This window comes from Adiantum capillus-veneris, chromosome 18 (genome assembly GCF_014529385.1).
Source record: "Adiantum capillus-veneris isolate H3 chromosome 18, ASM1452938v2, whole genome shotgun sequence".
Classification (NCBI taxonomy): Eukaryota; Viridiplantae; Streptophyta; class Polypodiopsida; order Polypodiales; family Pteridaceae; genus Adiantum; species Adiantum capillus-veneris.
In genome coordinates, this window is record NC_140948.1 from 56,843,177 (window position 1) to 56,915,265 (window position 72,089).

At 43.6% G+C, this 72,089-nt stretch overlaps 1 protein-coding gene across 2 annotated transcripts; it reads left to right on the forward strand.

Moving 5' to 3' along the window:
• Positions 1-14,291: 14,291 nt before the first annotated feature.
• LOC147435709 (uncharacterized) lies at positions 14,292-56,775 on the forward strand. Of its 2 annotated transcripts, none has more exons than XM_086488020.1 (4): positions 14,292-14,443; positions 14,695-15,032; positions 55,917-56,034; positions 56,134-56,775. In XM_086488020.1, the coding sequence occupies exons 1-4, from the start codon at positions 14,320-14,322 to the stop codon at positions 56,658-56,660; spliced, it is 1,107 nt and encodes a 368-aa protein (XP_086344146.1). In that variant the 5' UTR covers positions 14,292-14,319; the 3' UTR covers positions 56,661-56,775. The 2 variants fall into 2 exon arrangements, with proteins under 2 accessions (XP_086344146.1, XP_086344147.1); XM_086488021.1 differs by having other exon boundaries at positions 56,118-56,300.
• The last annotated feature ends 15,314 nt before the right edge of the window (positions 56,776-72,089 follow it).

A 72,089-nucleotide genomic window follows, 5' to 3' on the forward strand; every position in this document is an offset into this window, starting at 1 on the left:
ACGAGAAGGAGAGAAGTGAGCGCTGTTAGCTCACGCTGTGTATTTCTTATCCAAAACTTATAAAAACTTACAAAAATTGGCTTTTATACCTTAGCCAAGGTAATTGGGTGGTCAAAACTAATAATTTGGAGTTCTACCAAAGCTCTGAAATGACTGGCTGATACAATCTAGAAGCTTGTAGCCCCGGCTCATTAATTACAAAGTTTATCCAAAAAATAAGAGTTGCAATATTCCCGATTTATCAAAATAATAATTTTTTACAAAGAGAACTCCGAAAAATGGTGTCCGTGTTAGCTTGCTGCTAACAGTGGGCTTACATGATGCAACATGTACTTGTGTCAAAGGAAGTTTGGAACATTGTGCAGGGCATTGATGTACACCCTGAAACTGTGGATACATGCAATGTTGAGGATGCTCCAGGTTTTGCTACCAAAGTTGTTGTTCTCAGAGCTGTTTTGCCTACGACTGAGCAGGCTCGTTGGGATGTAAGAGATGCGCATGCTCATACATTGATTGCATTGTCTGTGAAACGCACTATCACTCCTCTCATCCGTTCAACAAAACCTACAAAACAGGCTTGGGATATTCTAGCAGGTCTTTATGCAAGCTGCAATGAGACTAAAATTGCTTTGATATGTAAAGAGCTGGAATCAAAGATTATGCATGAGGAAGATGAAATGGACACTTTCCTTGTTGGTGTCAAGGATGCTAATGAGAAACTAATTTCTGCAGGAGAAGTCAGTTCTGACAATTCACTTGTGCAAACTGTTCTTGATGCTTTCCCTGATTCTTGCCAGACTTTTGCTAGTACTTGGAGACTTATGACCCAAGGAAATCCTAAAGTTGTCAAGTTTGATGCCTTATGCACATTGTTGTTTGCAAGAGTCACTTTCCAGAAAAAACAGGACTAGGCAACATGAAGTTGAATAGGATTTTATTGCAGCTCAAAGAAAAGGTGGGAACAGCAATGTAGCCACTTCTTATGGTTCTACTACGAGTGGCAAAACTTATGTTCCTAATGCTTCTGCTGGCAGCACTTCGTCTGTCAATTCTGGTGATAAGGACAAAAAGAAGATGCGTTTCCATTATTGTAAAGCTAATGATCACTTGATCAAGCAGTGTCCGAAATTGAAGGCAAAAGAGGCTAAGAAGAAAGAGGTTGGCAAGGTCCAATACAAGTGTAGCGATTGTAGAGTCTTCTGTCAAAGGAGATTGTGATGCTGATGTTGATGCAGAATGGGAATTTAGTACAGAGTGCACTTATGATCCTATTGTCCATGATACATGTATGTCAGTTTTGCTGCAGATTCACATGAGTGGTATTTTGACAGTGGTGCTACAAAGCACATTACCTCACATCGTGATTTGTTTACCTCTATTGAGTCTGTCCCTCGAGGGGATACGGTGACTTGTGCCAACGATTGTGCTTACTACTGTAAATGGCAGTTCTTTCACACTTGTTGATGCATTGTATGTACGTGTGGGATAAAAAAGAACCTTTTGTCTGTATCTACACTTCCTAGAGTTGGTCTCGTAGTCAAATTTGTGGATGACAAATGTATAGTTCATGATCTCAGTTTTGGTGATAAAGTTGTTGCATCTGCCCTTTTGTGTTGTGGGCTGTATAAGCTCACTTTGTATGACAAGTGTGGACAAAATTTTGCAAATGAAATTCTAGATTCAAAGGTTGTTTCAGATGCAAAATTGTGGCATGCACGTTTGGACATTTGAAGTTTGCCAGTTTGCTACGTTGGCAGAAATCTAATATGGTTGCTTCTTTGCTGCCTCTTGAAGCACATGCCAAACATGTTTGTGAAGGTTGTATTTTGGGTAAAATGCAGCGTGCTAAGTGTCCAAAGGATGGGTCAGTTCGTGCTACATGCAGATTGCAACTTGTGCATAGTGATGTTTGTGGGCCTATGCAAACTCCGTCCTTGGGAAATTACTTGTACTTTGTGACATTCATTGATGACTACTCTAGGCATGCATGGGTATATCCGTCGAAAGCTAAGTCCGAAGTGTTTATGTGCTTCAAGAAATTTCTTGCTATGGTTGAAAATGTCTCAAAATGTATTATGGGCACCCTCAGTTCCGATCGAGGGGGGAGTATATGTCTCATGAATTTGATGCATTTCTGGCTAGTCATGGGATAAAATACCAATGTACAGTGCCGTATACGCCTCAGAAAATTGGTATTGTTGAGAGAAAAAACAAGTCTCTTATGGAAATGGCACGATGTATGGTCAAGAGTCAAGCTTTACCACATTTGTTTTGGCTCGAGGCTGTCATGTGTGCCACTTATGTACTCAACAGGTGTCCTACAGAAGCGTTGCTGTCTATGACTCCATATGAAGCATGGCATGATAGAAAGCCATCTATTGAGCACATGCGTGTTTTTGGCTATATGGCTTATGGTTTAGTGCCACAAGCTCAACGCAAAAAAATTGGATGATAAGGTTGTCAAATGTATTTTTGTTGGCAATTGTGTTGAAAGCAAAGATTACAGGTTGTACCATCCGCAAACAAAGCATATTTTGGTCTCACATGATGTTGTGTTTGTGGAAGATTTTGTTCAGCCTTTGCTATCATGTACTAGAGATAGTAATGTAAGCTCACATGACATTTATGACAGTTTATTGCCTCATTTCAGTGGTGGAATTTTGAATGTAAACTCAAATGAGGTAAATGTATAGACTATGGGGGTTTTTGAAAATGTTACAGATTAGCCTTACTGATGCAGATGTACATGATGTACTTGATGAGGAAATGGCTGAAAATGAGCAGGCTAGAGGTATGCCAAAATGGCTGGTGGACACTTTGCCTGATAGTAAATTGGATGCACCTTTGTCTAGTCCTACTCGTTCAGGTTCTCGCCATGCCTCTTATGCATTAGATGGTTATGCTTTGGCTGTGTCTAGCTTATGTGATGTAGAGGAGCCTCTATCTTTTGATGAAGCACAAAATTCAAAAAATTGGATGGCTGCCATGCAATCAGAATATGATGCACTTATAGAAAATGACACATAGACTTTATGTGATTTGCCTCCTGGCAAAAAAGGCCATTGGTACAAAGTCGGTTTACAAGTTGAAATGCAAGCCGGATGGTGAGGTTGATCGCCATAAGGCTCGACTTGTTGCAAAAGGCTATGCGAAGTAGAAAGGCATAGATTATGAAGAAACTTTTGCTCCCACTTGTTGTATGAGTACTATTCGTTTTCTATGTGCATTGGCAGCTCATTTTGGTTGGGATGTACATCAATCCGATATTGTTATTGCTTTCTTGAATGGTGACATTTTTGAGGACGTCTATGTAATGCAGCCTCACGATTTTGTCAAGAAAGGACAGGAGGACAAAGTGTGTAGATGTAAGAAGGATTTGTATGGGTTGAAGCAATCTCCTCGTGCTTGGTATGAGAAAGCTGACACTCATTTGGTCAAAACGAGACTTTCATAACAGTCCAACAGAAAGCACATTGAATGTCAAGCGTGAGGGCGATGTACTTCTCATTGTTGTTCTTTATGTGGATGATTTGCTGATCACTGGTCCCAATGAGGCACATATTGCTGAATTTAAGGCTAATTTGAATGCTATTTTCAAGATGAAAGATTTGGGGCTATTGCATCATTACTTGGGCATACAATTTAGGCAGTGTGATGGTGGCATTTCCTTAAGTCAAAAAAGTTACATAGAGACATTGCTATGTAAGTTTGGACTTGAGGATTGCAAACATATTGCCACTCCCACGGAAACAGATTTGAAGTTGTGTTTACATGATGCTGGTGATCCTGCTGATGTCACTCTTTACCAAACTCCCGTTGGCTGCCTCATTTATGTATGCAACACGAGGCCGGATATTCAGTTTGCAGTCTCATAGGTAAGCAGATTTATGCATAGCCCAGGGTCTAAGCACTGGCATGCAGTCAAGAGGATTTTTCGCTACTTGAGTGGCACTTTGCATCTTGAATTATTTTATCCCAAGGGGGGATCGTTTTCGCCAGATTTACATGCTTTTTTGGACTCAGATTGGGTTGGTTGTTATGACACGTGAGTGTCCACAAGTGGTTTTTGTTTCATGCTTGGCAGTTCATGTATTTCATGGTTGAGCAAGAAGCAACCTACTGTGGCCGCTTCAAGTTGTGAGGCTGAGTACATGGCAATCTTCACAGCTACAATTTAGTGTGTATGGCTCAGACGCCTTATGGTTGATTTGGGTGTTGAACAAGACATTACCAACATCATCGACACTGACAGTCAAAGTGCATTGGCAGTTGCGAGGAAACCAATTTTTCATGCTTGCACAAAGCACATTGAGGTGAATTACCACTATGTCAAGGAGAGGCTCTCAATAAGAGAGATCAGCTTGGCTTATGTGACAACACAGGACAACCTTGCAGATCTTTTCACAAAGGCATTGTCTCGTGAGAAGTTAGAAGCTTTCCACAAAGCTTTGGCTTGCTCCCTTTTGTGGCCTGATTCTGTCCTCAGGGCATGGCACTTCCTTTTACTCTTCGTGCAAGCCCTCGTTCACCACATCACTCCCAAGGGGGATTTGTTACCATATACATGTGTAGTGATGTGTGTGAACACACTAGGACCGTTGGGGCATTTTTTCCCTCTTTAGGAGTTTTTTCCCCCTACAACCATCACTCTATGGCTATCTATCTTTCCATTGCATACTAAGTAATACACTCTCTGTTGTGTGCCTTGAGCTTCCTTTGTCTTCTCCAAGCTGTATGCATTTCCCTGCAATCCTAATTCCAACAATTTGTCCATTGCCTTTTCCTTGCCCTTAGCCTTCAACATCGTCTCTACTATTCCCACTTTTTGGCCTCATTAGTTTTCTTGCTCTCTTTATCTGGAATTTCTTCAATTACCTGACTGGTAATGGATCTAGTGGATTTTGGTCAGATGTTTCTGGTTTTGAACCCCCTTGGCACTAGGCAGCAGAGTGGCCATACTTTCCGTAACCATAGCAGTTTATGTTTTGTTTTTCATAATTTCGCCGTCCTCTACCCCTACTAGTGCCTCCTTGATATCTCCCTGCGCCAACTCCAATACTTGTCCTAGCCTCATTATTCTTGGACCCACTAGTCCATCTGCCTTGGGTGCTTCCGTATTGGTCAGCGCAATCATCAATAATTCCTTACCCTTCTTAAAATGGTGAATTCTTATCCCACATGATTTGAGTCAGCAAGCTGAGTAATGGTAGTACCATTTCCGGGCTGCCTCCTTTAAAGTCTGTGGAAAATATTCCCTCCATTCATCTTCATCAATATCTTTCAACTTTGCATATTGTTCCAAGACTCGGATGTGTACATCAGGATCATCGCGTTTTCCACCTTTGAATACCGAGAAGGAAATTTTCATATTTCTGGAATGTTCAATAATATGGCTGGCTCTTGTTTTATGTACTAATTTCTTGTCTCTGGGTTTCTTCTTATTGTAATGGTTAGTGTCGGCATTACAACCATCTGATCCATTTTCTGTCATTGTGTCCTCTTTCTTGGTTGAACTATGTGATGATCTATGGCTTCTTTTCCACTCTCACTTTCCTCAGTATGTCTATGGCTCCTCTGAGATCCATGGGAACGGTTCCTTCTTTCAGCTCGCTCAGCATGTTTGCGTTGGGAATGAGTAGAATGCTGAGAATCCCTTGATTCTTTAGTTGTCTCATTTCTAGGTTGTTGGTCCATTTCAGAGACTCTCTCTGATTCCTTTGGAATTGGGCTGACACGAATAGGTTCCTTCATGAATCTAGTGGCTGGCCTTCAACCTCTTCTTGGCGGCATGTCTTATATGTATTCTCTCTAACACCACTGGGAGATAGTTCGCCTGTATAGAGCAATTTAGGTCAAGCCATCGTGATCGCAAAAATGGAATGAGTTGATGTGTTCAGAAAACTATTCCAGAGTGGTGGTTAGAGTTAGTTGATATCAGATTTAAGAGTTCAGACCAAGCTTTAGAGTACTAAAAGACAGATCTGGAACTAGATGTTACCATATACATGTGGTAGTGATGTGTGTGAACACACTAGGACCGTCGAGGCATTTTTTCCCTCTTTAGGAGATTTTTTCCCCCGAGCATTGTATATATGCCCATCACTCTAGGGCTATCTATCTTTCCATTGCACACTAAGTTATACACTCTCTATTGTGTGCCTTGAGCTTCCTTCATCTTCTCCAAGCAGTGTGTGTCTCTCTGCAACCCTAATTCCAACAATTGGTATCAGAGCAGGTCAAGTCCTCCCGGGCTTAGTCGCCAGATGCTCCAGCACACGCCTTCTCACTTTCTCCGATTTCAGTGAGCTTTAACAAGCGTTTGCAGGTTGACAAATATTTTGGGAATACTCGTAGAGCTTGGTCTACTCAGAATTTTGATTTGGGTTCATTTCAGCCTCCGTTTCCACTACAGGCAGTACTGCACAGGCTATTTCGTCATTTTGTGCAGAGTTTCTGTCATCAGTGCCATTTTCTCATAACAGGTGCCTTATAGTCTTCTACGGTTTGTGCTATATAGCACAGGTTGTTCCCGCTCCATTTCTCCTATTTTCGGGCAGTTTTCACATCAGGTGCAGCATTTACCATGGCTGACAACAATAACACAGATGTGTTCAAGATGTTTGCTGCTGAGGACAGGTTGGATGGGGACAATTACCCTATGTGGGTTTATATGATGCAACATGTTCTTGTGTCAAAGGGTGTCTGGAACATTGTGCAGGGCATTGATGTACGTCCTGGTTCTGAGGATGTAGGCGATGTTGAGGATGTTGCAGGTCTTGCTGCAAGGATTGCAGCTGTTAGAGTTGTTTTTCCTACAACAGAACAAGCTCGTTGGGATATTAAGGATGCGAGGCTCATGCATTGATTGCGTTGTCTACGAAGTGCACCATTGTTCCTCACATCCGTTCAGCAAAATCTGCAAAACAGGCTTGGGATATTTTGGCTGGTCTTTATGCAAGCCGCAATGAGGCTAAAATTGCTTTGCTGCGTAAAGAGCTGGAGTCGAAGATTATGCATGAGGAAGATGATATGGACACTTTCCTTGCTAGTATCAAGGATATCAATGAGCAACTTATTTCTGCGGGTGAAGTTATTTCAGACAATTCCCTTGTGCATACTGTTCTTGATGCCTTACCAGATTCCTACCAGACTTTTTCTAGTACTTGGAGACTGATGACCCAAGGAAATCCTGAAGTTGTCAAGTTTGATGCATTATGCACATTGCTGTTGCAAGAGTCACTTTCTAGAAAAAATAGGACTAAGTAGCGTGCAGTTGAACAGGCTTTTATTGCTTCTCAAAGAAAGGGTGGTAACAGTAATGCAGCCACTTCTTATGGTTCTGTTGTGAGTGGCAAAAATTATGTTCCTAATGCTTCTGATGGTAGCACTTCGTCTGGCAATTCTGGTGATAAGGGCAAAAAGAAGATGCGTTGCCATTATTATAAAGCTAATGATCACTTGATCAAGTCGTGTCCTAAGTTGAAGGCCAAAGAGGCTAAGAAGAAAGAGGGTGGTTCCACTGCAAATGCTGGTTCCACTACAAATGCAGCCATTGTTGAGTCTTCTGTGAAAGGAGATTGTGATGCTGATGTTGATGCAGAATGGGCTTTTAGCGCAGAGTGCACTTACAATCCTGCTGTCCATGATGCATGCTTGTCAGTTGCTGTAGATTTACATTTGTGGTATTTCGACAGTGGTGCTACAAAGCACATTACCTCACATCGTGAATTGTTTACCTCTCTCGAGTCTGTCCCTCATGGGAATTCAGTCACTTGTGCCAACAACGCCTCTTATCCAGTTCAGGGAGTTGGAAAGATTGTGCTCACTATTGCTAATGGCAGTTCCTTCACACTTGTTGATGCACTTTATGTACCTGGGATCAAGAAGAATCTCTTGTCTGTATCCGCACTTGCAAGACTTGGACTTGTAGTCAAATTTGTGGATGACAGATGTACAGTTCATGATCTCAGTTTTGGTGATGAAATTGTTGCATCTGGGCTTTTGTGCCGTGGGCTGTATAAGCTCACTTTGTATGACAAGTGTGGACAAAATTTTGCAAATGCTGTTGCAGATTCAAGGGCTATTTCAGATGAAAAACTTTGGCATGCACGTTTTGGTCATCTGAATTTTGCCAGTTTGCTGCGTTTGCAAAAATCTAATATGGTTTGCTGCGTTTTCAAGAGGTTGCTTCTTTGCCACTTCTTGAAGCACCTGTCAAACATGTTTGTGAAGGCTGTATTCTAGGTAAAATGCAGCGTTCTAAGTTTCCAAAGGATGGTTCAGTTAGGGCCACATGCAGGTTGCAGCTTGTGCATAGTGATGTTTGTGGGCACATGCAAACTCCATCCTTGGGCAATTACATGTACTTCGTGACTTTCCTTGATGATTACTCCAGGCATGCATGGGTATTTCTGCTTAAAGCGAAGTCCGAAGTTTTTATGTGCTTCAAACAATTTCTGGCTATGGCTGAAAATGTCTCGAAATGTACTATGGGCACCCTCCGTTCCGATCGAGGGGGGGAGTATATGTCTCATGAATTTAATGCATTTTTGGCTAGTCATGGGATAAAACACCAATATACAGTGCCTTATACACCTCAGCAAAATGGTGTTGCTGAGAGGAAAAACAAGTCACTGACGGACATGGCACGATGTATGGTCAAAAGTCAAGCTTTTCCGCATTCTTTTTGGCTTGAGGCCATCATGTGTGCCACTTATGTACTTAACAGGTGTCCTACGAAAGCTTTGCATTCTATTACTCCATATGAAGCATGGCATGATAGAAAGCCTTCTATTGAGCACATGCGTGTTTTTGGCTGTTTGGCACCGCAGAAAATTGGATGATAAGGCTGTCAAATGTATTTTTGTCGGTTATAGTGCTGAAAGCAAAGGTTACAGGTTGTATCATCCGCAAACAAAACGTATTCTGGTTTCTCGGGATGTAGTGTATGTGGAAGATTCTGTTCAGCCCTTGCTGTCATGTACTAGAGACAGTAATGTAAGCTCACAGGACATTTATGACACTTTGTTGCCTCTTTTCAGTGGTGGAAATACGAATGTAAGTTCCAATGAGGCAAATGTATAGCCTATGGGGGTTTCTGAAAATGTTCTAGATCAGCCTATAACTGATGCACATGTACATGATGTACTTGATGAGGAAAGGGCTGAAAATGAGCAGGCTAGAGGTATGCCAAAATGGCTGGTGCACACTTTGTGTGACATTAAATCGGATGCACTTTTGTCTAGTCGTACTCGTTCAGGCTCTTGCCATGCATCTTATGCATCAGATTGTTATGCTTTGGCTGTGTCTAGCTTACATGATGTGGAGGAGCCTCTGTCTTTTGATGAAGCACAAAATTCAAAAAATTGGATGGCTGCCATGCAATCAGAATATGATGCACTTATAGAAAATGACACATGGAGTTTATGTGATTTGCCTTTTGGCAAAAAGGCCATTGGTACGAAATGGGTTTACAAGTTGAAACGCAAGCTGGATGGTGAGATCGATCGCCATAAGGCTCGACTTGTTGCAAAAGGTTATGCACAGCAAAAAGGCATAGATTATGAAGAAACTTTTGCTCCCACTTGTCGTATGACTACTGTGCGTTTTCTATGTGCATTGGCAGCTCATTTTGGTTGGGATGTACATCAATCAGACATGTTACTGCTTTATTGAATGGTGATATATTTGAGGAAGTTTATGTAACGCAGCCATCGCGGTTTTGTCATAAAAGGACAAGAGGACAAAGTGTGCAAATGTAACAAGGCTTTGTATGGGTTGAAGCAATCTCCTTGTGCTTGGTATGAGAAAGCTGACACTCATTTGGTCAAACAAGGCTTTCGTAACAGTCCAACAGAAAGCACATTGTATGTTAAGCGTGAGGGTGATGTACTTCTCATTGTGGTTCTTTATGTCAATGATTTGCTGATCACTGGAACAAATGAGAGACATATTATTGAATTGAAGGCTGATTTGAATGCTACTTTCAAGATGAAAGATTTGAGGCTGTTGCATCATTACTTGGGTATACAATTTAAGCAGTGGGATGGTGGTATTGCCTTGTGTCAGAAAAGTTACATAGAGACATTGCTATGTAAGTTTGGACTTGAGGATTGCAAACCTATTGCCACTCCCATGGAAACAGGTTTGAAGTTGAGTCTACATGATGCTGGCGATCCTGCTGATGTCACTCTTTACCAAACTGTTGTTGGCAGTCTCATTTATGTATGCAACACGAGGCTAGATATTCAGTTTGCAGTCTCACAGGTCAACAAATTTATGCATAGCCCAGGGTCTAAGCATTTGCAGGCTGTCAAGAGGATTTTCCGCGACCTTAGTGACACTTTACATCGTGGCTTGTTTTATCCCAAGGGGGGATCATTGCCGCCAGACTTACATGCTTTTTCGGACTCAGATTGGGCTGGTTGTTTTGATACGCGAGTGTCCACCAGTGGTTTTTGTTTCATGCTTGGCAGTTCATGTATATCATGGTTGAGCAAGAAGCAACCTACTGTAGCCACTTCGAGTTGTGAGGCTGAGTACAGGGAAGTCTTCATAGCTACGGTTGAGTGTGTATGGCTCAGACGCCTTATGGCTAATTTGGGTGTTGGACAGGACACTGCCAACACTATCTACACTGACAGTCAGAGCGCATTGGCAGTTGCGAGGAAACCAGTTTTTCATGCTCGCACAAAGCACATTGAGGTGCATTACCATTATGTCAGGGAGAGGCTCTCAGCAGGAGAGATCAGCTTGGCTTATGTGCCAACACAGGACAACCTTGCAGATCTTTTCACAAAGGCATTGTCTCGTGAGAAGCTTGAAGCTTTCCGCAAAGCTTTGGGCTTACTCCCCTTTGTGGAGTGATTATGTCCTTAGAGCATGGAACTTCCCTTTACTCATGTGCCAGCTCTCGTTCACTGCATCACTCCAGGGGGGATTTGTTACCATATACATGTGGTGATGATGTGTGTGAACACACTAGAACCGCCGGGGCATTTTTTCCCTCTTTAGGAGGTTTTTTCCCCCGAGCATTGTATATACGCCCATCACTCTAGGGCTATCTATCTTTCCATTGCACACTAAGTTATACACTCTCTATTGTGTGCCTTGAGCTTCCTTCGTCTTCTCCAAGCTGTGTGTGTCTCTCTGCAACCCTAATTCCAACACTAGAAATGAAATGACACTGGAAACAAGAAGTGGAACTGGACTTGCATGACTCAAAATCCAAATGGAGTACAGTTGGAACCAAACACTGAAAGAGCCTCATCTCAATGAGATTACAAGGTACATCAACCAATGGCTCAAGATACAATTACAAGGCTTGGGGTTAGATCTAGATTACATAGTATTGTGTTACAGGAGGCCTAGAGATCTAGAGGATCTTGTCCGAGAGAAAGCTATCAGAGAGAGATTTGAAAATGGAATAGTGGGTCCTATTTATAATCCCAACTGGCGTTTGATTGATTTTGTACTGTTAGTTACTGTGGTAACTCTTTGGTTACTGCTTCTGGAAGCTTCTAGTGCAGTCGCCCGCGAGCCGTTTGCTAAGCGTTGTTCCCACCTTCTACAATATCCTACCAAACAACAGCATGTCAAGGAAGCTTTGAAATGTTTTCAAAGCAAAAAGAGCCTCTCTCGAGATGCAATCACCTATTATGTACCTTGAGGCATGTAATTATGCAAGACATTGCCATGGGCTATATTATTCACGATAAGGTTGCTAGTCAAGGGCTATTGGAGAAACATGAGGTGCTCTTGAAAAGTGTGGATCAACTTCCTACTTGGAATGTGATCTCCTTGAGTGTGTTGATTGCAAGATATGTCCACCATGGGCGTGCCAAGGAAGCTCTAAACTATTTTCACGAGATGCAAAGTGAAAAGGGCCCCTCTTCAGATGCAATCACCTGTGTATGCACCTTGAAGGCCTATAGCATTGTGCAAGATGCTACCATGGGGGATAGTATTCATGATGAGATTGCTAGTGAAACACAACAATAAGGGCTGACTGCGAGGAATGAGGGCTATGTTGAGTGGCAATTCTAGAAAGTAGTGGGCACATGTTTGAGGGCCAGCATTGGGGCTGTAGAATAGGGGCTTAGATGAAGCAAGGGGCAACAGGGATCACAAGGGCTGGATGGGTCACTAGAGTGCACAAAGGTATACCAGCTAGCACATGCCTAATGAAAGGAAGGGCTGCTGGATGAGCTCCTTGCCCAAGATGTCTCTTGGGGCGAGTTGATTGTAGGATATGCCCAAAATGGATGTGGTAAGTAAGCTCTGGACTATTTTTACCAAATGCCAAGCAAAAACGGCCCCGCTTCAAATGGAATCACCTATGCATGGAACTTGTAGGCCTGAGGAATTTTGTATGTGTTTTCACCAGATGCAAAGTGAAAAGGCCCTTTCTCCAAGTGCGATCACCTAAGTAGAACAAGGCATTATTTTGGGTAAGAGTATTCACAATGAGGTTGCTAAACAATGGCTATTGGAGAATATATGTTGTGCTTAGAGGTGCTTTGGTCGATATGTATACCAAATGTGGCATCCCCACGAATTTTTTTGATTCAGCTTCTGCCTGGAATGTGGTCTTTTGGAATGCATTGATTGCAACATATGCCCAACATGGCCGTTACAAGGAAGGTCTGGATTGTTTTCACAAGACGCAAAACAAAAAGGGTATGAACCTTGAATGCCTATGGCATTGTGAAAGACATTGTCATGGTCGATAGTATTCATGATAAGGTTGCTAGTCAAGGGCTTGTGGAGGAACATGTTGTGCTTGGAGATGCTTTAATCAATATATATGCTAAATGTGGTGCCCTCACAAAAGCTCAAAAAGTTCTACATGAGCTCCTGCCTAGGATGTTGCCTCTTGGAGTGTGTTGATTGCAGGATATGCCCGACATGGTTGTGGTAAGGAAGCTTTCAACCGTTTTCACTAGATGCAAAGCAAAAAGGGTCCCGCTATAAATGGAATCACCTATGCATGCACCTTGTAGGCATATGGCATTTTGTATCTATTTTTATCATATGAGAATCGAGAAGGGTGTCTTTGTAGATACAATCACCTATGTAGTTCAAGACATCACCTTGGGAATGTTTATTCATGATGAGGTCGCTATTCTAGGGCTCTTTGTGAAACAAGTTGTGCTCAGAGGTGCTTTGGTTGATATGTATACTGAATCTAGCACCCAAACAAAAGCTCAAAATGTTTTGGATCAACTTCCTACATTGAAAGTGGTCTCTTGGAGCACCTCCTTTGCTCATGAATAAGAAAACCATGGCGCACATCAATTAGAGTAGTAGGAGGTAAAGCATCACATGTGCTTCCTTAGGGGTCCTTGGAGAAAGATGTTGTGCTTTGATCGATATGTATGCCAGATGTGGTGCCCCCAAGAGTGCGAGTTTGTGTATACGTGTGTGTGAGCCTATGTGATCTCAAAAGCAATGAGTTTACATCATTTTCATTGAAAAGATTATAGATGAAGGTGACAATGGTTGAAGAATTTTTGTGATGCTCAACATAGGGACACATGGACAATACACCACAGCATGGCAACTTGGAATGATACATGTTTTCATAAAACATCAGTAATGAGTTACTCCTTGTACAATTGAAGTATTTTTACAATAAGAAAGTCCCTCCAACACTGGAGGAGAAGCATAAGTCCTCCTTCAACATTGGAAGGGATAAAACTAACGGGGGAAGGGCACATTCCCTATGGTATTATTATAAGTGTGGAAAATGATGCAAACTCCACACTATAGGTATGGTTTTTTTTTTTTTTGGAAGAGAAGCATAAGTCCTCCTTCAACATTGGAGGGGATAAAAATAGCGGGGGCAGGGCACATTCCCTATGGTATTATTATAAGTGTGGAGAATGATGCAAACTCCACACTATATGTGTGGTTTTTTCTTTTTTTAATGGGCACAAGCATCACAACGCACAAAATGCATCTCTTTTCATCTTTAAATATTATAATGTGCAAATTTTTGCCTCCATACATCTTTTAATGCAATATCTCATTTGCGATGTGAGATCATAACGACAGCTTCAAAGATAGATGTTATGGAGCCATCATCACAAGCTATGTCATGAGGTAAAATCCACACCACTATCACTTTTATATTTCTTACCATCTATGCGCAGTGAAGCAGTCAAGGCAAACTAGTTGAAATTTGAAGGGTATTTTGTTTGGAAATTTCCACAAATTAGAGGGGTATTTTGAAAACTTCCCTTTTCTTAAAAATTCTTCCTACATAGGCCCGCTAGCTAGTCTAAAAACGCACTCAAGTGAACAACACGGTCTTCCGACATGGCAAATGAACGTCCCGAAGTAGAGGCTCTTGTTTTACAGGCTTACAGGCGCTCTCGGTTTACCTTCGATCTGGCCATTTCAGCTTTCTTGCAAGCTCTCCATAGCCACAGACGCCCCTCTGGTATGTTGCGTTGCGCTGCGTGTGTGTACGTGTAGAGAGAGAGAGAGAGAGAGAGAGAGAGAGAGAGAGAGAGAGGGGTATAATTTGTTTCTGTCCTTTGTGGTCCTTGATGGTTTGTTATACATTGATAGATGATGCAAATACTATTATTTTACGTTCGTTAGCTCGATGTTGCTCTATTGGGCTCGGTGCTTGCTGTATTTTTGAACCTGGCTGATTCTAGTAGCCTGTCTTTTTCCATTTTGTTGCAGTCTGTACCCCTTTTCCAACTTCTTTATTTGCCACGGAACAAGCTGAGAAGGATTTTGGTGCAGCTGAAGATGCAATAAGGGAGTTTTCCAACCTCTATGTCGATTCCAGCATGATAGGATCAGAATATGCACTTGAAGCAGCTAAATGTGAAAACCCTCTTTCAAATCTTTCCTTCAAGTCTTTGAAGTTGGTGCAGTGGTTGCTAAGGCTTCGGTATGAGGTGCATATGGTTGGAGACCCAGCTCTTGAACTACCCAAGAAGGTTGCTGAGAAGCTTTTTGGATCTCCCAAAAGTGCACTTGCACTTTCTGGAGTTCTACCAGACTATATTTTGAAGGTTTTTTCTGGCTCAGAGCTTGGTGTTTTGTTTTTCAAATTCAAGAGCTTGTTTTGATTTCTTAATGAGGTGTGGTTAACCCTATATCGCTCCACCATTGCGGCCATACATAAGGGTTGCTTACAACACACACTTACACACCCACTCCTCTTCTTGGTTGCATGAGTAGTAAACTGGAGGCACATATCCACTAGGTGTGTATATGACATTTGAGTGCCACATTTGAGATGCTTCCCTTTCATGTTTTACGTTCGTGACTTTGTATTCTGTTCGTTTGTGCATTTGTGCTCTTTGTTGTGGATTGGTGTAGACAGTGGGAACAATCCCCAGTCGGGAAGTCAGACTAGCAGTAGGACTGGTAAATACCGGGCGAGTTAGTACGGTAAGTGCACAATGGACAGTCAATCAGAGGCCGAGTCCGGCATCTATAAATAGTAGTGTAACAGGGAACATGCGGAACGTAGCCCAAACGTTTCGGAACGGCGTTCCGAAACGTTTGCTGTTCCCGAAACAGAGTCGGGAATGGAACGCCGTTCCGGAATGGGGTGTAACTGAAACGGTGTTCCAAAACGGGGGGAACGTGAGGCAAAATGGCGGAGCATGCAAAAGTAGGCATTTGGGGGCAAAAAAGTAGGGCATTTGGGGGCAGATTTGGGGGACATATTTGGGGCATTTTGAGGGCAGGTTTAGTCAACTGCTCTGACCCTGTTCCCGTTCCGCCCCCTCGCCTCCTCCCCGTTCCCATCTTGTTCCGGACCCTCACGTTCCCGTTCCCCGTTCCCGTTCCGGGTTACTATGATAAATAGGGCCCATTACTTCATTTGACAGGCTATTGTTGTCAGGTGCAACGGAAGAGAATAAGGATTTTTCTCGGATCTAGTATTCCGCACACAAACACAAGGGACAACTGAACTGAACTGAAAGAAAGAGAGACGACGATAGAGAAGAAAGAGATTACACAGGGATGTTGGGTCCCAACCCTCAAGGGCCCTCTTGCTCTGTTGCCAGAGCAAGTACTTTCTTTATTCTTGCACAATGCTGATACAATGACTAAATGTTGAGATGTTGATGCTAATGGGTATTGATGCTATTGATGGGTACTGAGGTATTGAGGTTCTATGTTGAAGACGGGGAGGTCGACGACGAGGTCTATGTCGAAGACGATGAAGCCGACGACGAGGTACTAAGAGTCTTTGTCGATGACGGTACTGTGTCGAAGACGGTGAAGTTGACGACGGTTCTGTGTCGATGACGGTGAAGTGGACGACATAGCAGCTAAAATACGCGTATTTTATTTAGAATACACGACGCCCTGTATTGAAACGTACAATACGTCTCATAATGTTTTCTATTCTAACGTTTTTTTGCTCAAAACGTATGTCTTTTTCTAGTTAATCAATTGTGTTTCAGAGCTTCATGGTTCTTGTTTATGTATGCTATGGTTAAATATTGAAGAGTCATTGAGGAGGTCCATGAACCGCTTCATTTGTTCTTATTAAAGTATTATATCCAAAAAAGTTGACGTATTTTATCTTTTATTCTCAAAAATACGTTTAGTACGCGTATTGTACACCGCGTATTAAACGTCCCGTCCCGTCCCGTAGCTGCTATGGTGGACGAGGGTTTTGTATCGATGATAGTGAAGTCGACGACGGTTCTGTGTCGAAGACGATGATGTCGACGATGGGTACTTCTCGTCTATGTCGACGACGATGGTGACTGTGACGATGACGATGGTGACTGTGACGATGACGACGATGGTGTCGTCGTCAAGTCCGGAACTGCGATGACGATGACGATGACGAAGGTGTCGTCGTCAAGATAGGGATTTGCGATGACGATGTCGACGGCGATGGTGTCGATGACAACGGTGTCAAGGTTGAAAACTGAAAACGCTAGATGCTCTGTTGGGGATCTGCTATTGTGGCGGCATTGCGGCTTGGATTTGCAACCGCTTCGCCAATCCATGGCTGAAATGCAAAAACGTTGGTTGGTCTTGGCTGAAATCTGAAAACGCTAGGCTGATCTGGTACTAGATGGGGAATCTGGCGAGGATCTGCAACCAGAGGATGCGGGTTCTCGCGAGGCTAAGGCTGGAAACTGAAAACGCTTGTGGTAGTGGTTGAAAACGCTGGGCTGATCCTTGAGAAAACGCTGGGACCTGGGGGTGCCTGCCTGCTCTGCTGCGGGTGCTTGCCCTTCTGTGTCCTGCTTCTTCTTCTTCTACTGAGTGCCCAATGGGTTTCATTTATAGGAATTATATGTTGGGTAGGGCAAGCTTCCCAACAAACTTGCAAAAAGAATTCCAAAAGTAACTTTAAAGCGAGGCACAACTGCCGAACTTCTATCTATACTGCTGATGTTGACTGCTTTTGATGCATGTGGATGCATAAACCGATGAAAATTCCTCCAACGGGTGGATACAACGGGATGTAGGTACTGCTGCTATGTAAACACCAATCATACGAGTTGCTAGTTAGCCTTACTACTGTCGCAGAATACCAGCCTTTGTGTTGACTCTACCTGCAAGCAAGCACTACCATCCGAATAGTCCTGTCGTGAAAACATTGCGGGTGAAGCTGAAAGGTAAGGGTTCTCGGAGGTAAAATCCAAGGGTTTCTTGTCGACGGAAGTGGATGCACGCTACATGCGAATGCAAATGCAGAAGAGGTTAGGGATACTGTCTCCAACTCCTTCCATATCCACATACAAGGCTAGGAGATTTTGATACTCGAGATATGATGGGTTTTCGTGTATCCGATGTCGATCTTCCTTCAAAGGCATGGCAATGAAGATGGGATGTGGTAAGTCCATTGTAAGGTGCAGCGGAAGTGAATGTTGAACTTTGCTCAAGATGAGTGCTCCGAACTGTGCTCAAGGGTTCCTTTTACGTACGGAAGGGAGAGCCTTCCGTTCCTTTAGTGAGAGAGTGCAAATGATCACAAACAAGTGGTAAACACAGTGAATGAAGGTGTTGAGATTGAGAGATAGAGAGAGAAGAATACGACACCAGAATGTTTTCAAACCCTCCTCCGAAGGCCCCACTCTCTATGGCGAGAGCGGTCTACTATTGATTGCACAAAGCTCTACAATCCTATGGACTTGCCGACGATGTCGATGACGATGAAGACGACGACGAGACGGGCCGAAATCTGAAAACGCTAATGGCTGAAATCTGCAAATCTTGTATCTGCTGAATTCTAACTCTATGTCGATGACGACGGCGATGATGACGATGCAAAGACGACGCGCTGAAAACGCAGATGCTGAAATCTGCGTTTTCCGGGCTGAAACTGTAAACCTTGATGAATCTCACCGTGTGGCGAGGATTTGCTGCGGGAAGGTGAGATCTGCGAGGTTTGGGACTTGCTCTGCGGAGTCTTATGTGCTGAAAAATGAAAACGCTGGTCCTAGGGCTGAATCTGTCACAATGGAATTGCAAAACGTTGAGGATGATCTGCAAACCAAAAACGCTAGGCTGAATTTTGCTTCCTGCGGTGGAAATCTGCTAATGCTGGGAATCTGCTGTCTTCTGGGGAATCTGCTAATGCTAGGGCTGATCTGTTGTCTACCTTCGTCGGGAATTCGCAAGTGCAAAAACGCTGGCTGATTTGATGCAAAAACGCTAGGCCTTCTGGTGAGTGAAAATGCTAGAGCTGTCGCGGGTGGGGGAGTCTTGCTGAGAAGTTGCCTGATGAACACCGGGTTCCTATTGCCTCTGCTGCCAGAAAGTGCTAGCGCTAGGTTTCTTATATACAAACTTAGTAAATTTGCCCTACCTAGTTCCCAACAAAAGTCACTTAAAAATAATAAGTGAAAAATGTCAAAAATAGGAAAAATAGGTTTTCTGCCCTGTAAAATGATCCTGATGGAATCTGTTGGGAATGCTGATGATCATGCTGTGTGCAACTAGAGGATATGCATCTACATCAAGTGTCTGGACATGCACGGTCTGCGAACAGACTCACAAAAGTGCCAGATCACTTCCCATTCTAGACTGACTTGACTGAAGTGAACCCTGGTCATGCTGTAGCTTGTCCACGGACACATAAGGTTGGATGTATCACGTGACATCCATGGTCGGGACTCAAAGATTCTTCAGGAAAAAAACTGGGCGATGTTCCTTGGGTTCTTGGGTTCTTGATGGTTCTTGGTTCTTGAGGTTCTTCCCTTGAGTTCGCAAAGCCGAAGCACGCACAGAGCACTGATACCAATGTCAGGTGCAGCGGAGGAGAATAAGGATTTTACTCGGATCTAGTACTCCGGACACAAACACAAGGGACACTTTACTTCACTTGAAAGAACTGAACTGAACTGAAAGAAAGAGAGATGATGAGAGAGAGAAAAGAGACGACACAGGGATGTCGGGTCCCAACCCTCGAGGGCCCCCTTGCTCTGTTGCCAGAGCAAGTACTTTCTTTATTCTTGCACAATGCTGATACAATGACTAAATGATGAGATGCTGATGCTAATGGGTATTGATGCTACTGATGCCGGGTACTCAGTACTGAAGGGGTATTGAGGTATTGAGGTTCTATGTTGAAGATGGGGAGGTCGACGACGAGGTCTATGTCGAAGACGATGAAGTTGACGACGAGGTACTAAGGGGCTTTGTCGTCGACCGTGGTGTGTCGAAGTCGGTGAAGTCGATGATGGTTCTATGTCGATGACAGTGAAGTCGACTACGGTTGTGTCGAAGATGATGATGTTGACGACGGGTACTGCTGGTCTATGTCAACGACGATGGTGACTGTGACGATGACGACGATGGTATCGTCGTCAAGTCCGTGACTGCGATGACGATGACAAAGGTGTTGTCGTCAAGATAGAGATCTGCGATGACGATGACAAAGGTGTCGTCATCAAGATAGGGATTTGCGATGACGATGTCGATGTCGACGACGACGACGGCGGCTTCAAGGCTGAAAACTGAAAACGCTAGATGCTCTGTTGGGGATCTGCTATTGTGGCGGCACCGCGGCTTGGATTTGCAACCGCTTCGCCGGGCTAGGGCTGAAATGCAGAAACGTTGGCTGGTCTTGGCTGGCTCGCGAGGCTAAGGCTGGAAACTGAAAATGCTGGTGGTAGTGGCTGAAAACGCTGATTGCTGGAGGTTGAAAACGCTGGACTGATCCTTGAGAAAACGCTGGGACCTGGGGGTGCCTGCCTGCTCTGCTGCGGGTGCCTGCCCTTCTGTGTCCTGCTTCTTCTTCTTCTGCTGAGTGCCCAATGGGTTTCATTTATTGGAATTATATGATGGGTAGGGCAAGCTTCCCAACAAACTTACAAAAAGAATTCCAAAAGTCACTTTTAATAAAATGACTTATAAGAGGTGGTTCATGCGGTAAAATGCTTGCATGATGAAATGAATGTTCTTGTGCAAGAGAGGGTATGCAAGTGTGATTGGCCTGGACATGCCCGTCCTGCTAGAGGCTCTCAAAGCATAGTTACCTGGAACGGGAACGGGAGGGTCCGGAACGGGGAGGAGAAGGGGGGACCGGAACGGTCCAGTAAAGTAAGGCTTGAATTACCTCCATTCAGCTTAGTTCCAAATAAACTCCTAAACAACCCCAAAACTACCCCCTAACCTGCTCTCAAACAACCCAAATCTGCCCCCAAAAGCCCACTTTTTTGCCCCCAAATGCCTACTTTTATCCGTTCTGCCCCGTGCGTTTCGTCGTTCCGCCTCGTTCCCCCCATTCTGGAACACCGTTCCGGTTACACCCCGTTCCGGAACGGCGTTCTGTTCCCATCTCCATTTCGGGAACGGGCCTCGTGCGGAACGCCGTTTCGGAACGTTTGGGCTGTGTTCCCCCTGTTCCCTGTTACAGTGTCTCAAAGGTCCCAGGCTCAGTCCTAAGATAAGACTCATGCTAGACTATGGCAGAAGCATGTCCATGTAGCGCAAGTGAAGTGCGCACGTGACAATTGTATTGTGCTATTGTTGTCTAGTGTCATTCCTGGAGCTCATTGTGCTCTTGTACCCTTTTGGCTGTTAAGCTCAGAGCATCCTTTTAGCTCACGCTGTTGTACTCATTTCCAGTTGTACGTATTTGAATATACATTCCAGTTCTGTCTTTTGTGATCTGCAGTGTGAAGTCTACTTGCCTGAACTGGTTTAGCTAACTCTACGAACTCAAACTGGAATAGCTGTCATAAGTGACCAACTCATTTCAATTGGCCTCACGTATTGGCGTGTACACTTCCAATGTGATGATTCTTCTATGATGCTTCTCCATTGTCTCTCCAATCATAATGTCATGGGCTCCCATTATTTTGTTGTGTAGATATATGTTATCTAGCCGTCTTTTCCTATATGTAGTAATGTTGTTCTCGCTCGGCAATTGGTAGCGTTTATCATGGCCGAGTTTACGTGTCCAAAGTGTGATAAACACTTAGTTCATTGGTTTTCTAGAGTAGGGTTCTAGTCATGAAGTGATTCTATGCAAGCTTACTCAACCCTGCGAATTTGATGAGGTGAGCAGGGATGTCGAGTCGTTGTCCATGTGTCAAAATAGAGAGAGAGAGAGAGAGAGAGAGAGAGAGAGAGAGAGAGAGAGAGAGAGAGGTGCAACGGAATGAATGTTTGAACTTTGCTCAAGATGAGTGCTCCAAACTGTGCTCAAGGTTCCTTTTGTTCTTATGGAAGGGAGAGCCTTCCGTTCCTTTAGTGAGAGAGTGCAATGGACACAAACAAAGTGAATGGACACTGTGAATGAAGTGCATGAGACTGAGAAATAGAGAGAGAAGAGAATACGACACCAAAGATGTAAAACCCTCCTCCGAAGGCCCCACTCTCTATGGCGAGAGTGGTCTACTTATGATTGCACAAATCTCTACAATGCTTGGACTTGCCGATGATGTCGACGATGATGAGGACGACGACGAGACGGGCTGAAATCAGGAAACTCTAAGGGCTGAAATCTGCAAATCTTCTATCTGCTGAATTCTGACTCTATGTCGGTGACGATGTTGATGACGACGATGCGACGACGACGCGCTGAAAACGCAGATGCTGAAATCTGCGTTTTCTAGACTGAATCTGTAAACTTTGCGGGATCTGACCGTGCGGCAAGGATCTGCTGTAGAAAGGTGAGATCTGCGAGGTTCGGGACTTGATCTGCGAGTGCTAAAGGCTGAAAACTGAAAACGCTGGTCCTATGGCTGATTCTGTCGCGATGATCTGCAAAAACGCTGAGGTTGATCTGCAAATAAAAAACGCTAGGCTGAAAACTGACCTTGCGGGGAAATTTGCTAACGCTAGGAAATCTGCTGTGTTGCTGTGGGAATCTGTTAACGCTTGGGCTGATCTGCTGTCTACTGTCGCCGGGAATCTGCAAGTGCAAAAATGTTGGTTGATCTGGTGCAAAAACGCTAGGCCTTCTGTTGAGAGAAAACGCCAGAGTTGTCGCGGGGCTTGGTCTTGCTGAGAAGTTGCTTGTTGAGCAAGGTGCTCCTGCTGCCTCTTCTGCCAAATAGTGCTAGCCTAGGTTTGCTTATATACAAACTTACTCAATTTGCACTACCTACTTTCCAACAAAAGTCACTTAAAAATAATAAGTGAAAAATGTCAAAAATAGGGAAAATAGGCTAAATGCACTGGAAAGTTCCCCTGAAGGATTTTGATGGATTCTGATGGGAATGCTTATGATCATGCTGTGTGCAACCAGAGGATATGCATCTACACTAAGTGCCTAGGCATGCACGATCTGCGAACATACTTACAAAAGTGCCAGATCACTTCTAATCTAGACTGACTGGACTGAACCGAACCCTTGCTATGTTGTAGCTTGTCCACGGACGCATAGGGTTGGATGTGTCACCTGACATCCCCTCCTTTTCAAAGTGAGGTACTGGTACCGAATTGTATGGCGTCGAGGGAGATCGCCAATAGCATCTGGAATCTTGGAAGGGACCCTTCGCCGGCCCACTCTGATGTGTGGGTAGTGCGGTACTTGAACTTCATAAAGGTCTGCAACGCTTGCTTCTTTGGGCCGCGCCGAAAGCGACAAAGTCTTTTGAGTTTCCTTCGATGCTTCAACTTCGTCGAGAGTCATGCTTCTTTCTTCTTCAAGAATCTCCATGGCTGAAAATTCCTAAAACCATTTCCAACACAAAATCATGAACATACCTATTCCATGTAAAGTGAGTGGAAAAAATCTCGTCTTCCTCAAAGACTGTGCATGCAATGTAGATGAACAAAGAGACGGAGTGCCAAACAGTTCACCACACACGCGCAAACAATGAGATCGAATCTTTCTCTTTTGATCTAAAGCAATTAGCTGTGGCAATTCACAACGGAAATACCCATGCTTGGTATACTTTCATGTGCTCTTTCTACAACTGTGTCATGCCAAGGAAGAGACATGGAATGTGACTTCCGTGAATGCATACTTTTCAGTTTTTCATGAAACATCCGCATACATTCATGCTCATTCATGAGGGAAACGTGTTCAACGTACAATATGTCATGCCTAGGAAAAGGGATCACATAAAGATGTTGACGAAAATACAGGAAACGATCACAAATGAACCACTCGAACAATGCCTGCTGACTAATCATTCGAACACATAATACTTCCTGTAAGGGTTCTTTGGACCTAGGATTGAGAGTCAAGATCGGTTCTTCCTGAGGGGGTGCTTTGGACCTAGGCTCGAGAGCCAAGATCGGTTCTTCGTGACTGATCGAATCTGCAATGAGGTTAGCTTCACTAGAGAAAGTATCAACTAACACATCATCCTTGTGAACAATCACATCATCTTCGGGCAACTCATCATGCTTGTGAGAAATCACACCTTGATCATGCAAATCATCATGCTTGTGAGAAATCGCATCTTGATCATGCAAATCATCATGCTTATCATTGTCATTCAAATCATCATGCAAATCATGTGTGTCATGCTTGGGAGAAGAAGAGACTGAGAGAGTCTCCTTTTCCTGATTCTCTTGCATCCGTGTCTGAACTTGAGAAAAGAGTTGCAACATCTCTTTCATGTGTCGGTCGTTCATTGCTTGTCTTGCTTTGTTCTTGTGATCAAATGTTGCTTGTCTTTCGTTGTTCTCGCGATCCAATTTGGCTTGACTTTCTTTGGCTTCCAAGGCGTACTTACGCTATATGGTTGCCACGCTTTCTTCGTAGTCACGATCTATGGTTGCCATTGTTTCTTCGTAGGCCTTTCTTTCTGCTTCTCTTTCTTCGCGTTCTAACTTTCTTTCCATAAACAACTGCATCAACGCCTCCATAGGAGTTAGTGCAATCCTTGGCATAGATGGGTAAGGGGGAGGGTCGGAAAAACCTCCTGGTGGGGAAAATTCTTCTTCGCCTCTCTCATGCTCATCACCTCTAAGCGAAGTATCCATTCCGCTTCGGGTGATGACCATCCATTGAAGTCGTGAGTGTTCTTGTGGTCTTGGGTTCTTAAGTTCACGAGGAACTTAGGTTCTTGTGGGTCTTGGGTTCTTGAGGTTCTTCTTTCGCTTTCAATCTGTGTTTGAGAAGGATCTTCTCTTCACCCGAGTTCTGCTCTTCCCGCGGGCGCACCCCTTGGCGGCCTTTCGCTCACACCAAGGTTGCTTTTTCCCACCTGACGTCGATTGGCCGGCCGCTAAGTGCACGGTCCGCTCTCAATGAGTGAAAAGAGGCACAAGGGAAGGCTAGACAAGCCCTTCTTTCTTGGGATTCTTGTCACTCTTCAAAAACACGATTAGGAATCGACACGCCCAAGCGAACTTGGGTGCGTGCGACCGCAACAAGCAAAAAAATTCTGTGGTTCTTGTGGTTCTTTCCTTGAGTGATATCGAACACTGCCAAAGCTCTGATACCAATGTTAGGTGCAGCGGAATGAATGTTTGAACTTTGCTCAAGATGAGTGCTCCGAACTGTGCTCAAGGTTCCTTTTGTTCTTATGGAAGGGAGAGCCTTCCGTTCCTTTAGTGAGAGAGTGCAATGGACACAAACAAAGTGAATGGACACTGTGAAGTGCATGAGACTGAGAGATAGAGAGAGAAGAGAATACAACACCAGAGACGTAAAACCCTCCTCCGAAGGCCCCACTCTCTATGGCGAGAGCTGTCTACTTATGATTGCACAAATCTCTACAATGCTTGGACTTGCCATCGATGTCGACGACGAGACGGGCTGAAATCAGGAAACTCTAAGGGCTGAAATCTGCAAATCTTCTATCTGCTGAATTCTGACTCTAATGTCGGTGACGATGTCGATGACGACGATGTTCTGGGCTGAATTTGTAAACTTTGTGGGATCTGACCGTGCGGCGAGGATCTGTTGCGGGAAGGTGAGGTCTGCGAGGTTCAGGACTTGATCTGCGAGTGCTAAAGGCTGAAAACTGAAAACGCTGGTCCTATGGCTGATTTTGTCGCGATGATCTGCAAAAACGCTGAGGTTGATCTGCAAATTAAAAACACTAGGCTGAAAACTGACCTTGCGGGGAAATTTGCTAACGCTAGGAAATCTGCTGTGTTGCTGTGGGAATCTGTTAACGCTTGGGCTGATCTGCTGTCTACTATCGCCGGGAATTTGCAAGTGCAAAAACGCTGGTTGATCTGGTGCAAAAATGCTAGGCCTTCTATTGAGAGAAAATGCTAGAGTTGTCGTGGGGGTTGGTCTTGCTGAGAAGTTGCCTGTTGAGCAAGGTGCTCCTGTTGCCTCTTCTGCCAAATAGTGCTAGCCTAGGTTTGCTTATATACAAACTTACTCAATTTGCACTACCTACTTTCCAACAAAAGTCACTTAAAAATAATAAGTGAAAAATGTCAAAAATAGGGAAAATAGGCTAAATGCACTGGAAAGTTCCCCTGAAGGATTTTGATGGGAATGCTTATGATCATGCTGTGTGCAACCAGAGGATATGCATCTACACTAAGTGCCTGGGCATGCACGGTCTGTGAACAAACTCACAAAAGTGCAAGATCACTTCTAATCTAGACTGACTGGACTGAACTGAACCGAACCCTTGCTATGCTGTAGCTTGTCCACGGACACATAGGGTTGGATGTGTCACGTGAGAGAGAGAGAGAGAGAGAGAGAGAGAGAGAGAGAGAGAGAGAGAGAGAGAGAGAGAGAGAGAGAGAGAGAGAGAGAGAGAGAGAGAGAGAGAGAGATTTATTGATTTCCTTAAATTCTTTTGGAAAACCTCTTAGGATTCCTAAGAGGTAGAAATTACAATGGGTTCATAACAAATTTATGAGAATAGCTATAGCTATAGGGTGGTGTGGTCACTCCTTGGGAAGAGGGATACGGAATTCTCCAATGATGGCTTTTCCTCCTCTGTATACCTCTCACTTGCCTTGCTTCCTTGCCCTTTTCACTTTAGCCAATTCATATGGTGTATTCTTGAGTTGCAATGTTGTCAACTTGTCAGCTATCCATACCTTGGTCCCCTTGATAGACTTTGTTTGCTTCATAAAATTGCTATATTTTCAAACTTGTCTATGTATATGACCCATAGAAACATGGGACAAGGGGAACGAGAGGACAATGGGGACGGGAAGCCCAAAAGTGGGCGTCCCATGTTACTTTGATATGACTATTACTTGTGTGCCCTTGGCTAAAATACCAACGGGTTACCCCAAGTCTATGAAAGGGAGCACCTGAGTGAGCTGTAGTTTGAGGACGTTTGTTGCTAGAATATAATGTAATTATCCGCAAGGTCTTCCGGCTCCAACCAAGGGGAACCCCGTAAATTCTCACTTCATTTACTATTATCCACCCTTTCCATTTCTTTAACCACAGACATGTTGGATTTACACCACTCTGCTGCTTCACACAGGTCTAGGGCACTTCCTTGTATGGCTAGTGTCTCCGGGTTGGCCACCCATAGCATAGGTTGTACCTTGTCCGGCCGCCCACTTGAGTTGGGCTTCCACCTTGGGCACTCATATATATGGGGCCAGGGGGTACATATTTTTTATATCATTTGATACGTTGTATTGAGGGTCTCTTGTTCTGGTAGTCATGGGGGGACTGATCGCCCCCTCTTCCCCACATCTAGCGTTTGCGTTCTCTCTCTCTCTCTCTCTCTCTCTCTCTCTCTCTCTCTCACGCTTCCGCACATGCGCGTGCACTCTCACAAGATATGACTTCGGTGACAAAATGCTATGAACTTATAGTAACATGGGATGCTCATTTTTGGGATTCCCGTCCCTACTTCCCTTTGTCCCAACATCGTCCCCTTGTTTCAAGTCCCTCTTGTGGAAACAAGATTCCCCTTCTAAGCTCCAACCCCGTTCCCCATCCCAGCTGTTGAGGACACGTCCTATGTTACTATGTTTGAACTAGACGAGTTTACCTTTAATACTTTGTCTCACACTGCTAGACACATCATGTGCTTCTAAATCTGGAATCTATGTATCTTTCTTGCTTAGTTCCCGCTTCATAGCTGCCATTTTTAGTTGTATCTTCTTCATCTTTTGCATGAGGTATGATGGCCAAGTCGACTGCTTGATGTTGGGCAATGGAGGTGTTGGTGATGAGGCTAATGCTCATTGCTGACTCAAATGTCTTCTTTTCCCATCTGCTGTTGGAAAAGAGGAGATACTGATATTGATGTTCCCTCAAGAGGTCTTGCGAGAAACAATGCTCTAGGGTGTAGAAAACTTATAGAGGTCTCAATACCATTAGGCTGCAAGAGCTCACTTTGCAGCAACGATAAACGCTACGAGAGAGAGCTTTGGTGACAAGGGTAGCAAGTAGGGTCTTTGCTTCAGCAACATCTGTTTGTTGTTGAACTTACGTCGCACAAGCCTGAAGAACCTTTTGAACGTTTGGGGATTGATTATGAAAAGCTGACGTTGAAATTTGCCGCGGATTATCTTTGCGCTTAGCCACAGAATTAATCCTACTGATTACCTACTGATTAACTTTGAAGAACTTTCTGAACGTCCGGAGATTGATTACAAACAATTGACGTGGTGTCACGTGCACATCTAACCCTTTGTGCATGTGGACAAGCTATCTCAGGTCTAGGGTTTAGGTTAGCCTGGGAAGTGTTCTGGCACCTTTGTGAGCCTGTGCGTAGGCCGTGCATGTCCAGGCACTTAGAATAGTTGCATACCCTCTGATTGCACACAGCATAATCATTAGCATGGCATTCAATACCCATCATGAGCATTTTACAGAGCATATAATCCTTTTCCCAAAATACACATTTTTCACTTACTTATTAATAAGTGACTTCTGTTGGAAAAATAAGTAGGGCAAATTGCTAAGGAAATATAAAAGAAACCTGGTGGTCACTCAATAGAAGCAGGAGAATCGAAGAGAGGACATGCATGCTTGCAGCAGGCCCTCTAGCGTTCCTTCCTCAGCAAGTCATCATCAGCGTTTTCAGCAAGTCATCATCAGCGTTTTCAGCCAGACATAATCAGCGTTTTCAGCCCAGGATCACTAGCGTTTTCAGCCTCAGAATTCAGCCAGATTCCAGCCTTCTGTTGCAGAGCAGGTAGCGTTTTTGGTCAAGCTTAGCACTACAACAGAATTCTCAGATTTCAGCCATTAGTCGTCACCGCCGTCGTTGCCGTCATCATCGACTTAGCCTTTTCCTAGCATCTTGAACTTTGACTTCTTATGGCTGAAAAATAAGAATGTAGATGTAGACAAAGGAAGAAAGAGATTCACCAGGATTGTAGATGACATTGACATCATATCTTGGTTAGATTTTCTTTTGGACAATTTGTATATAATCATCGGCGACTCTCTTTTCAAGCAAACAATTGGTATCCCTATGGGCACCAATTGTGCTGTTTTTCTTGCTAATTTTTATCTTTTTACTTATGAGTTTGATTTTATGGAGCGTCTTGTCCTTGCTAACACTTGCCTAATATTTTTGCACAAGTTATGCAATGTAAGACGCTTTGTAGATGATCTTTTTGTCCCTGACGTTCCTTCTTTTCAAGATTTTATGTACTTGAATTCGAGTTCTCTAGGCGGAGGGATTTATCCCAAGGAGTTTTGTGAACTTAACTGTACCACAAATAGTGATTGTTGTGCATTTTTAGACCTTACGATTTTTCAGACTCCCTTGGGATTAGAAGTAGATATCTATGATAAGCGCCTTGAACCAGAATATGCCAATCTAAAAATCATCCGCATGTCTCACATTTCTTCCAACATTTCTCTTTTAGCTAAGTACGGTGTCATTTGCTCTCAACTATTTAGATTTTCTTGTCTTTGTTCTAGTAAATCTACTTTTGTTGTTCAATCTTGCCATCTTATTTCTTTACTAGTTGAAAAAGGATACTCATTCAAAAGAATCATGAAAAAAGTTCGTTCATTTTTGCATCGTAGTAAGTTTATTTTTAGTGTTTCTTCCTTTGGAATGTTCAAGATAATCAGTAGTAAATTCAATAGAAGTGGGGAGCTAAAAAGCCGACTTATTGTTTGACTTAATAACACCTTATGTTGTTGTTTTGATCTTTAGCGCTTCTAGTATTTTCACTATAGCTTGACAATTGCTAGCCTTTATCATGGCTGAGTATGCCCATCACCTCCGGAGGGTGATAGAAACTCAGCTTGTTGGTTTTGTATAGTACGTTCAAAGCATGAATGATCTCTATATAAACCTGCACCTACTCTTGGGCACTGACGACGTGAGTAGGGATGTCATAGCTGTTGTCCAAGCTATGCATGATAAAGGTGATAATCTTATTCTTCCTGTTTAGACAAGCAGTGAAGTTGAGATCACATATTGTCAAGTTTGGTTCTTTGCTCTTCGTAGGTTTATAGTAGTATTCATTTTTCGATTTCATATTTAGCTTACCTGAGGACTTAAGAATACGTTCCGTTATAGGTTGCTGTGTGAAGTTTGATTTCTAGGATTAAGTTTTTAAGATGTCTTATCCTTTTTTTTTGGGCTTAAAGTTGAGTACTTGTTTTAAGCCAAGTAAGTTGCGTCAACTTATTTTACGCATGCCTTTTCTGAAAACATTTTTAAGTTAATAATTTATCTAGTTTTGTTTCGAAGCAATCAAAGTGATTTAGTTAGTTAGTTTGTTTGCTTTTGTTTTTCTTTTCTTTTCGTGTGTCCCTTGCTTTTATAGTTTTATGAGTGCTTTATTCCCTCTTATAATTCGTGAGTTAAGACTATTCTGAACTTATGAAGGTATATTTTCCTAGCATCATAGCATCAAGTCCATAGCATCAACACTGTTGTACCAGATTTGTGCAATCTATAGCATAGACCTCTCGCGCCATCGAGAGAGGGGCCCTTGGAGGAGGTTTTGAGATTCGTCTGGTGTCGTATTCTTCTCTCTCTCTTTCTCTCAGTCTCAACACTTTCATTCACAGTAGTATTCACTTTGTTTGTGATCATTGCACTCTCTCTCTAAAGAAACGGAAGGCTCTCCCTTCCGTAAGTAAAAGGAACCCTTGAGCACAATTCGGAGCACTCATCTTGAGCAATATCAACTTTCACTTCCGTTGTACCTTACATTGGTATCAGAGCTTTTGGCAGTGTTTTGTATCACTCAAGGAAAGAACCACAATAAATTTTTTGCTTGTTGCGGTTGCATGTAACCCAAGTCCACTTGGGCGTGTCGATTCCTAATCGTGTTTTGAAGAGTGATAGGTAACCCAGCTAATCATTCACAGTAGCATTCACTTTGTTTGTGATCATTGCACTCTCTCTCTAAAGAAACGGAAGGCTCTCCCTTTCGTAAGTAAAAGGAACCCTTGAGCATAGTTTGAAGCACTCATCTCCATGCATGTACAACTAGTGTGCCTCCGGGCTGACCACCCTTTGCATATGCATATAGGCTGCATTGTCCGGCCACCCACTTCTACCCTTTGCATATGCATATAGGCTGCATTGTCCGGCCACCCACTTCTGGGCCGGCTGTCCACCTTGTCCGGGCGTCCTTATATATTCCTATTTTTTCATGCTTGGTCGTGGGGGTCTTCAGTGGCATTGCTCTACCTCCCCTTGGGCACCTATATATAGAGCCAGGGGGTACCCACTTCCATATAGTCACACATTGTATTGGTTATCTTGCTCTTGATCAACCCCCTCTTCCCCAAACTAGCGTGTTGTAACTAAGTCAGACTTTGTAAATAATTAATTTATTTACGAGAAAAGAATTATCTAATTAGTTGTGTGCACATCAGAATAGATTTAGCAGTTCTGGGGCCTCAGGTGCGCCCAAGTTTGGGCCAGTGCACCTCAGGGAGACCCTAGCAGAAAATACCTTGAAGCCCTAGCGATTGGGAAATCGGGTCTTCAATGAAGGGGTAGATAGTAGCCTCAGATTTCAGGCTCAGAAAATTACGGGCGCTAGTGCAAGCACATGAATGAGATGGGGTCCTTAGAATAATAACCCTAAGGCCTGAATCATTTTATGGCCTTAGGATAAGTCAGTTAAGATATTTTTAAATTGTCTATGCCGGACCAAATGACCGGACAAGTGCGAACAGGTAATGCCAGAGCAGTGTCGGTACGGCATTGCGTTGGGGAGCAGCTAACAATTTCATTAGTAGCATCTGTGTTTGCAGTTGTGAGTTAATTTGCACATTTCATTAATAGCCTAGGATTTTTAAAAGTGAAAGTTGAAGGGTTTTTAAAGTTATTAAGTAAGTGTGCCAAGTGGCACACTTACCAATGCAAACTAACTCTCTCACTCTCACTCTCACCCTCTCTCTCTCTGCCTAGCGCCCCCTCTCCTTGATGGCTATTTAGGAGGCCCTACTCCCCCATTTTCAGTGTTGGCAGTGCTCCTACCCTCCCTATTGTGAGTATGCCCTACGCATTGGAGCCCTCCATGGAAGCTTGAGAGCAGCCCCTTGTGACATATGTGGTGGCCTCGTGCTCCCATTGTCTAGAACAAGGGCTCTCATAGCCATAGCCAGCTTTTGGTGAGGTTTCATTGCGAGAAGTTGCAGCAGGCACTCTCTTCGTAGAGTGTGGTGGCTGTAAATTCTCTGTTTTCAGCCCTTAATCACCTCCTTTAGGTTGAATTTCAGCAAAATACATATAGAATCTAGTTCTTCTCTACCTACACTACGCGTACACCAAGTTTCGTGCAATTCCATCGTGGAAAAGGTCTCTTTTTCGGCTCTGGAAGGTGCTCAGGTAACATTTTCAGGTTATGTGCGGAAAATTACAGCAAGCATGTGTGCGTGCATTTTGCGTGTTTCTCCCTTGTTTTTGTTGCAGGAATAATTATGCATAAAGGGACTCAGTTAGCGGAAGGTAGACTCTCATTTTCGAGAGCTTCCGTTGAGTTTTGTGGAAGATAGACTCTTGTTTTTGAGAGCTTCCCAAAATCTCATAGCAGAGGGAAGATCCTCTCAGTATTCAGAGAGTAGCGTTCGCACTCTCTCAGTCAGAAACAGAAAGAAAGCATAGAGGACGGGCTATTGCCCCGTTCTTGTGCTTGTAAAGATTCTCCCTTAGTAATAAAGATATTCTCTTTATGGGGGGGGACCAGCCCATCTTCTGGTCCCCAATGAAGTGTCAAGCTTTTCCTCTCTCTCTCCAATTCTCTTGAGTATTTGAAGTACAATTAAAAGTCAGTTTACCCTTCCGTATTTTTTTGTGACACGTGTTGTGTGTTCTGTGTGTGTGTCACGCTTTTGCACACGCGCACTCTCACATGGTATCAGTTGCCAACATCACATGGTATTAGTAGCTTCATGCTCTGCCTGTTCCAAGGCGCTACATTGCCTCCGGAACTTCTCCCAAGATGAGCAACAGCTATCGTTTTTGCAGGCACCAGGCAAGCTGTAAGGTGCAGCGGAATGAATGTTGTATTTTCTCAAGATTAGTGATCTATATTTGCTCAAGGTTCCTTTTAGTTCTTAGGGAAGGAGAGAGCCTTCCGTCTTTATGGAGAGTGCTATGATCACGAACAAAGTGAATGGATATTGTGCGTGCAAGTGTATGAGACTGAGAGAAAGAGAGAAGAGAGATACGACACCCGAGAGGTTGTAAAACCCTCCTCCGAAGGCCCCACTCTCGTTGGCGAGAGTGGTCTACTTTTGATTGCACAAAGGTGTACAATGATGATGCATGGATTGATGCAAACTGGGACTATGCCGATGATGACGATGATGACTTTAGGGTTGAATTCGATGCTCTTCTATCTGTTGTCCACAAAGGGGTAATGGCTGAGAATCTGGACCACTTTGGGGGGCTGGAAATGATTGGTTTGCTGCTGTTTTTATGGCTGAAAATCCCTGATTTGTCGAGGCTCATATGGGTTATAAAAACGCTGAGGTCTTTGCACGATCAGGCTGCGTTTTTGGGGCTGATGTCGAAGGCTGAAAACGCTGATCTGTAGCAGGTGTTGGGCTGCATTTATGGCTGAAAGCGCTGCCCTCTTGCAGGTGTCGCTGGCGTTAGCAAAACGCTGGAGTAGGGCTGCGTGCGGTAGGGAAAAACGCCAAGGTGAAGACCTTGCTGGCGATGGTTTGTTGGGGAGGAAAATGCCAAGGATGGAGGCTTTGCTGGCGATCCCAAAACGCTAGGGCTGATGGGGGTGGTCTCACCAAGGATGGCTTGGAGAGGTTCTTGTTGAGAGAGGGAGGGAGTACCTGTTGCTTGAAAGCCTGTTGTGCTCCTTGCTCATTTGCCCAATTGTGCTAACTTGGGTTTGCTTATATATTAACTTACCCAATTTGCCCTACTTAGTTCCCAACAAAAGTCACTTAATAAATAAGTGAAAAATGTCAAAAATAGGATAAAGTCACTTGAAAAATCCCCAAATTGACTCTAATGAAATCTGATGGAAATGCTTATGCTTATGCAGTGTGCAACCAGAGGATATGCATCTACACTAAGTGATTGGGCATGCACGGTCTACGAATAGAGTCACAAAGGTGCCAAGACTTGCTTCGGCTCCATGACTTCAGCTTCATCGATGATCTCCGGTTCTTCTTCTTCTGAAACGTCCTTTGGAGGTGTTCCCTGAAACACTTTCAACCAAGAAACATGGAAAACGTTGTGCATTGACCATGAGTTAGGCAAGTGCAATTTCATTGAAACCTCATTAATCTTTTTGATGATTGGAAATGGACCATACAAACAAAAAGACAACTTAGGACATTTCTTTCCAACTTGCTTAAGACGCTGTTTCATGATTCTTAGATATACCCAATCTCCTTCCTTGATCGAGACCTCCTGAAGATGCTTGTTAGCCTGTCCAGAATAAGATTCCTGAGCCTTGCTTAGCCGAAGCTTCACACTCTCAGAAATCTCATCCAATGACTGACTCTCAGCATTGGCATCAGGCATTTGACTGACCGATCTAGTTAAAAGTGACTGGAACGGACGGCCAAAAGCTGCCTCATACGGAGTTCGACCAATAGCAGAAGAAAAGGAGTCATTTAGAATAGCCTGAACCAATGGAAGATAGAGCTCCCATTGAGACTGCTGATCATGAACATAAGATTTTAACACATCAAAAGCCAAGTGATTATAAATTTCTGTTTGACCATCTGACTGTGGATGAAAAGCCGATGAAAAATTCAACTTTGTGCCAAAATTTTCAAAGAGTGCGTGCCAAAAGTTGGACGTGAACTTAACATCCCTATTTGAAACAATGGACTTTGGCAAACCACAGAGGGGGTACCAATGCTTAATGAACAATCGTGCAACATCTTGTGTTGAAACGATCAACAATTGTTAAACATTGAGTGTTCCTTGAATGCAGACTTGGTGGTAAGTTAGTCACAAAATCCATAGAGATATCCTGAAAAGGTCCCTTGGGAATAGGCAGCTGAAGCAAGAGGCCTTGCTGCCTACCCCGAGGAGCTTTTACTTTTTGACATATAGTGCACTGTGTGACATAACGAAACACATCTTTCCGCATTTTAGGCCAATAAAAAAATCGTTCAATCTTTTCCAATGTGGTGTTCATACCCCTGTGCCCACCCGTGAGAGAATCATGTGCATCATGCAATATGGTTGGCCTGAGAGAGGGCAACACACATAAACGTTGACGAAAAAATAACAATCCATCACGAATGAGATAGTTGTTGGGCCCTTGGGAAGCAAGAGCCTGCAACCAATACTTACCAAACTCCGAATCTGCATACTGATTCTTCATGCTGTCAAAAGACTCACCCTGTATAGAAAATGTGGTTCTTGACTCAAGAGCCAAAATCTGTCCTTTGCGACTCAACGCATTTGCAATAGGGTTAGCTTTTCCAGGCACATACTCAATCAAACCTCCAAATTGCTCAAAAAATTGTGACCACCGTGCTTGGCGATCACTCCAATGTGCACTAGACATAGACTGGAGCCACTTGAGGGCTTGAAGATCTGTGCGCACTGTAAACTCTCTACCATACAGAAAATGCTTCCAATGCTTAAGAGAGTGAATGACAGACAAAAGTTCTTTATCATAAACTGAATAATTCTTTTCCGCATTATTGAGCTTCCGGCTAAGGAAAGCTACAAGACGACCATGTTGCTGGAGCGCAGCGCCTATGGCGACATTGCTCGCATCCGTCCATACCTCAAAGGGATCATCCCAAGAGGCAAGGATAAGACACGATGCTTTTGTCACTGCAACCTTGAGAGCTGCGAAAGCCTCAATGGCTGCCTCGGGCAAGTCGCTGACGGTAAGTCTTTATCCCTTTCAAAACATTAGTCATAGGTGCAACAATGCGTGCAAAATTCTCTGTGTGTGAACTATATGCTTGACATAGACCAAGAAAAAAACGCACATCATATGCAGTTTTGGGCAAATCCCAATTACGAACCTGTTCCACCTTCGCGGGGTCTAGCTTGACGCCTTCTGCAGAAATGATATAACCCAGATAAGTGACTTCAGTAAGAAAAAATTCAGACTTCTTAGCTGCAATGTACAACTGACACTTATCCAAACGAGTTAGTACCCTTTCAACATCTCTTTCATGTTGCTCCCACGAGGCAAAAAAAATGAGAATATCATCTAAAAAGATGAACACACATACACCGACCATATCGCCGAAACGACCTACCATGAGATGATTGAATGTACCCACGGCTCCTGTCAATCCAAAAGGCATAACAATCTACTCCCATTGCCCTCTCTCGGTGCAAAAAGCGGTCTTGAAAATGTCGCCTTTGAATACCCGTACCTGATGGTATCCACTTTTGAGATCAACCTTGCTGAAAACCTTTGCCCCATTGAGCCTATCGAGGATATACTCAATGTGAGGCATCGGAAACTTGTTCTTGACGGTCATCTTGTTTAATGCCTTGTAATCAACACACAAACGAGACGAACCATCCTTCTTGCGAACAAACAAAGTAGGGGCAGCGAAAGGACTTACACTAGGACGTATAAATCCTCTAGCCACCAACTCCGTGAGTTGTCGCTCTAACTCTTCCTCCTGTGACTTGTTCAAACGGTAGGGAGCCTTACTGACAGGCTGCGCTCCCTCCATAAGCTCGATGCGATGGTCCTCCGGCCGCTCGGGTGGGAGACGAGGTGGAAGATCATTCTGCAAAAAGAGATGTTTAAACTTCGTAAACAACTTCGAATACTTACTTGGAGCTTGAATGCTCTGGGAAATTGGAGCAGCATAGATGAATGCCGCTTGAGCCCCACGTCGTAATTCACGCTTTACTTGCACATGAGAGATGAGAGGCAAAGAATGCAAGCCCTCCTCCGCCCGAATGATGAGGGGGGAATCAATGTCGGAATGGAAAGTGATCGTGCTAGCACCAAATTTAATGTGAGCGTCAAGTTCATGAAACCATTTAATGTCCAAAATCATATCACATCCTGAGAGAGGAGATACAAGAAATTTCCTACGAAAAGAAGCTTGTTGAACGGTAAACATCACATCAAGGCACTCCTTTGTTATAAGAGAGTCCATACCAAGAGTGAAGCCAGAAACCTCGAGAGGAGCTTTCTGACTAATCTCTAGGCGGGCTCTCTCAACGAGAAGGGGACTAATCACATCATACATACTGCCTGGATCAAACAATATGATAAAACGCTGCCCCTTTACATGACCATAACACTTCAAGAGAGACTCATCAATGTGTGTGTCAGAGTCAGGAGAAGATGCTGGTTGTGTTGTGACAGTGCTTGTGGTAGCTGTGGGTGCCTTTGGTTGTCACAAAGTGATGACGTGGCGGACAACAAAAACCCTAATTTCTGCTAGAAACCCTAAAATTCTTGCAAACCCTAAATTTTGCCAAAAACCCTAAATTCCGGAAATCGCGGAGGCGGATTATTAAAAAAATAAAAAAATAAAAATTTTGGAAAATGATGAGCGACGCGAATTTTGCTTTTGCTTTTTTTTTTTTGTAAAAAAAAAAGAGAAAAGACTCTCTAAGAGAGAGAGAGAACTGATGCTTTTGATTTTAAAAGCTTTTGGGCATCCCTTGTAACCTTTAAATTAGTGGTGAGGGCCTCACTTCTCAGAGCATCTGGACGCAGAGTCTGAGAGTGAAACCCTAACCGCTCTCTTGTACTTTGATGATTGATTAATACAAAAAGAAATACCGAAAGGGGCGCCAGTCTTTGGGGCCAATATCTCTAGGCACGGAACTCCGCCGGGCCAGTGCAAATCTCTTGTGATCTGTGAATTGTTTTGAAGTGGTTATTTGGTGCTGTCGCGGTTGATTCTTGACTTGGAGTGTCTAAGTTTGTTACAGTGGTATCAGAGCACGGCCGATTTCTCTTCTACGGGAAATCCGATCCCCGAATTTTTTTCCGCGGCACCTATGGCTTCAGGCAATGATCAGTCGACTCCCTCTGCATCTGGAGATGCGGGCTTGGATCACAACGAAGATTCAGGCAGAGAGTATGGCCCGCCTTGGCCTACTTAGGCGGAGCGGCGAGAGATAGAGCGTCGCCAGTTGATCGGCGATGCAACAAAGATGATGCTCAATTTTGCCAAGGACCCGAAGATGGCAAAATATATGAACCAGACCTCTTTGACAGAGGTACAGATGGAGTGGCAGAGAACCACAACACCACTCCCGAAACCCGCTCTCAAGAAACCTTCTGCCTCCAAGAAATATACGGAGCAAGAACTGGAGAACGTGGTTGATGCACGGATTGCTCAGCTTTTCGACGTGCAAAAGAAAGGCAAAAAGCACGGCAAAAAGCAGAACAAAGGTACTGACTTCCCGGGATATTTGGGTCGTCAGTCGACATTCGACAAGGCAAAGAAATTGAAGAAGCGCGTCAAGTTTAAAGACCTACCCAGTTCTTCTTCTTCTTCTTCTTCTGACAGTTCTTCTAACAGCTCAGATTCGAGCGAAGAAGAAGACAGAAAAGGTAAAAAGCGAAGCAAGAAGCAACGCTTTGGAAAGGGCAAGAGAAAGGCAAAGAAGGCTAAATCTCGCCCAGAGACTGACACTTCTACAGAGGACTCGTCTACGGACAGTTCAGACTCTGACAACGGAAACTTTTATGCGAACAAGAGGAATTTTTACAAAGCCAACCAGTATGACTTTCTCGAAGATAAAAGCAAGAAAGTTCGAGAGTTTAAGGAAGGTGGCCAAGCACTTAAGTTTGATACTTTTTCGGGATACTCCGATGCTTCGAAGGCTTTGTCTTTTATACAGCAGCTTGACATCGCTTTCGCGGGAGGACGCTATTCAGAGCACTCCAAGATTCGGAGAGCTGCCTCTTATTTTAAGGGCAATGCTCGCACTTGGTGGTCCACGCTTCTATTAAGCAAGACTGTGCCAGTTACATGGCTGAAATTCAAGAGGCTTTTTATTTCTTCTTGGTTGACTCAAGAGTTTGAGCGAGATATACGAGCTGCTTGGAACCATCTCCGGATGACCAAGAGTGATATAGTGAATTATTACTGTGAAAGATTCTGGAACTCTTTTCTACCTGCCTCTTCATTCAAGAAGATCTCGTTCAGAGAACAGATTGAGCGGTTTACATTGGGTCTACCTACGGAGATCCGAGACCACTGCTTGGAACAGAAGTCAGCTTCTATTCAAGAGTTGATGAGTCATGCGAAGCGGGGCTTTGCAATTCACTCTGGCAGTCTGACCTACCCCACAGATGAGGTCACAACACCACGAACCGGACAGACTTCTGGGAATGAAAGTAGAAAAAGAAAGAGCAACCCAGAGAAAAAAAAGGATGCACGACCCAAGCTTACTCCTGAGGAGAGAGCTCGCTTCATCAGAGAGGGGAAGTGCTTTGGATGCCGGGAACATGGACATATCTCCGCAGAGTGCCCTGATAAGGCACAGAAAGAACAGAATGATAAAGACGACGACACGCCTAAGAGTTTGAGAGCAGCTGAGGAATGTGGCAAAAAAGGCAGATAGAAAAGTAGAATTGGTACCACATGGCGTGGGACCTGCACCGAATCTAATGAATGAAAGTACAAACTTTGCCGCTTTCGGGGCAAAGTGAAGGATCAGGAAGCTCTTTTGAAGGAGCCAAGGCCAACTTCTTTTCACTTGGAATTGGCGGCTCGATTTGGAACTACGCCCGACAGACTGACGCCACAGGCGGAGGTAGTTCGACTGGCACCCGGATGGGATGTTGCCATTACACCGAGCATTGGCAAACTTCGTTTGCAATGACAGGGGTGTTCAGGGCACGCGAGTGACGTTCTACTCGGGATCCCTTGGTACCACAAGACTTACGCCGTGGTTGACTACCGGGCCGAGAAAGCGACTTTGATAAATGAAGGGCTTAGAGATTGTACTTCATGAACTTCAGTTTTCTTACTCATTCTTTTGGGAGAACTGAACGATGGATAAAAGTTGAAAATGTTTTGACCTGAAGAAAAGAACGCCAAGATTTTTTTTCTCCACGCTCATGCCGATTGCTTTTGAGAGGGCCTGAAGATCATACCATTGATCTGATATCTGGAAGCACGCCACCGAATCGGCCACCTTATCGTGTGAGCCGAGTACAGAATGAAGAGATTATGAACCACGTGAAAGACCTCTTGGAAAAGGGTCTTGTCCAGCCTAGTACTTCACCGTATTGCTCTCCAGTATTGTTGGTTTTGAAGAAAGACGGATCTTGGAGAATGTGCATCGATTATAGAGCTCTCAACAAAATCACCATCAAGAACAGATTTCCGATTCCTAGGATCGATGATATACTCGACAGGTTACAGGGATCCTCGTGCTTTAGCAGGATTGACTTGAAGAGTGGATATCATCATATCAGGATAGCGCCAGGAGATGTCTACAAGACAGCTTTTCGGACGACTTTTGGGTTATTTGAGTTTTTGGTGATGCCTTTTGGCTTAACCAATGCTCCTGCGACATTTAACCGGATGATGGATAGGATTTTTCGAGAGTACAGGCTATTTGTTGGCACTTTCTTTGACGACATCATTGTTTTCTCCAAGAATGAGGCAGAACACAGAGATCATCTGCTTCAAGTCTTTCAGGCATTACGAGATCACACGTTAGTGATTAATGCAAAGAAAAGTGAATTTTTCCTACCAGAGATACATTTTTTGGGACACATTGTGTCAACAGCAGGAGTGCAAATGAACCCGGCCAAGATAGAGACTATCCGTGATTGGCCCGATTTGAGGAATGTCCATGAAGCTAGAAGCTTCTTGGGACTGTGTTCGTACTACAGGCAGTTCATACGAAAGTTTGCAGAGGTTGCTTCCCCTTTGCATACCTTGACACAGAAAGGAGTACCTTTTTCGTGGGGACCCACAGAGGTGACTGCCTTTCGGACATGGAAAGAGAAATTGACTACGGGACCTATTTTGACTTTGCCGGACTTGCAGAAGTCATTTGAAGTGTATTGTGATGCTTGTGGTCGTAGTCTGGGTGCGGTCTTGATGCAAGAAGGCCATGTCATAGCTTACGAGAGTCGTTTGTTCTCTAGGCCAGAGATGACAGCACAGATTTATGAGAAAGAGCTTTTGGCGGTTATCCATGCTCTTACTCAGTGGCGGCATTACCTACTCGAAGCGGATTTTACTGTCTTTACAGACCATCAGAGTTTGTGCTACTTCTTGTCACAGAAGCAGCTTTCGGAAAAGCAGATGCGGTGGGCAAACATCTTGTCACAGTTCCACTTCAAGATTGTCCATGTGCAGGGACAAAAGAATGTGGTGGCAGGTGCTTTGTCTCGGAAACCGTTGGTTCTGGCTATTTCCGCGATACATCATAGGAGCTTCGAGGATATGGTCGATCAGTGTGCCACAGATACAGATTTTGCAGATATTTTCACACGGATACGGGATGGGGAGACAGTAGCTGGATACTCCCTTCGGGAAGGCTACTTGATGAAAAAGACTATGTTGTGCGTTACACAGCCGTTGAGGGAAAAGGTTATGACTGATTGCCATTGTCCACCTTTTACGGGTCACCGCGGCATTGCTACCACCATGAAAGGGGTAGAGAGAGATTTCTTTTGGCGGAGACTGAAGAAGGATGTGGAAGAGTTTGTGCGCAGTTGCTTGGTATGCCACAAGGTCAAGTTTGACAGGCATAAGGCACAGGGATTGTTACAGCCTTTACCCATACCCACCCGCCCCTGGGAAAATATTGAAATGGATTTCATTTTTTTTGATCTCCCGAGAATACAGAATGATCACGATGATTTTCCGATTACATGGCACGCCTGAGACGATTGTCTCCAACAGAGACCCCAGATTTATGAGTTTGTTTTGGAAGGCAATTTGGGAGAACATTGGCACGTGGTTGCAGTTCTCGTCATCGTTCCACTAGCAGACTGACGGGCAATCTGAGATTGCCAATTCAGTGATTTTAGATTTATTGAAGTCTTGTATCTCGCATCAGAAGACTCAATGGGAAAAGAACTTACCTTGGGTGGAATTTGCCTACAATAACACGATACACTCTTCGACGGGGAAGATGCCATGTGAGATTGTTGAAACTGCTGCGAAGGTTCCATCCTTCCTGAGCACGAAAGATTAGAAATTTGAAGCGGATGAATATTCGCGAGATTTGGATACGGCTTTTGCCAAGGTTCGCGAGACTTTGCAGAAGTCTCAAGAACGACAGAAAAAGGCAGCGGATCGCCATCGTCGCGACTGGAAACTGAAGGAGGATGATTGGGTGCTCTTACTTTTGAGAAGGCACGCCTAAGAAAGAAACAGGGAAAGGAGAGGCTTTTTCCAAAGCTTAGTATGTGATACTACGGACCTTTCCAGATTACTGACAAGATAAATGATGTCTCCTTCCGATTGAAACTGCCAGATACTTGGAGGATTCACAATGCATTGCATGTGAGTCTCTTGAACCCTGTTAAGGGTGATGTGCCTGATGATGGGGAGCCTGATGAGCAACCCAAAGTGGAAGAAAACGAGGAGATCCTTGTTCCTGAACAGATTTTGGCACATAATGATACGAAGAAAGGTAAAGTCCGAAGGCGGTTCTTGGTTAAGTTCAAGAACTTTCTTACATTTGATGCGAAGTGGATGGAGGAGGAGGACCTAGCAGATACTCCTCGGATTGTGAAACTTTACCTAGATGTTTTGGTTTAGCATAGTCTACTCCAAACGGAACCCAGAATTCAGCTTGGCCGGAGATCTGGTGCAGTGGGATGCACAAGAGGGGAGTTACTCCACTCCTTTGTCAACAGATGCCTCGATTTTGATACTAAAGTCACTGATGTCTCTTTGAGCTTCAGGGATACTGAGAGCTGACAGTATTCTGCTGGATGACTTTATGAAATTGAATTTCTGATTATGATACTGATTTGTTCTTGACTTCTTGTGAGTGCAGGAACTGATAGCTGAAATGACTGCAGCATTTTGGTCTGATTGATCTCGAATAGACATGGTTGCAATAGGGGTTAGTCAATCGGACATCGATGAGGTCCCGATTGGACCTAGATGTGATTGCTAGCTACATTGCCGATAAATCATGGTCTAAGATCCGAATGAATGTTGAATGTCATGTGATGTCCTGTGATGTCTGGTGATGTCTTGTGATGTCGTGTGATGTGACTGTCGATTTTGTACATGTGCTAGATGTGTGTTCCTAGTACGTAGGTACTAACAGTCAGTGTCTGCTAAGACGGTTTATGGCTTTTGTCGGTTTTGCAGGCGTAATCGCGGTCGATTACAATGCTTTCAAGACGGGGGTATGTCACAAAGTGATGACGTGGCGGACAGCAAAAACCCTAATTTTTGCCAGAAATCCTAAAATTCCTGCAAACCCTAAATTTTGCCAAAAACCCTAAATTCCGGAAATCGCGGAGGCGGATTATTAAAAAAATAAAAAATAAAAATTTTGGAAAATGATGAGCGACGCGAATTTTGCTTTTGCTTTTTTTTGTAAAAAAAAGAGAAAAGACTCTCTAAGAGAGAGAGAGAACTGATGCTTTTGATTTTAAAAGCTTTTGGGGCTCTGCTTTTGGGCATCCCTTGTAACCTTTAAATTAGTGGTGAGGGCCTCACTTCTCAGAGCATCTGGACGCAGAGTCTGAGAGTGAAACCCTAACCGCTCTCTTGTACTTTGATGATTGATTAATACAAAAAGAAATACCGAAAGGGGCGCCAGTCTTTGGGGCCAATATCTCTAGGCACGGAACTCCGCCGGGCCAGTGCAAATCTCTTGTGATCTGTGAATTGTTTTGAAGTGGTTATTTGGTGCTGTCCCGGTTGATTCTTAGACTTGGAGTGTCTAAGTTTGTTACATTGGTTCCTTAGGTGGAACTGTCTTTCGACAGGCCTTCTTAATGTGACTCTTGACGTGACATTGAAAACATCTACCTTCTTTAGCATAAATCACTTGTTCTTCAGCCGTGATGTATCCTCCTATAATTCCTTGTGAAGCTTTTCCATCAGGGGTTAGCTTAGGTTTTGCAGGTGCTTTAGCTTTACCCTTAGATTCATTGTTAGAGTTCTTTTCCGAGGAATTAGAGGAAGAAGGGCTAGTAGAATTTCCATTCTTACCATTCTGTGTGTTCTGAGAATTCTGTGGGGTTCCTTGAGAAGTCTTGTTTTCCTTAGGCTTTCCTTTGTTGTGCTTCATCTCGTGTGCGAGAGCAATCGCTACCGCTTTGTTGAGATCGATTGGATCAAGTACCTCGACATCATACTTGATATACTCGTCCAATCCGTAAAGAAATGCCTCGCACTCCGAATCCGATTTGCGTAATTGAGTACCTAGCTGCAAAACACGATTAGAATAAGACATAACCGGCATACCATTTTGCTTGAGAGCGTGCCAATCGTCCTTCAACCGTGCAAGGTACTGAGGTGGCATAAACCGCGTCTTGAGCTTGTCTTGGAAATCAGCCCAATTGACTTCCGCGCCTTGAGCTTGTCTTGGAAATCAGTCGTTGGCTTCCTCTAGGTGCGCGGCTAGCTGTGCCTCTTGCCATGCGTGGTACCAATTAATGGCATCACCGGCAAGATACATAGCTGCCGTCAAAACTTCGCTATTGCCTGTCTTCTTAGTTGTCGCAAAATAAGCATTAAATTGATGCAATTAAGAATGAATAACCGTAGCATCTATCTTACCGTCATACTTATTGAAAGTCAACTTCTCTGTGACCGGGTTGTTGGAATCCGTAGCATGGCTTGCGCCACTTGATGAACTCCCACGATCTTTGGGTGGTTTGGTTTTCGAGGCTAGCGCTTGTCGAAGCAACTCTTGAGTGCGTAGCTCTCGTTGAGCTTCACGCTCGGTCTCCAAAGCCAATCTTTGAGCTGCCTCCTCCACCTTTCTTTGTTGTTTTCGTTCTTTGCGTGCGTCGCGTTCGCGTTCTAAAGCAAGGCGATTGTCTTCTTGTTGTGCGGCAAGTCTTGTGTTTCGTTCCTCACGCTCACGATCCTGAGCAAGGCGATTTGCTTCTTGTTGTGCGGCGAGTCTTGCGTTTCTTTCCTCGCGCTCACGGTCCTGAGCAAGGCGATTTGCTTCTTGTCTATCCATCATGGCCATCATCTGCTTGACCATTGCCTCCATAGGGTTTGGTGCACTTGGTGGCGTAGATGACGAAGGGGGAGGGTTGAAGAAATCATCTCCCGGTGAGGAAACGTCTTCGTCGCCTCTCTCATGCTCATCACCTGTATGCGAAGTATCCATTCCGCTTCGGGTGACGACCATGCACTATGATCTTGGGTTTTTAAGTTCTCGAGGAACTTGGGTTCTTGAGGGTCTTGAGGTTCTTGAGGTTTTCTTTCACTTGCAACCGCGTTTGAGAAGGATCTTCTCTTCACCCGAGTTCGACTCCTTTCCGCAGGCACACCCCTTGGCGGCCTTGCGCTCACACCAAGGTTGCTTTTTCCCACCTCACGTCGATTGGCCGGCCGCTAAGTGCACGGTCCGCTCTCAATGAGTGAAAAGAGACACAAGGGGAGGCTAGACAAGCCCTTCTTTCTTGGGATTCCTGTCACTCTTCAACAAAACACGATTAGGAATCGACACGCCCAAGCGAACTTGGGTTCGTGCGACCGCAACAAGCAAAAAAAATTTCTTGTGGTTCTTCCCTTGAGTAGTACTGAACACTTCCAAAGCTCTGATACCAATGTAAGGTGCAGCGGAATGAATGTTGTATTTTCTCAAGATTAGTGATCTATATTTGCTCAAGGTTCCTTTTAGTCCTTAGGGAAGGAGAGAGCCTTCCTTCTTTATGGAGAGTGCTATGATCACGAACAAAGTGAATGGATATTGTGCGTGCAAGTGTATGAGACTGAGAGAAAGAGAGAAGAGAGATACGACACCCGAGAGGTTGTAAAACCCTCCTACGAAGGCCCCACTCTCGTTGGCGAGAGTGGTCTACTTTTGATTGCACAAAGGTGTACAATGATGATGTATGGACTGATGCAAACTGGGACTATGCCGATGACGACGATGATGACTTTAGGGCTGAATTCGATGCTCTTCTATCTGCTGTCCACAAAGGGGTAATGGCTGAGAATCTGGACCACTTTGGGGGGCTGGAAATGATTGGTTTGCTACTGTTTTTATGGCTGAAAATCCCTGATTTGTCGAGGCTCATATGGGTGATAAAAACGCTGAGGTCTTTGCCCGATCAGGCTGCGTTTTTGGGGCTGATGTCGAAGGCTGAAAACGCTGATCTGTAGCAGGTTTGGGCTGCGTTTATGGCTGAAAATGCTGCCCTCTTGCAGGTGTCGCTGGCGTTAGCAAAACGCTAGAGTAGGGCTGCCTGTGGTAGGGAAAAACGCCAAGGTGAAGACCTTGCTGGCGATGGCTTGTTGGGGAGGAAAATGCCAAGGATGGAGGCTTTGCTGGCGATCCCAAAACGCTAGGGCTGATGGGGGTGGTCTCACCAAGGATGGCTTGGAGAGGTTCTTGTTGAGAGAGGGAGGGAGTACCTGTTGCTTGAAAGCCTGTTGTGCTCCTTGCTCATCTGCCAATTGTGCTAACTTGGGTTTGCTTATATATTAACTTACCCAATTTGCCCTACTTAGTTCCCAACAAAAGTGTTACCATATACATGTGGTAGTGATGTGTGTGAACACACTAGGACCGCCGGGGCATTTTTTCCCTCTTTAGGAGGTTTTTTCCCCCGTGCATTGTATATACGCCCATCACTCTAGGGCTATCTATCTTTTCATTGCACACTAAGTAACATACTCTCTATTGTGTGCCTTGAGCTTCCTTCGTCTTCTCCAAGCTGTGTGTGTTTCTCTGCAACCCTAATTCCAACAATTGGTATCAGAGCAGGTCACGTCCTCCCGGGCTTAGTCGCCAGCTGCTCCAGCACACACCTGCTCACTTTCTCCGATTTCAGTGAGCTTTGGCGAGCGTTCGCAGGTCGACAAATATTTTGGGAAGGCTCGAAGAGCTTGGTCTGCTCAGAATTTTGATTTGGGCTCATTTCGGCCTCCATTTCCACTACGGGCAGTACTGCACAGGCTATTTCGTCATTTTGTGCAGATTTTCTGTCAGTGCCGTTTTCTGCATAACAGGTGCCTTATAGTCTTCTACGGTTTGTGCTATATAGCACAAGTTGTTCCCGCTCCATTTCTCCTATTTTTGGGCAGTTTTCACATCAGGTGCAGCATTTACCATGGCTGACAACAACAACACAGATGTGTTCAAGATGTTTGCTGCTGAGGACAGGTTGGATGGGGACAACTACCCTATGTGGGCTTATATGATGCAACATGTTCTTGTGTCAAAAGATGTCTGGAACATTGTGCAGGGCATTGATGTACGTCCTGGTTCTGAAGATGTAGGCGATGTTGAGGATGTTGCAGGTCTTGCTGCAAGGATTGTAGCTGTTAGAGTTGTTTTGCCTACGACAGAACAAGCTCGTTGGGATGTTAAGGATGCGCAGGCTCATTCATTGATTGCGTTGTCTGTGAAGCGCACCATTATTCCTCACATCCGTTCAGCAAAATCTGCAAAACAGGCTTGGGATGTTCTAGCAGGTCTTTATGCAAGCCGCAATGAGGCTAAAATTGCTTTGCTGCGTAAAGAGCTAGAGTCGAAGATTATGCATGAGGAAGATGATATGGACACTTTCCTTGCTAGTGTCAAGGATATCAATGAGCAACTCATTTCTGCAGGTGAAGTCATTTCGGACAGTTCCCTTGTGCAGACTGTTCTTGATGCCTTACCAGATTCCTACCAGACTTTTGCTAGTACTTGGAGACTGATGACCCAAGGAAATCCTGAAGTTGTCAAGTTTGATGCATTATGCACATTGCTATTGCAAGAGTCACTTTCTAGAAAAAACAGGACTAGGCAGCGTGCAGTTGAACAGGCTTTTATTGCTTCTCAAAGAAAGGGTGGTAACAGTAATGCAGCCACTTCTTATGGTTCTGTTGCGAGTGGCAAAAATTCTGTTCCTAATGCTTCTGCTGGCAGCACTTCGTCTGGCAATTCTGGTGATAAGGGCAAAAAGAAGATGCGTTGCCATTATTGTAAAGCCAATGATCACTTGATCAAGTCGTGTCCTAAGTTGAAGGTCAAAGAGGCTAAGAAGAAAGAGGGTGGTTCCACTGCAAATGCTGGTTCCACTACAAATGCAGCCATTGTTGAGTCTTCTGTGAAAGGAGATTGTGATGCTGATGTTGATGCAGAATGGGCTTTTAGCGCAGAGTGCACTTACAATCCTGCTGTCCATGATGCATGCTTGTCAGTTGCTGCAGATTCACATGTGTGGTATTTCGACAGTGGTGCTACAAAGCACATTACCTCACATCGTGAATTGTTTACCTCTCTCGAGTCTGTCCCTCATGGGAATTCAGTCACTTGTGCCAACAACGCCTCTTATCCAGTTCAGGGAGTTGGAAAGATTGTGCTCACTGCTGCTAATGGCAGTTCTTTCATACTTGTTGATACACTTTATGTACCTGGGATCAAGAAGAATCTCTTGTCTGTATCCGCACTTGCTAGACTTGGACTTGTAGTCAAATTTGTGGATGACAGATGTACAGTTCATGATCTCAGTTTTGGTGATGAAATTGTTGCATCTGGGCTTTTGTGCTGTGGGCTGTATAAGCTCACTTTGTATGACAAGTGTGGACAAAATTTTGCAAATGCTGTTGCAGATTCAAGGGCTATTTCAGATGCAAAACTTTGGCATGCACGTTTTGGTCATCTGAATTTTGCCAGTTTGCTGCGTTTGCAGAAATTTGATATGGTTGCTTCTTTGCCGCCTCTTGAAGCACCTGTCAAACATGTTTGTGAAGGCTGTATTCTGGGTAAAATGCAGCGTTCTAAGTTTCCAAAGGATGGTTCAGTTAGGGCCACATGCAGGTTGCAGCTTGTGCATAGTGATGTTTGTGGGCCCATGCAAACTCCGTCCTTGGGCAATTACCTGTACTTCGTGACTTTCATTGATGATTACTCCAGGCATGCATGGGTATTTCCGCTTAAAGCGAAGTCCGAAGTTTTTATGTGCTTCAAACAATTTTTGGCTATGGCTGAAAATGTCTCAAAATGTACTATGGGCACTCTCCGTTCCGATCGAGGGGGGGAGTATATGTCTCATGAATTTAATGCATTTCTGGCTAGTCGTGGGATAAAACACCAATGTACAGTGCCTTATACACCTCAGCAAAATGGTGTTGCTGAGAGGAAAAACAGGTCACTAACGGAAATGGCACGATGTATGGTCAAAAGTCAAGCTTTGCCGCATTCTTTTTGGCTTGAGGCCATCATGTGTGCCACTTATGTACTTAACAGGTGTCCTACGAAAGCTTTGCAGTCTATTACTCCATATGAAGCATGGCATGATAGAAAGCCTTCTATTGAGCACATGCGTGTTTTTGGCTGTTTGGCATATGCTTTGGTGCCACAAGTGCAGCGCAGAAAATTGGATGATAAGGCTGTCAAATGTATTTTTGTTGGTTATAGTGCTGAAAGCAAAGGTTACAGGTTGTATCATCCGCAAACAAAACGTATTCTGGTTTCACGGGATGTAGTGTTTGTGGAAGACTCTGTTCAGCCCTTGCTGTCATGTACTAGAGACAGTAATGTAAGCTCACAGGACATTTATGACACTTTGTTGCCTCTTTTCAGTGGTGGAAATACGAATGTAAGTTCCAATGAGGCAAATGTACAGCCTATGGGGGTTTCTGAAAATGTTTTAGAACAGCCTATTACTGATGCAGATGTACATGATGTCCTTGATGAGGAAAGGGCTGAAAATGAGCAGGCTAGAGGTATGCCAAAATGGCTGGTGCACACTTTGCGTGACAGTAAATTGGATGCACCTTTATCAAGTCGTACTCGTTCAGGCTCTCGCCATGCATCTTATGCATCAGATTGTTATGCTTTGGCTGTGTCTAGTTTACATGATGTTGAGGAGCCTCTGTCTTTTGATGAAGCACAAAATTCAGAAAATTGGATTGCTGCCATGAAATCAGAATATGATGCACTTATAGAGAATGACAGATGGACTTTATGTGATTTGCCTCCTGGCAAAAAGGCCATTGGTACGAAGTGGGTTTACAAGTTGAAACGCAAGCCGGATGGTGAGATCGATCGCCATAAGGCTCGACTTGTTGCAAAGGGTTATGCACAACAAAAAGGCATAGATTATGAAGAGACTTTTGCTCCCACTTGTCGTATGACTACTGTACGTTTTCTATGTGCATTGGCAGCTCATTTTGGTTGGGATGTACATCAATCAGACATTGTTACTGCTTTCTTGAATGGTGACATATTTGAGGAAGTTTATGTAACGCAGCCTCGCGGTTTTGTCATAAAAGGACAAGAGGACAAAGTGTGCAAATGTAAGAAGGCTTTGTATGGGTTGAAGCAATCTCCTCGTGCTTGGTATGAGAAAGCTGACACTCATTTGGTTAAACGAGGCTTTCGTAACAGTCCAACAGAAAGCACATTGTATGTAAAGCGTGAGGATGATGTATTTCTCATTGTGGTTCTTTATGTTGATGATTTGCTGATCACTGGACCAAATGAGAGACATATTGCTGAATTTAAGGCTGATTTGAATGCTACTTTCAAGATGAAAGATTTGGGGCTGTTGCATCATTACTTGGGTATACAGTTTAAGCAGTGTGATGGTGGTATTGCCTTGTGTCAGAAAAGTTGCATAGAGACATTGCTATGTAAGTTTGGACTTGAGGATTGCAAACCTATTGCCACTCCCATGGAAACAGGTTTGAAGTTGAGTCTACATGATGCTGTCGATCCTGCTGATGTCACTCTTTACCAAACTGCTGTTGGCTGCCTCATTTATGTATGCAACACGAGGCCAGATATTCAGTTTGCAGTCTCGCAGGTCAGCAGATTTATGCATAGCCCAGGGTCTAAACATTGGCAGGCTGTGAAGAGGATTTTCCGCTACCTTAGTGGCACTTTACATCTTGGCTTGTTTTATCCCAAGGGGGGATCATTGCCGCCAGACTTACATGCTTTTTCGGACTCAGATTGGGCTGGTTGTTTTGACACGCGAGTGTCCACAAGTGGTTTTTGTTTCATGCTTGGCAGTTCATGTATATCATGGTTGAGCAAGAAGCAACCTACTGTGGCCACTTCGAGTTGTGAGGCTGAGTACAGGGCAGTCTTCACAGCTACGGTTGAGTGTGTATGGCTCAGACGCCTTATGGCTGACTTGGGTGTTGGACAGGACACTGCCAACACTATCTACACTAACAGTCAGAGCGCATTGGCAGTTGCGAGGAACCCAGTTTTTCATGCTCGCACAAAGCACATTGAGGTGCATTACCACTATGTCAGGGAGAGGCTCTCAGCAGGAGAGATCAGCTTGGCTTATGTGCCAACACAGGACAACCTTGCAGATCTTTTCACAAAGGCATTGTCTCGTGAGAAGCTTGAAGCTTTCCGCAAAGCTTTGGGCTTACTCCCCTTTGTGGACCGATCATGTCGTGAGGGCATGGCACTTCTCTTTACTCATGTGCCAGCTCTCGTTCACTGGATCACTCCAGGGGGGATTTGTTACCATATACATGTGGTAGTGATGTGTGTGAACACACTAGGACCGCCGGGGCATTTTTTCCCTCTTAAGGAGGTTTTTTCCCCCGTGCATTGTATATACGCCCATCACTCTAGGGCTATCTATCTTTTCATTGCACACTAAGTAACATACTCTCTATTGTGTGCCTTGAGCTTCCTTCGTCTTCTCCAAGCTGTGTGTGTTTCTCTGCAACCCTAATTCCAACAAAAAGTCACTTAATAAATAAGTGAAAAATGTCAAAAATAGGGAAAAAAGGATAAAGTCACTTGAAAAATCCCCAAACTGACTCTGATGGAATATGATGGAAATGCTTATGCTTATGCAGTGTGCAACCAGAGGATATGCATCTACACTAAGTGACTGGGCATGCACGGTCTACGAATAGACTCACAAAAGAGCCAGATCACTTCTAATCTAAACCGACTGGACTTGACGGAAACCCTGTTATGGTGTAGCTTGTCCACGGACACATAGGGTTGGATGTGTCACGTGACACAAGCGATGGAAATTTGCGTTTTTTGGTCGCCGGGGAACCTGCTCAACTTGCGTTTTTGCAGATTCACCTAGCGTTTTTGCATCAAGCTTCTAGCGCTTGACTTTTTGGGACTTTTCGTTGCCGGAAAACCCTTCCCCTCTACTTGCGTTTTTGCAGCCCATCAACTTTTTTGGGTGCATCAGCGTTTTTTGCAGCACAAGTGCAGCGCTCAGCTTTGCTCGACTAGATCTTTCCGGAAAACCCTTCCCCTCTACTTGCGTTTTTGCAGCCCATCAGCGTCTTTTTGCAGCACAAGGACAACGCTTAGCTTTGCTCGACCAGATCTTACCTACTCGATGCGGCTCGACATCCAGTGCCTTGCCGGTCGTGTTCCTCTTCAGATCATCAGAATTCAACCATTAACCCTTGCTGTTTTCTTTGTTTCCAGCCCACCCGGGGTTGCTACTTTGATTCACCACTCTCCCCAAACCCTCTGCACAGTGCAAACTTCTTAGTCTGGCTTCCCTACTTCTAGAGGATGATCACGGTGCAGACAGCTTGGTTTGACCACACCTCTTCTCAGAGACCCTTCACAGCGTAGACTGTTGAGTCCGGCTTTCGCCTTATCTTGGATTACCCTACCTACTGACAGGTTGCCATCCGGTGGTGGTCCGTGCGGTCTCCCGGTGACTGTTGCAGATTACGGTAGCTTCTACAGTGCAGACTGCTTAGTCTGGCTTTCCTTGATTCGGAGGACGTTTACGGCGCAGATTGCTACATCTTGCCTTCCTGGAGTTTTTCTTAGCTTAGCCACCTGGCCACACTATTGGGTTAGAGGTTCATGCATTGACAGGCTTCCAATCATTCTCATGACGGTTCCTGGGCTTCCCCATTTTCTCCAAACGGTTTGACTTTAGACACCACAGATCCTGTTGGGCAGGACACTTGTAGGTCTATTGGCACTTCTTTCACGACAAGGAGTTGTTGTTTCCACACTCAGTTCGGGACCTTCACGCAGTATTTTCACCGTGTATCGGCAGAGTACAACAATTTACTACACTGCTCGTGACGACACTTTACCATGGAGATTTCTTGGCTGTCGGACACCCCAAACTGCTGCTAGACTCATAGAGTATCTTTTAGTGCTGAGAGGGGGTGTTAGACTTACACCACTCTGCTGCTTCACAGGTCTAGGGCATGCATGTACGGCTAGTGTGCCTCCGGGCTGGCCACCCTTTGCATATGCATGTAGACTGCATTGTCCGGCCGCCCACTTTTGGGCTGGCCGTCCACCTTGTTTGGGCACCATGCTGGGTCGTGGGGGGTCTTCAGTGGCATTGCCCTACCTCCCCTGGGGTACCCACTTCCATATAGTCTGACACATTGTATTGGGTCTCTTGCTCCGGTAGTCACGGGGGGCTGATCGCCCCCTCTTCCCCACACTAGCGTGTTGTGTTGTGTGTGTGTGTGTGTGTGTGTGTGTCTCTCTCTCTCTCTCTCACACACACACACACACACACACACACACACACACACACACATGCGCGCGCACTCACAAAACCAGCGTTTTCAGCCCAAGACAACGGGAGTTTCAAGCCTTTGATCGCAAGCAAATCTCAGCCTAACCTTGTCGTGGTTGCAAACCCCTTACCATCGACACCGCTAGCAAATTCAGGCATTCAGCCATAGCGTTGTCATCGTCGTCGTCGTCGTCACATTACCCCAACACCCAGTACCCCTTGTGCCTTGGCTCCGGGGGCGCCAAGGTTTGGAGCCAATGCTCTCTTGGGGTGGATTCTGCCACTCCCCGTCTCGTGTGTCGTGCATCTCTTTCAGTTGAGTTGTTATTGAAGTGCTAAAAGTTTGTTTAGTCTGCTCTTTTCCGTGGGCACGTGGTGCCCGTCTCGTGACGATTGTCTTAGAGCTTCAAGCGTGTGCTTTTCTCAAAGCATACCGGTCCTACCAAAGAGCAGACAGAGCATCTGGACGTAGAGTTTGAGAGCAGAGGTTCCCTCGAGTGTTGTACTTTGCTCAAGAATTAATAGAAAAATAAATACTGAAAGGGGCGCCAGATTTTGGGGCCAATACCTCTGGGCACGGCACTACGCCGGGCCATGTCGACTCAAATTTTAAAGTTGTGAAGTATTTTAAGCGATTCTCTCGTGTGTCGTGCCCGATTTCGGACTTGGGGTGCCCAAGTCCGTAACACATCATAGCTTGGAATCATTCGAGGATGACAAAGGAAGACACTTTGACTACTTACTGGCAGAGGTTTTGGGATACAGTTTTGCTAATAGCTTCTTTTCGGGAGATTCCCTTTCTCGAGGAGATGGAGTGGTTTAACTGTGGTCTACCGAAACAGATCAGGCGATACTATTTAAAGCAAAAGTCCCATAGCATTCAAAAGCTTATAGCGCATGCTAAGGACAAGTTTTCCATGCATTCCGGATCTTTGACATATCCCTCGGACAAGCGGATGTCCACTTCAATATGGAAAGATTCTTCCGATGGGATACCTATTTGCCAAGCTTGTTTCGGAGGGTCACGTTGAGGGACCAGATTTGGGGATATACTGTGCTTTGCCAAAAGAGATTCGACAGTGTTGTCTGCAAACAGAAGTCTGATTCTATTTAGAGACTCATGGGACATGAAAAGCAAGGTTTTGGAATGCATGCTGACCCATTGACTTATCCTACGGACAGGCGAGTGTCCATCTCTACAGGGCAAGAGTCTTCCAGTGATGAGAATGAATCAGGGAAACTGGATGAAAGTTCATCAGAGGATTCTAGAGAAGAAAGGGAATCAGATGATAATGCATCTGAGCGTTCCGACAAACCTAGGGAATCAAATGCGAGTTCATCAGAAAATTCCCGAGAAGAAAGGGAATCAGATGATAGCACCTCTGAGGGTTCTGACGAAGCAGAGGAATCAGCTGTGTCCCGGTTCTGTTAAAGATTCTGTTGTAGTTGTTATTTTCCTTCGGCAAGGGGGTGCGCATCCGGTTACAAAGCAGGATAAGGGGCAGTAGGGGTAGATTCTTCTGTTGTGGGAGCAGACGGAAACATTGAAGCCTACCTCCTCAATAGTGGCATTAATCACATGATCAAAGCCATGTTGCGATCATTTGAGGTGTGCTCGGACAGCATCGAGAGCTAAGGGCTCATTTGAAGGACAGTGACAACCATGTGCGTGTTCTTGAACTCATCTAATAATAACATTTGCCCAGGATCTACACGTCAATTATCTTACCCACCTCCCGCAAGAAGGCGAGCGTGCAATAGGTCTTGCGTCTACCCTCGATTGGGATCGGTGCTGATAACCTTGCAAATAGCTGAAGTAGCTTGTAAGTGGTCAGCCTCAGCCTGTGAATTCGCTTTCTTCTCTTGCAAAAGAGAAAGTTGGACAGTGGACTTTGCAAGGGCGGACGAGAGGACTACATTTAGAGTCCCTCTGGGCCCTGCTGTGGTGGGCTGGAGTCACCCATGTGTTTGCTTACTGCGGAGAAGAACCTGGCAAGAGTGAGAAAGAGGGGAGAGAGCAGCTGCTTGAACTGCTATCGTGTGGGTGGCCAAGGGACTAGAAGAGAGAAAGGCGGAGTGCATGAGTATGGGTTGTGAGCGGCAGTGGCAGTGAACATCAGCAGCGCGTCTTCATTGCATTCAAATTTTCCACAGATTTGCTCGAATAATGTTTGTATCAAACCATCTTGTCAGAACCTGCCTCCATGATTCCACTTTTGTGCAAAATCTACCTTCATCGGTGACCCCGAGTTTGACTGATTCAGAAATTCAGATCTTCTTCACTTCCATTATAAAGCACTACAACGTGGAAGCAGTTTTGATAGAGGCTTTTTATACAGCCAATTGTGTACTTCATTGCTATGGTCACAAGCCTCTTCTACCTAGAATTGAACTTCTTTGCTTTAGGGTGTTTGATGTGCTCAGTGTTTCTTCTCTATCATTTCCAAACAGATTCAATGTTGAGATAGCAATTTAGTCATGCAGTTGATGTGGTGAACTTCTACTTGATGCAAGGTTACTGTTCTCCGATGTCAATGTTTTATCACTATTCTAATCAAGAACCCGTCTGTTTTCCCAATTTGCAGCTCGAAGAATCTGATGCCAAGGCTTGTACAGCTTTTGAGCACCAAAGATCTCGATTTGGGAGCGTTTTTGCATTTCATGGAACATCTGCGGAAAATTTGCATAGCATCCTGCGATGTGGTACATGCAGAGCATATGCTTTCTACTGCAATTGATTGCTCATTTTATGAATGATGTTGAAGGGCATCTTCTGATGATGACAGGGTTGTCCACTTTCAGGCCTTTTGATCTTGAGTAATTCTAGCCTACAGCGGAATGGTGCAATCTTTGGAGAAGGCATCTACTTGTCTTCAGATCCTGCAGTTGCTCTCGGATTTAGTAAGGCAGGCGTCGGCTGGGAATGCTCGCATTTTGGGCAAAGGGCAAGATATCTTCTGCTATGTGAAGTTGCACTAGGAGAGCAGGTTTTGTCCTCGAATACCTCCCGGGTTTCCTCATCAAAGTTGAATGGGAATGATTTGGGTACCTATATCATCGTACAGAATTGCGATCTTGTAAAGCTCCGCTTTATCTTTATATATGTAGAATCATCTTCTGGCAATAAGGCCAGACAAGAGAGTGTCAATGAGCGACCATATGATTTGCAAGGGCTTCAAACAAAGCCTCAGGGTTTTCGAGCGAGAAAGATAAACTGGTGCAAGGTAATGATTGTTTTCTATGCTTTACTATTGATAGGCATTGCCATATTGAATCCTCGTAGGCCCTCAAAATTTTCCTCTAAGCTACACAAAATAAAAAGTACATGACAGGTGCATCTAGCACATCCACATTTCAGTGGATTCCATTTTTTGCCTTGTCTTCTCAAAACTACACTGGTAAAGCTTATTTTCCAGAGTGTAAATTATAAAATTTGTTGAGGTCTGCCTGTCTCAATCTCTTTTCTGATTACAAGTTGAAGGTGGGTAATGTGTGTGTGTGTGTGTGTGGGGGAGAGAGAGAGAGAGAGAGAGAGAGAGAGAGAGAGAGAGAGAGAGAGAGAGAGGACCCCTTCACCTTTTTTGTAGCTGTCAAGGTCCAGGGTTAGGGGGCATGATATCTTAGCCCTACAACTACTAGACTTTACTGATAGTAATCTCCATTGTAGTAGCTCGGATCATTGCCAAGTCAGCAATTGAAAACTTTGCAGACGTAATCCTCAGTTTGCGACACATCAACAGCCGTAACAAAGCAGCTGCGAAGAACGACGGTGAAGGTGTAGGGAATGGTCATGCACTGACCATTCCCGTTAATCATGGGCGACCGACGGAGGCTGGGACTGACCATCATGGACGACCGGTGGAGGCCGAGAGCCCTGATTACGAGAATGGTCTATGCATGACCATTCCTGGCCGTCAATGGTCATGGGAGAGGGGAGCCAACACACTGCCTGCAGATGGGTAGTCACAAAGCGGACAGGATTCTACGTGCTGATGTGGCAGTTGCAGAGCCATTGTCATTGAGCAGATTATGGGAGCTGAGGTGTCGACACCAGTTGATATTCCGCATGCTGACCTGCATCGCATTGATTGGCCTGGACACTCCATGTTCCTGGTGCTGACTTGGTGAGCATTTGACGACGGATGGCCGGATTCCAGCCAGGAATGCAAGGGGGATGGAGGGCGAGGATCAGCAACCCTCCCCACGACCTTGACGGTGTAGGGAATGGTCATCCACTGACCATTCCCTGAAAGAAAGGGCGACCACATGGCGACCGGCGGATGCCGGGAGCCATGGTGGGAGCACTTTCTGAAGGGAATGGTCAGTGGTCGACCATTCCCGGCCGTCATTGTCGGGCGGAGGGGGGCCAATAGAACGACACTGGAGCACTATAGCGCTGGAGTAGGGCAGCCCATACAGTGGGCACAGTAGCATTAAAGTGTATCAGGATTCACTGTAGGACGGTGGTGCTTGACAATTTGAGCTCGCAGAGACTGCACGGATTCCAGGGGCTGATGTGGCGGCTGCTGAGCGACAGGGAAGATTATGCATGCTGAGTTGTCGACCTCCGAACTCATTCTGGCTGCTGAGTTGCTTAGCGCTGATTGGATGCAGCCCACCATATTCCACCCGCTGAGTTGTCTCTCATCCAACACCACTACCCCTTCGTTCCGCTCAGTAATGGCAACTAAATGGAGGGCTGAGATCTGCAGCCCCCCGACGCCCGACTGTGACGGCAAAGCAATTGCACGGCTAAGTCAATAGCGTGAAAAAAATGATTGCCCCTTATTCCCTTTGCGAATGTGCGCTCGACAAGTCAACATCAGGACTAAAAGCTTTGCCGGTCACCATGTGGTCGCAATCATTATGGGGAAGGATCGCACAAGAAGTTTTTTCCTTGCACCATAAAAATTATTCCTCTCATCACTGCCAACTTGGTGACAAGGTGAATGCCTTCGAAAACAAATTTCACAAGGTTGCACACCACATTTCACTACCATTCATAAAAAATGGATCTACAAATGACTAGTTATAATTTAAGGGCTTCAATATAGCGTCTTGGTCTCACATCAAAGTTTACGATGTTGTAATGGAGAAAATTGAAATTAGCTAGGATTTTGACAAAATGTACCATTCGTAAGCCAGGGAATGTTGATTTGAAAATGTCTCAGCGGTTTTATTTTCCTAAGTGATTACCTTAATAGGGACATTGCAAAGTAGCCAATAGAAGGGTTTGATTTGGCTACAACCAATGAGATGGACCTACCATCTTAGGTTAATGCCAAGACACATTATGGATTTGTGGTGCTTCAAAATGAGGAAGCTTGCAAAAGAAAGGTTTTGCCTTAGAGGAAGTTGTAAAAGGTGATACATACATACCATAATCTTTCCAAGAGAACTATTTGAGCCATTTGAATGCACCAAGTCCTCGCAACATTGTAAATTTGTGTCAAGGAGAACGAACCAAAGACGTGATGAAGAAGGCGTGACATAAGGCTTTTGATAGATGTGGTTGTAATGGAGCCCCCACCACAACATAGAGAAGCCATAGTGGATCCAAGTCTTGATGATGAATCTGTTAATCAGCCATACATTTGTTACCATATACATGTGGTAGTGATGTGTGTGAACACACTAGGACCATCGGGGCATTTTTTCCCTCTTTAGGAGGTTTTTTCCCCCGTGCATTGTATATACGTCCATCACTCTAGAGCTATCCATCTTTTCATTGCACACTAAGTAACACACTCTCTATTGTGTGCCTTGAGCTTCCTTCGTCTTCTCCAAGCTGTGTGTGTTTCTCTGCAACCTTAATTCCAACAATTGGTATCAGAGCAGGTTGCGTCCTCCCGGGCTTAGTCGCCAGTTGCTCCAGCACACGCCTGCTCAATTTCTCCGATTTCAATGAGCTTTGGCAAGCGTTTGCAGGTTGACAAATATTTTGGGTAAGCTCGTAGAGCTTGGTCTACTCAGAATTTTGATTTGGGCTCATTTCGGCCTCCGTTTCCACTACATGCAGTACTGCACAGGCTATTTCGTCATTGTGCAGAGTTTCTGTCATCAGTGCCATTTTCTACATAACACGTGCCTTATAGTCTTCTACGGTTTGTGCTATATAGCACAGGTTGTTCCCGTTTTGTTTCTCCTATTTTCGAGCAGTTTTCACATCAGGTGCAACATTTACCATGGCTGACAACAACAACACAGATGTGTTCAACATGTTTGCTGCTGAGGACAGGTTGGATGGGGACAAATACCCTATGTGGGCTTATATGATGCAACATGTTCTTGTGTCAAAGGGTGTCGGGAACATTGTGCAGGGCATTGATGTACGTTCTGGTTCTGAGGATGTAGGCGATGTTGAGGATGTTGCAGGTCTTGCTGCAAGGATTGCAGCTGTTAGAGTTGTTTTGCCTATGGCAGAACAAGCTCGTTGGGATGTTAAGGATGCACAGGCTCATGCATTGATTGCGTTGTCTGTGAAGCGCACCATTGTTCCTCACATCCGTTCAGCAAAATCTGCAAAACAGGCTTGGGATATTTTGGCTGGTCTTTATGCAAGTCGCAATGAGGCTAAAATTGCTTTGCTGCGTAAAGAGTTGGAGTCAAAGATATGCATGAGGAAGATGATATGGACACTTTCCTTGCTAGTATCAAGGATATCAATGAGCAACTTATTTTTGCAGGAGAAGTCATTTCAGACAGTTCCCTTGTGCAGACTGTTCTTGATGCCTTACTAGATTCTTACCAGACTTTTGCTAGTACTTGGAGACTTATGACCCAAGGAACTCCAGAAGTTGTCAAGTTTGATGCCTTATGCACATTGCTATTGCAAGAGTCACTTTCCAGAAAAAACAGGACTAGACAACGTGCATTTGAACAGGCTTTTATTGCTTCTCAAAGAAAGGGTGGTAACAGTAATGCAGCCACTTCTTATGGTTCTGCTACGAGCGGCAAAAATTCTGTTTCTAACGCTTTTGTTGGCAGCAATTCGTCTGGAAATTCTGGTGATAAGGGCAAAAAGAAGGTGCGTTGTCATTATTGTAAAGCCAATGATCACTTGATCAAGTCGTGTCCTAAGTTGAAGGCCAAAGAGGCTAAGAAGAAAGAGGGTGGTTCCATTGCAAATGCTGGTTCCACTACAAATGCAGCCATTGTTGAGTCTTCTGTGAAAGGAGACTGTGTTGTTGATGTTGATGCAGAATGGGCTTTTAGCGCAGAGTGTACTTACAATTCTGCCGTCCATGATGCATGCTTGTCAGTTGCTGCAGATTCACATGTGGTATTTCGATAGTGGTGCTACAAAGCACATTACCTCACATCGTGAATTGTTTACCTCTCTCGAGTCTGTCCCTCATGGGAATTCAGTCACTTGTGCCAACAACGCCTCTTATCCAGTTCAGGGAGTTGGAAAGATTGTGCTCACTGCTGCTAATGGCAGTTCCTTCACACTTGTTGATGCACTTTATGTACCTGGGATCAAGAAGAATCTCTTGTCTGTATCCGCACTTGTTAGACTTGGACTTATAGTCAAATTTGTAGATGACAGATGTACAGTTCATGATCTCAGTTTTGGTGATGAAATTGTTGCATCTGGGCTTTTGTGCCGTGGGCTGTATAAGCTCACTTTGTATGACAAGTGTGGACAAAATTTTGCAAATGTTGTTGCAGATTCAAGGGCTATTTCAGATGCAAAACATTGGCATGCACATTTTGGTCATCTGAAATTTGCCAGTTTGCTGCGTTTGTAGAAATCTGATATGGTTGCTTCTTTGCCGCCTCTTGAAGCACCTGTCAAACATGTTTGTGAAGGCTGTATTTTGGGTAAGATGCAGCGCTCTAAATTTCCAAAGGATGGTTCAGTTCGGACCACATGTAGGTTGCAACTTGTGCATAGTGATGTTTGTGGGCCCATGCAAACTCCGTGCTTGGGCAATTACATGTACTTTGTGACTTTCATTGATGATTACTCCAGGCATGCATTGGTATTTCCGCTTAAAACAAAGTCCGAAGTTTTTATGTGCTTCAAACAATTTCTGGCTATGGCAGAAAATGTCTCGAAATGTACTATGGGCACCCTCCGTTCCGATCGAGGGGGGGAGTATATGTCTTATGAATTTAATGTATTTTTGGCTAGTCGTGAGATAAAACACCAATGTACAGTACAATGTCTTATACACCTCAACAAAATGGTGTTGCTGAGAGGAAAAACAGGTCACTGACGGAAATGGCACGATGTATGGTCAAAAGTCAAGCTTTGCCGCATTCTTTTTGGCTTGAGGCCATCATGTGTGCCACTTATGTACTTAACAGGTGTCCTACGAAAGCTTTGCAGTCTATTACTCCATATGAAGCATGGCATGATAGAAAGCCTTCTATTGAGCACATGCGTGTTTTTGGCTGTTTGGCATATGCTTTGGCGCCACAAGTGCAGCGCATAAAATTGGATGATAAGGCTGTCAAATGTATTTTTGTTGGTTATAGTGCTGAAAGCAAAGGTTACAGGTTGTATCATCCACAAACAAAACGTATTCTGGTTTCACGGGATGTAGTGTTTGTGGAAGGTTCTGTTCAGCCCTTGCTGTCATGTACTAGAGACAATAATGTAAGCTCACAGGACATTTATGACACTTTGTTGCCTCTTTTTAGTGGTGGAAATACGAATGTAAGTTCCAATGAGGAAAATGTTTTAGATTAGCCTATTACTAATGCAGATGTACATGATGTACTTGATGAGGAAAGGGATGACAATGAGCAAGCTAGAGGTATGCCAAAATAGCTGGTGCACACTTTGCGTGACAGTAAATTGGATGCACCTTTGTCTAGTCGTACTCGTTCAGGCTCCTGCCATGCATCTTATGCATCAGATTGTTATGTTTTGGCTGTTTCTAGCTTACATGATGTTGAGGAGCCTCTGTCTTTTGATGAAGCACAAAATTCAGAAAATTGGATGGCTGTGATATGCAATCAGAATATGATGCACTCATAGAAAATGACACATGGACTTTATGTGATTTGCCTCCTGGCAAAAAGGCCATTGGTACGAAGTGGGTTTACAAGTTGAAACGCAAGCCGGATGGTGAGATTGATCGCCATAAGGCTCGACTTGTTGCGAAGGGTTATGCACAACAAAAAAGCATAGATTATGTAGAGATTTTTGCTCCCACTTGTCGTATGACTACTGTGTGTTTTCTATGTGCATTGGCAGCTCATTTTGGTTGGGATGTACATCAATCAGACATTGTTACTGCTTTTTTGAATGGTGACATTTGAGGAAGTTTATGTAACGCAGCCTTGCAATTTTGCCATAAAAGGACAAGAGGACAAAGTGTGCAAATGTAACAAGGCTTTGTATGGGTTGAAACAATCTCCTCGTGCTTGGTATGAGAAAGCTGACGCTCATTTGGTCAAACAACGCTTTCGTAACAGTCCAACAGAAAGCACATTGTAAGTAAAGCATGAGGGTGATGTACTTCTCATTGTGGTTCTTTATGTTGATGATTTGCTGATCACTGGACCAATGAGAGACATATTGCTGAATTTAAGGCTGATTTGAATGCTACTTTCAAGATGAAAGATTTGGGGCTGTTGCATTATTACTTGGGTATACAGTTTAAGCAGTGTGATGGTGGTATTGCCTTGTGTCAGAAAAGTTACATAGAGACATTGCTATGTAAGTTTGGACTTGAGGATTGCAAACCTATTGCCACTCCCATGGAGACAGGTTTGAAGTTGAGTCTACATGATGTTGACGATCCTGCTGATGTCACTTTTTATCAAACTGCCGTTGACTGCCTCATTTATGTATGCAACACGAGGTCGGATATTCAGTTTGCAGTCTCATACGTCAACAAATTTATGCATAGCCCAGGGTCTAAGCATTGGCAGGCTGTCAAGAGGATTTTCCGCTACCTTAGTGACACTTTACATCGTGGCTTGTTTTATCCCAAGGGGGGATCATTGCCGCCAGACTTATATGCTTTTTCGGACTCAGATTGGGTTGGTTGTTTTGACACGAGTGTCCATAAGTGGTTTTTGTTTCATGCTTGGCAGTTCATGTATATCATGGTTGAGCAAGAAGCAACCTACTGTGGCCACTTCGAGTTGTGAGGCTGAGTACAGGGCATTCTTCTCAGCTACGGTTGAGTGTGTATGGCTCAGACGCCTTATGGATGATTTGGGTGTTGGACAAGACACTGCCAACACTATCTACACTGACAGTCAGAGCGCATTGGCAGTTGCGAGGAACCCAGTTTTTCATGCTCGCACAAAGCACATTGAGGTGCATTACGACTATGTCAGGGAGAGGCTCTCAGCAGGAGAGATCAGCTTGGCTTATGTGCCAACACAGGACAACCTTGCAGATCTTTTCACAAAGGCATTGTCTCGTGAGAAGTTTGAAGCTTTCCGCAAAGCTTTGGGCTTACTCCCCTTTGTGGACTGATCATGTCGTGAGGGCCTGGCACTTCTCTTTACTCATGTGCCAGCTCTCGTTCACTGGATCACTCCAGGGGGGATTTGTTACCATATACATGTGGTAGTGATGTGTGTGAACACACTAGGACCACCGGGGCATTTTTTCCCTCTTTAGGAGTTTTTCCCCCCCTGTGCCTTGTATATACGCCCATCACTCTAGGGCTATCCATCTTTCCATTGCACACTAAGTAACATACTCTCTATTGTGTGCCTTGAGCTTCCTTCGTCTTCTCCAAGCCGTGTGCGTTTCTCTGCAACCCTAATTCCAACAACATTCAGATAGAGGCTTGTGACATGATAAGCTAATTGTTGATGCGTATGAAAGGAATTCTCTATGCATTTTATGTGAATTTCTTTTCATTCCATTAACGTTTAGGAGAATAGTGGAGGTTCAGACATGCAATTTAAAAATCTTGAAGAAGGTACAACCTATAGGAGCGTGATACTTGACATCAAAATTTTTGACAAAACATCAACTGCAAATACAAACTCATGTGTTTTGAGGAGAAATGAAGATCCATGGGAGATGAAAGTATTCCATATTACCAAGCGATTCTAGAATTGATCAAGCAAGGAATCTAAGTGGTAGGGAATAAATACCTCTGAGAGATCTTCTCCAAAGGAGTATTGGGCTCAACCAGCCACAATACGGGATCATTGGTTGACTATCAATCTTTGACTGGACAAGATCCATGACTAAAATAGAACCTGTAGCTATCATTTGCTAGGAAAACTCGAGATGGTGTTGTCATCCATGAGGATGAATATGGATGGGAGCTAGTCAGTCAAGGTGGATCCCTAACTTGGATGAAGTACTTATGGCTTGCCCAACAAACCAGAAAGATGGTGTCATTTATAAGGTGATTTTAGATGCCGTACAAGTTTTATCTTGGTCTAACATAGGATTTCCATTACTAGAGCCAACTATGAGTGAAACCTAACCATTTTTAGGTCTCACCTTGGGCAAGAGTCACACAATACAAGGATAGTATGGAAGTATGAGTATGCCTAAGGGTGTTCATGCATTTTTGTCACCTAGAGAACCTTTTAGGAAGGGGGAGCTACACCTGCTACTATATCCAATAAATTGCTTCAATAATCTATTGAATGTCATGCAATATTGGATGAAGAGATGGTAGGAACTCCTATGGGTTGCGGGTATGAGCAAAGATAGGGCAATAAGAATTGTAGAAGGAAACATTTTCTTTAGGATTTTTCAATGCTTCACAAAACAAAGGAGTCTCCTGCTAGATTAGAACAACGATTGTCACAATAGCCACAATATCAAAGTCCACAATTGTAAATCCATTGCACATCATCACCAAAGATCTTGAAGAAGTAAGAAATAATGAGGAGATTCGAAAGTTTCCACGTTGTGAGATTAAACACAAATTCCCACCTAGTAGGTCAAATGATAAAGGGAATTGTGAGTGTATAATTAACGTGTGTTCTTGAAATGTTCGAGAATCAAGGATGAAGTAGCTCAAGCAATAAGGATGCCTTCAAGATCCATAATAGGATTTGTCCTAGATCCATCAACAAGATTGGAGCCTACATGGTCATGTCCAACATGAATTGAAGTTATGTACAATCAGCCAAGCTCAACATACGAAGATCATGGCTATCAATATCATTCACCCTTGCTTGACAAGAGGTGTCTATCCATGAGACATTGAGAACTAATTTCAAGTGATTGTTACTTTATCAAGAATATTGCAACTTGACTTAAGTTTGCTATAATCAGCCAAGGCCAACCTAAAAAGATCATGGCTATGAATATCATTCACCTAGGAGACATTGTGAACTAATTTCAAGTGATCTTTACTTTACAAAAAAAGCATGATAGTAGATTGTGGCTCAACTTCAATGTATGTAATTGGAAAATGGGGAAAAGTGGTTATTGATGATGAGGACAACATCCATGAAGAGGTACCTCCACCACAAACAAGGAAGGCAATAGAATCAATCCCCTAATTTTTACCTCTTGGCCATACCCAAGTTACTTGACAAAGAGAGATCCCTCTAAAGAAAAGCACATTGAATCCATCAGAGGGTGGTTGCCTCTGATGATATGTATATGATATGTTGCCTTTGTACAATGGTGGGAGTACAAATGTAATTTTAATCAAACACATATGCAGCCTATGCATGTTTTTAAATGATTTTGCATATCAACCATTTTTTGATGCAGATTTACAAGATTTAATTGATGAGGACAGGGTTGAAAATGAGTAGGCTAGACGTATGCCAAAGTGAGCGGTGAAAACATAGTGTGGCAATTAAATGTGTGCACCTTTGTTAGTCACACTTGTTCAAGTTATTGACATGAAACTTATATATTAGATAGTTATATTTTGGTAGTGTTTAATATATATGATGAGGAAGAACCTTTGTCTTTGATGAAGCACAAAATTCAAATAATTGGTCGGATGCAATGCAATTTGAGTATGTGAAAAATGGCACATGGTCTTTGTGTGGCTTGCCTCATGGAAAAATGGGCATTGATACTAAGTGTATTGCAATTTAAAACGTAAGCATGATGGTAGTGTTGATCACAATAAGACTAGACCTGAAGCAAAGAAATTCTTAAGAGAAGGGCATTGATTTTGATAAGACTTTTACTCCCACTTGTCGGTGGTTAACATTTGTGGTATTTGTGCATTGGCAACTCATAATGGTTGGAGCGTGCATTAGTTAAACATAAAGACTATGCTTTTGAATGGTGATTTTCAGGAGGAAGTATATGTAGCACAACCTTATGGTTTTGTTCAAAAAGAGTAGAAAAGAAGGTGTGCAAGCTTAAGAAGGCTTTGTATGGTTGAAAGCAAGCTCCACATGATTGTTTGTTCAACAAGAGTAGGAAAAGAAGGTATGTAGGTTTAAGAAGGATATATATGGTTTAAAGCAAGCTCTAGGAACTTGGTATGAAAAGATTCGTTCTTACTTGGCTACACATTGTTTTCAAAACAGTTCAATTGAGAGCACTTTGTAGGTCAAGCATGCGGGTGATGCATTTCTAATCATTGTGATCAATGCTGATGACATTTTGCTCATTGGAACAAATGAGGGACATAGTTAAGGTTGATTTAAATGTGTCTTTTGAGATGTAAAATTTGGGCCTTTTACATCATTATTTGGGTAGAGAGTTTAAGCAGGTTGATGAAGAATATCTTTGTGTGAAACAAAGTACATTGAGGAATTGTTGCGTAGATTCAACCTTAAAGATTGCAGCCCTATTGATACTCCTATGGTACAAGTTTGAAACTTAGTCTTCATGATGCTAGAGAATACTTTGATGACACTCTTTATCAACAAGATATTGGTTTCCCAATTCATGTATGCATTAAGGCCAACTGTTCAATATGTAGTCTTGTCAATGAGAAAAGTTATACATAACCTAGGGTCTCCACATTGGAAGGTAGTTAAGCGGTTCATTTGCTACTTGAGTGGCACTGTACATCTTGGGTCGTTTGATCCCAAGGGGTAATCATTAGTACCATATTTACTTGCATTTTCACACTAAGATTGGGATGGTTGCTATGATACACAAGCGTCCATTAGTAGTTTTATTTTATGCTTGGAAGCTCATGCATATCGTGGTTGAGAATGAAGCAACGTACACTGGCCACTTCTAGCTGTGAGTCTTAGTAAAGGGCATTTTTCGTTGCTATTGATGAGTGTGTTTGGTGGAAACACTAACTTCGGTTACCAGTGATTTGTTAGTTGTAAGGTATCTAGTGTTTTAGGCTTTCACAAAGCACATCGAGTTGCATTAGCATTATGTCATGGGCGGATTCTCTCGAGGAGAGGTCAACCTGGCTTATGTTCCTACACAGAACGACCCTTTGACCTTTTCAAAGGCAGTCCCTTATGAGAAGTTTGAAGCTTTAGCTTTGGGCTTACTCCCCTTTGTGGAATGATCACATAGGGTTTGACACTTTTCTATATCTAAGTCATGTTGATCGCATCACTCCTAGGGGGATTGGTTACCATATTATGGTATTGATGTGTGTGAATATACTTATAATTGCTAGGTCACTTTTTTTCCTTGCTAGGAGGTTTTTTCCTTGATTGGTACATATAGACATCATTCTAGTGCAAGAGCTGTCTTTTTATTAGTGGACTCAATAATGCTACCTCATGTGTTGTGTGCTCTTGAGCTTCTTGTCCAACACATATAACTCTCACAGGTCAATGTATGCACAAGTTCTTTACGTCCCCCACGTAATAGATCATTGTTAGATGCCCTATTCTTTGCCTACATCCTTCTTGCACTTGAAGTCTTCACAGATGTTATACCAAACTTGTCATCAAGGCTTTGCTCCGATCCACTTGAATAACCTTCATCATGACTTGCACTCAAATTTGACACCCTTGCGGCATCATCAACGTTTTGTTTCCCTTTCCTTGATACATTTGATGAACCTACAAGGCTTACTTTGTTATGAAACTTACCACTGGATGGATTCATGACATGACTTGAACTAGGTGACCCTTGCGGTCCACTCAAACATGTGACCGCGTTCCTGCATTTTCTGTTTCCACATTGTTCCTTTGAATCATCCCCAAGATAATCTTTTACATCAACATACCAACTCTTAAATTCTTCAAAAATCACATTCCCGCTCACCCTCCCTTAACATGTGATATGTTGTAACATTTATACCCTTTTGCTTGAGGAAATAGCCATTTTTTAGCTCTTAGATCCAACTCATTCGCAACTTATCTAGCACATACACATAAGCAATACATCAATTATTTTTAAGATGTGCCAAATCATTGTTTATGAGAGTAGAACTATCCTTGAGTTCCATTTTATGTATAGTAATAGTAGTAGTAGTAGTAGTAGTAGGAAGAGTCATGTTCATAATGTAGACAAGTGTAGATACCACCTCAATCCAATGATAATGCAACATATTCTTCTTATTCATCATTGCCCTTGAAAATTTTGCAATGAGCATGTTTTTAAAACTCAAAAACACCAATTTGTTGCAAAGTACACGTGCATAAATACTCTTTTTGAATCCCATGCTTCTCCAAAAACCTGCTAAACTCATTGGAGAAGTACTCTCCCCCGCTAACTGACCTTGGCAATGTACATAGTTTCTAGTTTCGTTTTTAGCCATAACCTCGAAAATATAAAAGTGAGTAAATACGTCACTTTATTCCTTCATAAAGTACATTCATACCTTCCTTGTATAATAATCAAGGAAGATAACATAAAACCTACATCCACCCACGTACGCAAACTTCTAGGACACCGCACATCAGAATGTACTATCTTCAACACATTTTTTCTTACATGCTTGTCACAAGGAAACAATACATTTGCCGGTTTCCAAAACTAAGAGGCCTCACAATCTTATGTATTTTAGTTATCTTCAACACTAGCAAACCCGTCACAAGCTCTTGACTTTGCATAGTTTTCAATCTTTGCACATTTGCATATCCATTATGCTTTCCTGAAATGTTTAATTCTACAATAACGTATGACCCTTGTGCAAACATGGCTGCTTTCACCTCACATAGATCTACATTAAAAGTGAAAAGTGTTTACCTTGAGAAATGAGCCTTCCATTCTTCTTGTATTCCTCTACATATACACCACCATCAAATTTGAGCCTGACATGCAAACCCTATCCACCAACTAATCCCAAGTTCTTTGTACTATTTAGTACATGCAATGCACCACTCAAATAATTCACCTTGCAATCTATCAAAGTCATCTAATGAAGAAAATGGCACATTCCTTGTATGTGTGAAAGGATGCACTTTGCCATCCCCACTCTCAACATAGCCTGGACTCTCCAAAGCTTGCAAGTTCTTGAATGATTCTCCATGGTTGGTCATGTGATTTGATGCACCAAAATTTCCATGCCATACATTATCACCACACAATATGATATAATTGTAGACATAGTGTTTACCATATGATTCATAACAAATAGTCTTTCTAGATCATATACACCCTTGCTAGTCCCTACACATTTGTTTTGTTGCCCTCTTTAGGGATAGTCACACTCAAAGTGATCTTGATTGCCACTTGTCCAACATCCTTTGCCATTATTTTTCATGTTATCCCTGCACAAGTTTTCTCACACCCTCAACCTCAAAAGTTTCCTCCACCAGATGTATTTTCCTTTGATTGTCATACATCTATTGATTACATGATTTTGGTTTCCATGACCATGGCCACCTCCTTGACCTACACCACATCCTATACCTCTACCTCTCTTACTATAGAAGATTTGTAGAAAATTACCTACACCTTGTGAAGTTGATCCTTCACCAATGTTCTTCTCTTCCACAATCAACAAAGACACAAGATCTATAAATAGTGGGATTTTTTTTTTCAAGTAGAAATAGAAGTCTTGAACTTCTTATAACTGGTTCTAAATCATGCAAGACCTTGTCATCATCAATAATCCTAAACCCAATAGATGGAAGGGATTCACATATTTCCTTGATCTTTAGAATACAGTACTTCACTCATAGATCCATTTCTTCAGACCTTTGAAATCTGTCTTCAACTGTATCTTCCTTGCCTTATTTTTGGTCATATCTAGAGAGACCAAAATTATATGTGCCTCCTTAGTGGAATTGGAACCTTGTATATGCCCAATCATGGTATTATTCACACTCATACATAATCAATACATTACCTTCAATGGTCATTGATTCCAAACTTTAAAAGATTTTGCTTGATGGAGGCACAAAGCTACTTCTTCTTCTTCACTATACAAAAAATGATGATAAGGTCTACAAAACATGTGCGAAATGCAACACAATAAGAACTATGTACCACGGTCAATGTGAAGCCACTAGTGAGTGAGTTGGAAAAATAAGTACCCTTGACTCTCGGTAGGTAGACCATGGTGGTGAAGTCCAGCCGTAGTACCATTGAAATGATCCTCATATCCACTCTCTCATGCTAGTGACAATGTAGACGAGAAGTCAAATTCAAGTGCATCATGTGCTGAGCTTGATATCTCAATAGTTGAGGAGTAGGATTCTCCTCGGGCCACACAAGTGAGTCTTTTTGTTTACCTTGAATGTACTCCTAATAAACCTTACCCCTCATGAAATTAGTCATTCTAAACTTCCACACATGGAATCTATTCTTCTTTATCTTTTCAATGATAGTAACAATGATTCCATCATCGTTAGACATGATTGTAGAAAATAAAAAATCTACACAAAACTCGCTACGAACCAAAAATAGCTTGTATCTATTATAACCCTTGACCCAAATATGCATGCATACACCCAATACAATGCTTTACACTACTATATAGTAGCTACAGAAGGTGAAACACCAACAAAGTTCCTTGCAACACAAAAATGGGAGGTTTGCAAAAACCCAAACCTTTGCCTTCTTGTCATTTTCTCCCAAGAATCCTAAGGGTGAGCATAGTACCAACACATGAGGGAGGAGTGTGTTTTATTTGCGAGCTTTTGATTTCAAGCTTTTGCAATAAAAAACAATTTTGCGAGCTATTTGATTTTAGATTCAGAGCCTTTTCTAACGACAAAAAAATTAATCAAAACAAAGACAAGTATATGATACACGCCAAAAAACATACATTATCTTGCAACAACTTGGTTTAAGATTTAGAGTCTCTTTTAATAATACACACCAAAAACATGTACAAGTTTCCAAAAGCCTTAGTTGTGAGCTTGTACAAATGTCTAGATAGATATCACAAAGGATGCTTCTACAGCTAAAAGGGATTCAAAAAAAGTTTCATGTGTCTAGAAAAGCTACTTCATAGCTCATACATAAGAGAAATCGCCTTCAATGCATACCTCTAAACGACATTCTCTAGAAAAGCTACTCCACAGCTCATACATAAGAGGAATCTCCTTCAATGCATACCTCTAGATGACATTCTCTAAGGTTTAGGTTCACTACACCATGTTGAGCTTATATGTGAAGCTACTCAATATATGGCTTCTCTATATATGGCACCCGGATCCCCTCTATATATACATCATCTCATGTGTGTATTCTACACACTTTGGGGTTCTATATCTGTGCTCTCTCTTTCTCTCTCAACATGATATAAGAGCAGGATATTTTTATTTTCAAGTTTTATTTTGATTGAAAATGATTTTGTAAAAACTACTTGTGAAAAACACCGGAATCGATGTGGTCTACAACTTTGCAGAAGAAAGTTTTTTCAAAATTTGCACTGATTTTGAGTTATCGTTTGCGGACTGCGTATATGTCCAAAAAGCAACTTCCGTTTTTTGTTTTTGATTTTTCTATTAATTGAAAACGA

Excerpts from the sequence above, each read along its gene's own strand:
- LOC147435709 (XM_086488020.1), top strand. The coding sequence starts at position 14,320 with ATGGCAAATGAACGTCCCGAAGTAGAGGCTCTTGTTTTACAGGCTTAC. Across the intron at positions 15,033-55,916 it reads TACCAGACTATATTTTGAAG|CTCGAAGAATCTGATGCCAA; the intron begins GTTTTTTCTGGC and ends CCCAATTTGCAG. Across the intron at positions 56,035-56,133 it reads GCATAGCATCCTGCGATGTG|GCCTTTTGATCTTGAGTAAT; the intron begins GTACATGCAGAG and ends GTCCACTTTCAG.